Source organism: Lucilia sericata, unplaced genomic scaffold, assembly GCF_015586225.1.
Source record: "Lucilia sericata isolate MDLA Ls3-8-SP2 unplaced genomic scaffold, ASM1558622v1 Contig002109F_arrow, whole genome shotgun sequence".
Lineage (NCBI taxonomy): Eukaryota > Metazoa > Arthropoda > Insecta > Diptera > Calliphoridae > Lucilia > Lucilia sericata.
Window position 1 is genome coordinate 1 of NW_023995959.1, and position 70,762 is coordinate 70,762.

The 70,762-nt window shown below is 30.8% G+C and overlaps 1 protein-coding gene across 1 annotated transcript; it reads left to right on the plus strand.

Annotated features, from left to right (window-relative positions):
* Positions 1-8,106: 8,106 nt before the first annotated feature.
* LOC119613403 (protein still life, isoforms C/SIF type 2-like) lies at positions 8,107-45,696 on the plus strand (the record flags this gene model as incomplete). Its single annotated transcript, XM_037969436.1, has 17 exons — positions 8,107-8,289; positions 8,380-8,580; positions 16,193-16,420; positions 20,593-20,779; positions 24,899-25,013; positions 25,143-25,294; positions 28,324-28,484; positions 35,036-35,206; positions 35,285-35,479; positions 35,620-35,728; positions 36,352-36,531; positions 36,599-36,736; positions 36,801-36,958; positions 37,026-37,391; positions 37,446-37,650; positions 37,713-37,920; positions 38,007-45,696. Coding segments are annotated over 17 exons (5,097 nt in total), but the record flags the coding sequence as incomplete, so codon positions are not given.
* Between the last annotated feature and the right edge of the window lie 25,066 nt (positions 45,697-70,762).

Genomic DNA, 70,762 nt, shown 5'->3' on the forward strand with positions numbered 1-70,762 from the left:
GCTGTTATATAGTATGGTATTTTTGCCCAAGGAGCTGTTGTTACAAATATTAACACATACTTTTACATTTTACATACTTATTTACAGACATTAAAATTTATCTGCTAATTGCTTTTCAAGTCCAGCATAAAATTACAAAAATCTTTAAATGGTGCTATTTAAGCCAGAGGCAAAGCTATAGCATTTGCAATTTCGAATGCAACATTTTTAACATATTGATGTTTTATATCTCAAACCCCGTTTTCAGATCTTTCTTTATATGACCTCTAAATTAATTGGTTGTCCACTACGTGTTTTTCACACATTTTATCGAAAACGCCTTTCCTATTTAAAGACGTTTTATAAAACATGATTCTTTTTTGGAAAAGGATAGAAAGGTATTGAAAGTAAAGTATAGAAGAAAGCTTTTTATATCCTATATAACTATAGTGGGGAGGGCAATATGAGTTTGTGATGATGTTTGTATAGTCTGTCCGTCCATATAGAGCTGAATGTTTGTATCTGGCCTACTATTCCATAGTACTTCCTTGGTGCAAATTTCATCCAAATCGGAAGACATCGATTTTGAAAGTTGGGTCACTTGACACGAAATTCCCCATGTACATCAAATCCGAAGACATACACCTTGACCTCTATCGAGCCTTTTGTACGCTCCTTAACCAGTGCCTCAGGAGAGAATCGAATCCACCACCTCCGGTCTACCAGACTAGAACACTAACCGCTAACCTACCGAAGGCCACCGGTAGGTCAATTAGTTAATAGTCAATGCAGTTATGCATTCCGCCGTAAGATGGCACTGTTTCAAGTACTATTTTTAATAGAATCTGATTAATGATTGTATAAATCTGAGAATCGAACCCAGATCGCAATAAGTACGATGCAATCACATTACAAATCTTCGTTAAAAATCTCGCAGGAATTTCGAGGCAAAATAATAACAAAATATTTTTGACAACTGGGCGAAAATGCAGAGCATTAGTAATAGAAGTGTAGCTCCGATATATCAGAGATATCGTCTATTTATACTAACTTGTGCCTAGTATTCGTTTCGATTGTTGTCTGTGATTCCTCACAGAGATTTGTTCGCATATGACTTCCATGCAACGACCTGGAAACAGAAGAAATATTCTTCCAATTTCTCTAACTGTTAAGAGAATCCGATTCTTCGCTATTCAGCCTTGTGAAGTTATCCGGGTTTAGACTCTTCAGTTGCAGTCATAATCATAAACACTTTTAGATTACAGCGTTACGTTAAGCGTTCTTATTAAAATTCCCGAATATGTCAGAGACATTTATTAGTTACTTTGGAAGTTACGAAGAAGTAACAATATAAAGATAACAATTCATGCAACGACAGGGAAACAGAAGAAATATTCTTCCATTTTCTCTAACTGTTAAGAGAAACCGATTCTTCACTAATCAACATTGTGGAGTTATCCGGGTTTAGACTCTTCAGTTGCAGTCTTAATCATAAACACTTTTAGATTACAGCGTTACGTTAAGCGTTCAGCTTTCTTATTAAAATTTCCGATTATGTCAGAGACATTTATTAGTTACTTCAGAAGTTACGAAAAAGTACCAATATATAGATAGATGGGAAATCATATGCCTTTAAATATCTGGACAAATAAAGATAACTTGTAATCCGAGCAAAAATTTGCATTAAAAAATACACTATAGCATTTTAAGTGATTATTTTAACACGGTAGTTTCAGACATTGGATGCAAGTACATGCCGCGCTCGCTTACAAGTAGGTAGTTAGTTAAGTACTTACTACGATCGCCTGCAAATAAGTAGTTAAGTAAGTAGTGTAGCCTACGATTGGACGTGCATTGCGTCTTCTATTAGTTTTCACAAAAAACATTCGAAAACAAAATGTCAAGACTAAAAGTAAGTACCTACATATATAGTTATTTGTATGTCATTACTACACTCCTTCTAAGTAATGCAGATGGTATGTAGTAGTCATTGAAAAGTAAATTGTATAAGTACAAGTAATTACCATATTTTTGCTGAGATCACTTTTATATAGATGAAAACAATTACTGCAGCACTGTTTGTATGTTTCTCCCCTATTGAGGAATATGTAGCTAGTGTGTCAGCAAGAAACCTATTAAGACTATATGAGCCTTCTCTGTTAAAATTTTCGCGTGGATACCTCACGAAAATTTTGTACAAGGCGGATCTTCTTAATATTTATAATATTCCATGTGGAATTGCCTTAGATCCGACAAACTGTTCGAGGGCTGTTTTTACCTATGGATCCAAGACATTATTGACATGAACAAGAAAAGCTTCTCTAATGTAAAACAAGTAAGAAATTATAGTCGGGCGAGCCGACCATATGATACCCTACACCTGTTACAAAAATAAAATGTGATTTAGTTTTCATAATAAAGCATTGTAGTTGAATTGTACCTTGCCTCAGATAATTAAGCCATTTATTGTTGAATAAAATTGTGGACATTTAAGTCAAATTTTGAAGGGGGCTTTGTATAGGTGCTATGGTCAAATGAGACCCTATAATTATAAAATTCATGAGAGTTATCAAGGCTAGTATAGCACTTGGTTTTGCAGCTTTTTGTTGAGATACGAGTATATTAAACATAATTATGAATTTAAAAGCCCTATTCGTCAGGTTGGGGGCTAGGTGAAATAATGGACCGATGTTAACCATTTTCAATAGGCTTTGTCTCTGGTACCATAGAAGATCATGTGTCAAATTTAATTGAATTACCATCAAAATTGCGACCTGTAGTTTGATTACAAGGTTTACATGGACGGACAGACGGACGGATATAGCTAAATCGACTCAGAAAATGATTTTAAGCCGATTGGTATACTTTAAGGTGGGTATAGGACCAATATTATTGTGCGTTACAAACATCAGCACAAACCCAATATACCCTCCCCACTAAAGTGGGGTATGGTATAAAAAGCCTGTCGAATGTAATGTTTTCCTAGCGAAGTTCCTAGCTACGTGGAAAGCGACGGAAATGGGACCTTTCGTGACAATTTATGTCGATAGTTAGGAAGATTTGATAAGATTCATTCTTGCCTAGTTATAGTACCAAGACAAGGTTTAACCCTTGACCTATATATAAGGGATAAAAAGTGCACTATTTTAAAATGATCTCTTAAATATTCCGTGATATTATCAAACAGTCCTGCAGGAGTAAAATGGACTTGCTGAAAAAGCAATCAAAATACTTATTAGGCTGCATAGGTATAGTACAAATACTCTATTAGAGGTTTTAATAAGTCATTGTTTAATGAAGACTTTAAATGAGAAAACTTGTAAACATATTTAAAACTATTTTGTTAATGATAAAAAGCCTAATAAAGCAATATTTATGTTCGCATAATAATTATGAAGATGAAAAGATTACTAATCTGCCTAACCATTGAGATACTATTCTATAAAGCTTCTTTCTATATATCAACGTACTCCATATTAAAACCAACGGCACACAATTACTTTGATAAACAAACTCCAACCTTAAACGCTTTAATAAATTTAATATTTTTAACCATCTTTATACCACTTTACACATAAGTCAACAGTTAAACAAACAACAATTTTTTTTAATTTTCATTAGAAAAAAAATAAATGAAAAAAGTTGAAGGGAAAAAAATTACAATAATAAGTTAAGAATACAAAACAAATTTAACTTGGTATCACAGATAACAAAACTGTTTTTTTCCCCATTAAACTTGTCTGCATTTGAAGCCAGAGCAAAAGTACATGAATGCCAAAAAAATGAGAAAAAAATTATAAAAAAAAAATATTAAAAAAGAAGCAGTGAAAATATGGAAAAAACCAACAACTCTGTAGATTTAACAAAGTAACCCACTATGAAGACTTTAGAGTTTTATGTTGTTTTCCGCAATGGATTTCCCGCCAAAACAGTGCATTATAGGAAGTAATTAAGACTGCTCTTAGCTAAAGAGACAATAAAGACAAAACTGAATGTGGAATCAAAAAAAAGTAGAAAAAAAGAATGAAAAGCAAAATGATAAAACAACAGCCACAACATACAAATACAGACGGACATTAGAGCATATGGCTAGGGTTTTAAAAAAATGGAAGACAACGACTGCGAAAAAAAGCATAATAATGAAACAACTCGCGATAGGAACAAGGAGTTAGTCAGTCAGTGCTCAAACAAAAAAAAAAACGCAGTTGGGGTGCTAGAAAAGACAAAAAAAAAACAATTTCAAAACCAACTAAAAATCATGATATAAAACCACATAAATATAAAATACTTATACGTAGCCATATAAACTTACACACACATACTTTAGCTGATGTGACGTATGTGAATGTACTTTTTTTTCTTCTTGTTTTTAAATGCTCTCTTATCTTTGTAAAGTTATGTATATCTTCTATCCACTTCTTATTTGTTATTGTTTATTATTTTTTTTTTTTTTTTTGTTTCTAACTACACAATACTAATTTTTTTATTATTATTTTTTTATGATTCCTTTTTCTTTGTCTGCTTCTCCTTGTTGGCGTTGTCTGAGCATCTCCAACACCACTACAAAAGTTAATTTTTTTTACAATTCCAAAGTACCACCGCCACATAAAACTTACAAAATATAACTTCATTTAAACTCTATGTGATTAAAAATTTCAAAACTACTTTAAATTCAATGAAATAAAAAGTTTTTAAATGTATTTTTAAAGCAACACCTTAATAAATTTATTTTAACATTAAAACTTAATTACATATTAAATTAACACACTGTAATTATTTAACGATGCATAAACTAAATAATTATTAAACTATTAAATCTAACATTAATAAAACAATAACATTCTTGGAACACACACATAATACAATACTTCTATAAATATTTATTATTATAGGAAATTTTGTGTATGTGTTTATATGATCTTATTACACAAATTTCTTTAGTATTCCGATTATCATAGCAATATTTACTTTTTATAAGCCAAATTAAAACTAATGAACCGTGTTATTCCATTGAAATTTCTCTTTCATAATAATATACTTACAGCTGCAGATACACACACACATACATAAACAAATGAGATATGTTTATTATGAAAACATAAGATATTTACAATGTCTATAGTTGACAAAAAAAATAACTATTTAATGAATAGTTTATGGTAGTATAAGTAAAAGTACATAAAAAGTTATTGCAGCATAAATATGTTTTCACAATCATTAGGGTTTTACTTTTTCAAAGAAATTTCAACAAATTCTCTTCATGATCTTGCTAAGAGAAAACTTTCTAAAGAAATATGCTCTTACTAAGAGCAAAGAAAACATGCTCTTACCAGGAGCAAATTTTCTATAGGAAACATGCTCTTACCAGGAGCAAACTTTCTATAGAAAACTAGCTCCTACCTGGAGCAAACTTTCAATAGAAAACTAGCTCCTACCAGGAGCAAACATTCTATAGAAAACAAGCTCCTACCAGGAGCAAACTTTCTATAGAAAACAAGCTCCTACCAGGAGCAAACTTTCTAATGAAAACAAGCTCTTACTAAGAGCAAATTTTCTATAGAAAACAAGCTCTTACTAAGAGCAAATTTTCTATAGAAAACAAGCTCTTACTAAGAGCAAATTTTCTATAGAAAACAAGCTCTTACTAAGAGCAAATTTTCTATAGAAAACAAGCTCTTACTAAGAGCAAATTTTCTATAGAAAACAAGCTCTTACTAAGAGCAAATTTTCTATAGAAAACAAGCTCTTACTAAGAGCAAATTTTCTATAGAAAACAAGCTCTTACTAAGAGCAAATTTTCTATAGAAAACAAGCTCTTACTAAGAGCAAATTTTCTATAGAAAACAAGCTCTTACTAAGAGCAAATTTTCTATAGAAAACAAGCTCTTACTAAGAGCAAATTTTCTATAGAAAACAAGCTCTTACTAAGAGCAAATTTTCTATAGAAAACAAGCTCTTACTAAGAGCAAATTTTCTATAAAAAACAAGCTCTTACTAAGAGCAAATTTTCTATAGAAAACATGCTCTTACTAAGAGCAAATTTTCTATAGAAAACATGCTCTTACTAAGAGCAAATTTTCTATAGAAAACATGCTCTTACTAAGAGCAAATTTTCTATAGAAAACATGATCTTACTAAGAGCAAATTTTCTATAGAAAACATGCTCTTACTAAGAGCAAATTTTCTATAGAAAACATGCTCTTACTAAGAGCAAATTTTCTATAGAAAACATGCTCTTACTAAGAGCAAATTTTCTATAGAAAACATGCTCTTACCAAGAGCAAATTTTCTATGGAAAACATGCTCTTACCAGGAGCAAATTTTCTATAGAAAACAAGCTCTTACTAAGAGAAAATTTTCTATAGAAAACAAGCTCTTACCAAGAGCAAATTTTCTATAGAAAACAAGCTCTTACCAAGAGCAAATATTCTATAGAAAACAAGCTCTTACCTAGAAAACATGCTATTACCAGGAGCAAATTTTCTATAGAAAACATGCTCTTACCAGGAGCAAATTTTCTATAGAAAACATGCTCTTACCAGGAGCAAATTTTCCATAGAAAACATGCTCTTTGTTAAAGCAAATTTTCTATAGAAAACTTACTCTTAGGAATGGTAAATGTTGCTCTCTATTAAAGCAAAATTTCTATAGAAAATCTATAGAAAGCTTGCTCTTTATAAGAGGAAATTTTGTATAGAAAAAATGCTATCTATAGGAAACGTACTCTTCTTGAGAGCAAAATTTGAAGCCATACTAATTCCAATTTCTAGTACGTATTTCACACAAATCTACATACAAATGTACATATGTCATACTTAAAGTTAGTCTAATTTGATTTTTTGTCATACAAATACATACACATACATACATGTTTGCATTTGTACATAATTTACTTATACACACTTATATGAATTACACTTGCAACTTTTTCTACATGGTAAATATTTTCGTTTAGATTTGTTGAAATTTCTAATAATAAAAAGTCATTCAAGATAAAAATTTACACATTGTAAAACCAGGTATTTGTGTAATACATATCTCTTTGGATGTGTGCATTAGAAATTTATGTATTTTTCTCTCGTTTTTTTTTTTGGAAATGAATTAGTCGAATTGCAATGTAAGTGTTACCATGCTCCGGTTTTTACGCTCTAATTATTTTTCAGCTTTATATTTGATTTTTCCTTTTTTCTGAGAAAAAAAATCCGTATGAAAGAAAGAAAAGAGCAGCAAATAACAAATACTTACACACACACATACATACATATGTATATGACAACAACTATAAATATTTTCTAAGTGTGCAACATACATATTTTCTTCACACATACACAAACATACTTAGAAACAACATTAAGTATTAAAAACAACAACCGGTAACAGTTACAAAACTTTTACTTACTGTTGAGTTTGTAAAGGTGGTAGTGATGTTGTTGCTGTTGTAAGTGTTTGTATGTTGCAATAGTGATATGTAGTTTATATGGTGGGTATCATATATACATTTATGTATGTTTGTTTATATATGGCAGCTGTAGCAACAACATTTGTCACATTTGTTGCACATAAATGCATGTGATACTTTTTCGTCTTTGTTGCCGTTTCTGTTGCCTATGCGCTGTATACCTTCAAACACTGGCGACGACGACTACATGAATGGTGGCATCATAAAGAAATATACATATGAAAAGATGGCATACTACTCATACAAATATTTTTGTTATATATTTTACAAACAAAAATCTAGAAAGAAAGAAAGAATACTTTGTTTAATGCAAGGGAAAATAGAATGGAATGGATTTCAATCTCTCTATATGAATACGTTGCTGTTGTTGCAACAACTGGTGAAAAAAAATGTTTTTTGAAAACAAACTGCAACAAAAAAATCTCAACTAATGGGCGTTGAAAATAATGAAAAGTGTACACATTTTGAACACTAAACACATGCTACACTTATACACACACACCTGTTTATATATATGTATGTACGAGCAGTTTTGTGTGAGAATTGTATGCTTTAAACAAAATATGAATAGATTTTCCTTTTCTTATTTGCCTCTTTTCATTTTATGTGTCTTTTTCGTATATATTTTTTTTAATATTAAATTATATCTTTATTTTTGGTATATAAAGGATCACAAACTTAAACATATGGCCGAATTGCAACAGTCGGTGGTTACCGATCAGGATACACGTCTACAAATTCAAGGCCAAATACTTCAATGGGAAGAAAATCTTGAACGTTTGCATTGTGAACAATTTCGTTTGCGCTGTTATATGGCCTCGTTACAGAGTGGCGAATTACCAAATCCAAAAGTAAGTTTTAAAGACCATTACTAAATGTATTTTTGTAATTAAATTTATATTATGAAATTATTTTTATGATTTTTTTTTCTCTGTTTTTAGTCACTACTTACACATGTCTCACGCCCTACCAAAAATACTCTCAATAAATTGGGCGTCTTTACGGTTTCCTCGTTTCATGCATTCATTTGTGCCCGTTCACCTTCGTTACTTAATAATTTATTGGCTGGTCGTGGCGCTACGAAACGTCGTCCACCCATGTTGTCGCGTTCGAATAGTGGTTCGAGTCGTCGTTCGATGCAGGTAAGTTAAGAAGACAAAACTATGTGAAAGACAATTTAATATAAATGAATGGTTTTTAAAATCCGATAAATTTAAAATTCTTGGAAGAAGACTGTTGGAAGTTTACATTCAAAATTTCCGTAACGAAGTACAAATCAGAATTCAAACTTAGCTACAGAATGTAACTTCAAGTAGCATTCTTTTGAGAATAACACTTTCTGCAATAATCATAGCTCTAAGCGCCTGTTCTAGCTCTTTGTTTGGTACCAATTGGGGTTTAGTCGCAATTATCTATTTGGTACCTAATGTGGCTCAATTGTGGTCCAATCGTAGCTCTTGTTTGAACACCAATTGCGCTTTAATTGCAGCTCTTAATTTAATACTAATTGTGGTATCAATAGTATTTTTTTGATATCAATTGTAGTTCTTTCTTTGGTACCAATTGTGGCTGAATCTTAACTCTTAACTTAGTACTAATAGTAGTTTAATAGTACTTAGTTCTTTATTTGGTAGCAATCGTAGCATTTTATTTGGTACAGATTGGAGCTCATACTTCTTCAATCGTACTTCTTTATATGGTACCAATTGTGTTCTCTCGTACCTCTTTATTTGGTACCAACTATGATGCAATCTTAACTTTTGTTTGAATAACAATTACGATTCAATCGTAGCTTTTCATTAAGACCAATTGATGTTCAATCGTAGCACTTTATTTGGTGCCTACTGTTTCCCAATCGTAGCACTTTAATTTGTACTAATTATAATTCAATTGTTGCTCTTTACTGGGACCAACTTTACTGGTTGCATCTTAACTTTTTATTCAGTACTAATTGTGATTCAGTAATAGCTTTTTATTGGTACCATATAAGATTTTATTTGGTATCAATGTGGTTCAATCGTAGCTCTTTATTTGGTACTAATTGTCTTCCACCGTACCTCTTTATTTAGTACCAATTGGATTTCAATCACTGCTCTTTATTTGGTACCAATTGAAGTTCAAACGCTGCTCTTTATTTGGTACCAATTTGGTACTAATTGTCTTCCACCATACCTCTTTATTTGGTACTAATTTGAGTTCAACCTCTGCTCTTTATTTGGTAACAATTGTGATTCAATCGTAAGATATTTTGAATGAATGCGGCCCTTGATTTGATACCAATTTTGGTTTAATCACTGGTCTTTATTGAGTCCCAGCTGTGGTTCCATCGTAGTTCTTTATTAGATTCAAATTGTAGGTCATACATAGCTCATTAATAAGACCTAATACTGGTTCAACCGTAGCTTTTTATTTGGTACCAATTGAGGTACGAATATAACATAATTTAGTCCCATTTGCTGTTAAATCATTCGTCATTATTTAGCACTAATTGTGGGATAATTCTTCCTCAGCAACAAAACAGCAACTGTATCCTCGAAACTGTTTTTACCTTTAACTATAAATTTCAGTTATTTTTAAATACTTAACTAACCCTAAAAAAACAAAAACCAATGCGCAACTAATCCACTATTTTATATAATTTAATATAGAATTTAATAACTTTATATAAAATAATAATAATCATAAAAAATTGCACTAATATTTCAATTAAAACCCTTAAATATAAATGATGCATAACCAATTTTATTACATTTAAATAAAATTTTCACCAAACTTTATTATTTTATGATTTTAAATGTTAAAAACCAAATACAAAATGCAAAAAAAACCTTGTGTGTCTGGCTTTTATTGTAAACACACACACACGCACGCACGCCGTCATACAAACAAATAACAATCAGCAACAAAATCTGATTGAAAATTCATATTGTTTTTTTGTTTTCAGCATTTTTTTCTCCTTAATTTGTTTGAATGCTTCAAGAGTTGTAATTTGTAACATTTTTAGACTGAGTGTTGTAAATGTTCACATAAAAACAACACAAACTTTATAAAAGGCTACAAAATTATATGGAGAAAAAATATGTCATTATTAAATAAATACAACTGCCACTATAGAATAATATCAGTGGAAAAGTGGAAAAAAAAAACACACATATAGTGTTGCATGTAGATTCAATCAGTTCTTTATAATTTTTTGGGGTTGTTGACTTGGCGAGAATAACAAACAGAAGCGCCACCACAAAAATTCATATGTATGACAAACACAGCAGCAAAAACAAAAACACAGAAATGAACAGAAATGGTCACATATAGCGTTATATATGGAAAAACTTTTTTGCATAAAAATATACATACAATTAATGCACATACATTTGTGGGTGTGTGTGTTTTATATTTATATACATATTTATGTTTATTAGGTGGGTGCAATAAATAAAGAAATTTAAGCATATAGACTTATATTTTTTATAAAAAAAATTAATCAAATTTGTTGGGGTTTTCCCACATCGATGAATTATTATGAACATTTTATCGGACTAGATCAATATTTATGTTCAATTGTTTTTCAATCGTAGCTTCTAATTTTGTCAAATCACAGCTCTTTTTTGATATCAATTATGGTTCAATCATTGCTCTCTATTTGGTACCAATTTTCAATCGTAGCTATATATAAATTATAATTTTAATGGAATCGTAGCTCTTCATTTGCTACCACTTATGGTTTAATCACAGCAACTGTGGTCTATTTAGAACTAAGTGTGGTTCAATCGATACTCTTTACTGTGTCCTAGTGGTGGTTCAATGAAGATCCAACTGTAGTGGAATCTTAGCATTCTATATAGTCCTAATTAAGGATCAATCGTAGCTCCTAATTTTGTTCCAATATTGATTCAATCACAGAAATTTATATGGTGCTAAATATGGATTGGTTATAGTTCTCAACCAAAAGTATTTCAGGACTTTAGTATCGATGTGGTTCAATTGTAGCTTTTGATTTGATACCAATTGGTTTTAAATCACTGTTCTTTATTTGATATCAACTTTGGTTCAATTGTAGCTCTATGTTGACTATAATTCTGATAGAATTATAACTCTTCATTTGGTACCAATTGTGGTTTAAACACTGCTTATTATTGGCTCACAACTGTGGTATATTTAGAACTAATTGTGATTCAACCGAAGCTCTTTACTATGTTATAATTGTGATTCAATGAAGGCCCAACTGTAGTAGAATCTTAGCTTTTTATATATAGTCCTAATTAAAGAACGATTGATCCTTCATTTATTCCAAAACAATTTTGTTCGTAGCTCCTAAATTGGTCCCATTTATGATTCGGTGGTAGTTCCTAATTTTGTTCCAATATTGATTCAATCACAGATCTCTATATAGTTCTAAATATGGATCGCTTATAGTTCTCAACCAAAAAGTATTTCAGGATTTTAATTGGTATCGATGTGGTTTAATTGTACCTCCTGATTTGATAGGAATTGTTTATAATTCAGAGCTCCGGTTTTGGTTAAATCGTAGCTCTATATTTACTATAATTCCGATTGAATCGTAGCTTTTGAATTGGTATCAATTGGGGTTTAATCACATTATTATATTGAGTCACAACTGTGCTTTAACTATTTAGACATAATTGTGATTTAGTGGAAGTCTATAGGGTCTCAATTATGGATTAATTGTAACTGTTTATCTAGTCCAATAGTTCCTAATTTTGTCCCAATTGTGATTCAGTCGTAGTTTATAATTTAGTCCAAATTATGTGCACCATTTGTGGTGTAATCCAACAATGGTTGAATGATGGTCCAAATGTAGTTCAATGGCAGCAATCTATAAGGTCACAATTATGGATCAATTTTAACTGTTTATCTAATTTAATAGTTCCTAATTTTGTTCCCAATTGTGATTCATTCATAATTCCTAATTTAGTCCGATTCGGGTGCACCATTTGTGGTTTAATCACAGTTATAACTATGATTCAATGAAGGTCCAAATTTTGTGCAGTCGTAACAATCTATAAGGTCCCAATTATGATTCAATTCTAACTCTTTATCTAAGCCAATAGCTTCTAATTTTGTCCCAATTAGGATTCAGCCGCAGTTTCTAATTTAGTCCAAATCGTGTGCCCCTTATTCAGTCCCAATCCAGGGTTCAATAAGTATTTATTTTGTCCTAATTGTAATGGACTCCTTTAATTCAGACTATGGTTCGCCTGTAGCTCCTAATTTTTCTGAAGAATAATTGAGTTATACATGTACTAGTGCACATCTATTTATGAACACATATGTAGAGATATGTCCAACAGCTCTTGGAATTAGTTAGTTCCCAGGGAACTATAGGTTAAACTATACAGTTAATTTGTCCAAACAATGACATATGCATTAGTGAAATTATTAGCGAATTGTGAAGCTTTTTTTTTTAATTTGTTTGATTTTTCTAATTTTTTGTTGTTTAAAATATTATCAGTTATATTTGCAACAGAAAAACCAGTCCCAGTAGAGTTAAAATTAAAGCAAAACTGCCAATTTTCTATCTCTACAACTGCCGGAAACATGCATTTGATCAAATACGCAAAAAACATAAGAGTACAAAAACATTTATCTATTTGTATACACTTGTATGTATTTGTATTTTATGGACAAACACAATCATACAAAGTAGTAGCACTATTGGAAAATGTTGAAAAAATTCGTTAAATATTACTTTATATATTTTTTTAATAACAAAAATTATATTTACTCTAAAGAAAATTTTTTACAAACAAATTCAATATTTAATGATAAAACATGTTTTACCAAAGTAATACAATATATTTAAACAATAACTGAAAGAGGCTTTTAATTGTAACTTAATAACTTTTTAACAACAAACATATATTTTCTAATTTGAAATTACTTTTTCATATAGAACTAAATGTATATTTATTTAATATATTGATGATATAAATATAAAAATATATTTTTTCTTTTCTTAACACTTGAACTTAAAAGTTTTTCTTATATGCTTTGACGTCATTGTTTAAAAAAATTGCTGTCAATAATTTCTTTTATTGTGAAAAAAATAAAATAAAACCAAGCAGCAATCAATCGACCAAACAACCTTTACTCCTTTGATTGTTCTTATAAGTAGACCAAAAAATACTTAAGAACACAATTGTTAATTTGCAAGTATTACTTTTGTTCTCTTTTTCATCATCATTTGCTACTTTGAGGTTTGCAATTTTATTTAGTTTAAAAAATTACAATAAATTTGTAATAAAAAAAAAGAAAATTGATAGCAAAAAAGAAAAAAATCTCACTTAAAGCTTAGAAGAATATATTTAATATTCTGATATTTTGCAAGATATTTATGGGATAAATTTAATATTTTTTTTTTAAATTCCAAAGAAATTGTATAATAAATTTCTTTAATCAAAGTTAAAACTCATTTTGTTGTAAATGTAATAAATAAAATATATTTCATGCACGAGTTATTCATTTTCAATAGTCTATAACTTATTATCAATTCAAGTTAGAAAGCTTTAACAATAATCTTCTTATACCTTAAGACTTTTAGAATCATTTTTGTAAAGATTGTTTTTCAATTAGACTATTAGTTTAGAAGATATAAAGAAAATAAAATATTTTTTTAAATACCACAAATTTATAATTAAATATTACTCATACCACTAGTATTCCTCACAAAACAAACCAATTGTAAGTAATGACTACGGGGTGTATGATTGATTTTTATTTAATATAAAATTGTTTATTAAGTATACGATCTGATGTCTTTTTTCGTGGAAACAAAAGAGAAAACTGCAAATAATTTGACAAAATTCGAGCTGATAGTTTATAGACTAGTTACTATACCAGTTCATAAAATAACTCATAGAGTAGTAAGTATATAGACTGGTTCGTTCATAGAGTAGTTCACAAACTAGTTCATAGGATAGGCCATAGATTTATAATAAAAAGAATGAAAACTGTAAATAATTTGACAAAATTGGAGTTGATAGCTTATAGACTAGTTAATAGACTAGCCCATTGAATAATTCATATAGTTATATACTACTCTGGTCTGGTTCGTAGAATAGTCCATTGGTTAGCTATTAGACTAGTTCATAGAGTGGTTCACAGATTAGTTCATAGGATAAGCCATAGATCAGTTTATAGATTAGTCTATTGACTAGACAATAGATTAGTCTATTACTTAATCAGTAGACTGTTCCCTAGACTAGTGCATAAACTAATCCCATGACTAATCGATGTAATAGTTCTTTGCCTAATCTATAGAGTAGTTCTAAGACTACTCTATCAACTAGTGCAGGGACTATCCAATAGGCAAGACCTACAATCTTCCTTGGACTAATCCCTTGACTCACCAATAGACTAGTACTAGACTAGTCCACTGACTAGTCTCTAAATTATTCACTAGACTGGTCCATTGCCTAATCTATAGACTCTTTAAAGACTACTCTATCTACTAGTGTAGGGACTATCCAATTGTATAGACCTACAATAGTCCATGGACTAATCCCTTGACTCACCAATAGACTAGTCCATTGAGTAGTCCCTAAACTATTCCCTAGATTTGTCCATTGACTAATCCCTAGACAAATCCATACACTAGTCTATATAATAGTAGTCCATAGAATAGTATATAGACTAGTTCATTGACTAGTTGATATTTCATAGGATAGGCCATAGATGAACTATAGATTAGTCCATTGATTATCCAATAGACTAGTCTATTACCTAATCAATTGACTGTTTCCTAGACTAGTACATAAACTAATCCCTTGACTAATCGATGTCCTAATTCTAAGACTACTCTATCTACTAGTATAGGGTGTATCCAATAGACTAGACCTACAAAAGTCCATGGACTAATCCCTTGACAGTAGACTATTTCACTAGTAGTCCATAAAATAGTATATTGACTAGTCCATTGACTAGCTGATAGTTCATAGAGTAGTTCGTAGACTAGTTTATAGGATAGGCCATAGATTAGTCCATTGACTAGCCAATAGACTACTACTAATTCAAAGACTAAAGAAGATCGACCAGTGTAGGGACCATCCAATTAAATAGTGTATGGATTATCCAATAGGCTAGTCCATAGACTAATCCCTTCACTCACCAATAGACCAGTACAAAACTTGTCCATTAAGTAGTCCCTAGACTATTCACTAGACTTGTCCATTACCTGGTCACTACACTAATCCATACACTAATCCATACACTAATCCATACACTAATCTGTAGACTAACCACTAATTCATAGCATAGTCTATAGCTAGTCCATTGATTAGCTAATAGACCAGTCCATTGACTAACTTATAGACTAGTCTATTATTTTGAATTTTGTTCAACAAATTGTTTGAAAATCTTAATATAAAGACCAAACACAAAACTTCGTACCAAATACACAAAACAGAATAACGCTTAACTTTCTTAGATAAATTTTCTTGTCTTCTAGGAAAAACTACAACAAGTTTTCAGTTTATCTATCATATTAGCAAACATTATTTAAAAGCAATAACAATTTTTATAAAACATTTTTCACAACTTCTTCTCGTTCACTTCCGTGAAGCTTATAAGAAGAAGAAGAAAAAATATAAGAAGATTAAGATGTTAAATTTTTAAGTTAAACTTGTCGTTTTCCATAAAGACAGTTAGCTAGATGAGCAATTGTTTGTTTGATATTTTCATTTTCTTCTTTCGACTTTTTGTATTTAATCAATTTTTGTGTGTATGTGTGTTTTCCAGTTGAATTCTCGTGATGAACCGGAAAAAACATTCAAAGTTGCAATGCCTGACAATGCTTACTCGACTGTTTACCTACGTGACGCGATGTCAGTGGAAGAGTTTCTGGCAAGTGCTTGTGCCCGACGCAATCTCAATCCCATGGAACATTTCGTACGTGTTAAGAAACGACGTGACATGGAAGATCACAATTACTTTGTGCCACACCGAAATGATTTAATCGAAAATTATGTAAGTACAAGCTAACCAACCAACCAATGTATCATGTATGAATGAAATCTTTGGTGGAAATTATCTTTATCGTTATAACTAGCAATTACAATTTGTAATAAATTTCTTTATTTTTTAAGAATTTTACACCTATTTTCTTTCTATTGAATTTTGAAAAATGTCCAAAACTGTAAGGCAATAAGTCAACTGCATATTTACTTCCTTTAAAAGAACTTTGACTTTATAGTAATGTTTAGTTGTTAGTTTCAACGTTCGTTTGGTTAAAGTCAGACACAGCTATAGAAATTAGAAAAGTTTTTTCTTTATTTCCTTCTACTAGAGTCTTATTTAAATAAGTCCTTGTTTGTGTAGAGTCTGAGTATATATGTGGCTATAGCTACTCAGGAGTCGGTTCCTTTTTATATGTATCTGTATTGAGCTAAAAAATAAAAATGGAAAAAAAAAACAACAAAGGTGGTTAAAAAAAACTATCATTGTAGTAATATTTGAACAATTTGTATGTGTCGTGTAGGTGGTTGCAGCAAGTTTGTTCTTTGCTTGTCTTTATAATGTTGTAACAACATCCGCTGTATGTCAGTTTCCTGAGATATGGCGTTAAAGTTTGCCCATAACAAAAAAAAACAAAAAAGAACAAGATTTCATTAGTTGTTGTTATTTTTTCCACACTTTTTTTGTTTTTAGTTTTACCTTTTGCTGGTATGTTGAGCTACTGTTGCCATTACAACATACCGCCACTTAAAATACATCTCACCGAAGAACACAGAGTATAACGGACAACAGAGGTTTGTCCTTTGAACAGAAAGAAAATGGAAAACTTTTCACAATGTCATTGTCGTTCTATACAAGTGAAACATTAATTATTAGTTTCTCATAACCACACGCGTACATATGTATATGTATATACTTTTACATACATATGTATATACTGGAACCACATCCTCTCTTTCTTTGACTCGTATAGGCAATCACAATTTGATAGATACTAATGCAAAAACACACACATACGGTATAAAAATTTATACACAAAGAGAAAAATATGGTTGTAAATGGTTACAGTAATATACATGTATGAAATGATTGTAAAAAGAATAGACTATAGTCGAGACTAATGACCAGACTATGGTCGATGTTACAAACTAGACTAAAGTATAAATTAAAGGCCAGGCTGTCTAGTCTATAGTCTAGTCTATAGTCTAGTCTATAGTCTAGTCTATAGTATAGTCTATAGTCTAGTCTATAGTCTAGTCTATAGTCTAGTCTATAGTCTAGTCTATAGTCTAGTCTATAGTCTAGTCTATAGTCTAGTCTATAGTCTAGTCTATAGTCTAGTCTATAGTCTAGTCTATAGTCTAGTCTATAGTCTAGTCTATAGTCTAGTCTATAGTCTAGTCTATAGTCTAGTCTATAGTCTAGTCTACAGTCTAGTCTAGTCTATAGTCTAGTCTATAGTCTAGTCTATAGTCTAGTCTATAGTCTAGTCTATAGTCTAGTCTATAGTCTAGTCTATAGTCTAGTCTATAGTCTAGTCTATAGTCTAGTCTATAGTCTAGTCTATAGTCTAGTCTATAGTCTAGTCTATAGTCTAGTCTATAGTCTAGTCTATAGTCTAGTCTATAGTCTAGTCTATAGTCTAGTCTATAGTCTAGTCTATAGTCTAGTCTATAGTCTAGTCTATAGTCTAGTCTATAGTCTAGTCTATAGTCTAGTCTATAGTCTAGTCTATAGTCTAGTCTATAGTCTAGTCTAGTCTATAGTCTAGTCTATAGTATAGTCTATAGTCTAGTCTATATTCTAGTCTATAGTCTAGTCTATAGTCTAGTCTATAGTCTAGTCTATAGACTAGAATATAGACTAGACTACAGACTAGACTATAGCCAAAGTAACGTCTCCAAGCTTATTTTTTCTCTAGGTACACAATCTGGCTACAAGTTTTAATCTAACCACAGAAGAAGCCCTCAAAAAACATGATTAGAATACAAAAACACAATATTAAAATTACAATTAAGTAAATTACAAATTAATGCTTCAACAACAATAGTGTTATTTTGTTTGAATGATTTTTGAGGTTTTGCGATAAAATTCAAAATATACCAAAGGAAAAGATTTTTGAGAAAATTTCAAATGACTTGTACAAAATTGCAAAAACCAACATTTGTATTAACCAAACATTCATATCTATAAATGTATACACAAGTTCGTTTAAATATTTTATCTATATATGTACATATGTTTGTGTATGTAAGAACAAATGTAATTGTGTTTGTGACATTTTACAAAGATTTCACTTTTGCAAAATTTTATACAAGCAACAACTCGTTTGAAAAATGTATGTATTTCGTGTCTGTATGACTTGTATATAGCCCAGTAGTTTTAGTAGTAATTAGTGTATCTCTAAACTGTGGCTTATGAAATTTATGAATCTAAAATTAATAAAATGGAATATTAAACCCACAACAAGTAATCTCTTACAGATTCATATCGAATGGATGTGAAATAATTAATACTTATACTAGTAAACAAAGATTTTATAGTTAATAACTAGACACAATTCTATAACCACAAACTGCTGGGTTATGTATGTGTGTGTATTTCTATGTGGGTGTATACTCCATGAAAGAAGCGTAAAATACAAGACAAAAAAAGAAACAGAGGAAATCACAATCACTGATGCAAATGGCAGTTTAACTTCCGTCATAGTGCACACACATATATAAAATTTCTGCCACTAATATGGACACACTCACACACATAAGGTTGTGCAGGAGCAAAGAAAAAAAATTAGATTTAAATTCCATCACCGTGTAATTCATTATTTGCTTTTTAATGTAGAGAAGAAGAAAAAAATGGAGAAAAATCGAGACAACCATCTGTATTTGATTGCAGCGAATCATGCAGTCTGAACTTAATGTTAGGAAAATTATTTAGTTGTCTTTTAAAATGGCAAATGTAACGTCAAAGATAATATGTATTTTATTTTAAAGCATAAGAAATGGATGACTTCTAAAGAAATATACACATTAAATTTATAACTTTTCCAGTTAATTTCTATTCAACATTTGGAAAGTCTGCAATACTTTACAGTTTTTATTCGTTTTCAAAGATCATGGAAATATTTTATTAATTTTCTATGGACTAGACTATAGACTAGACTATAGACTAGTCTTTGGACTAGACTATGGACTAGACTATAGACTAGACTATAGTCTACACTATAGACTAGACTATAGGCTAGACTATAGAAACTAGACGACTATAGAATAGACGACTATAGACTAGACGACTATTGACTAGACGACTATAGACTAGACGACTATATACTAAACGACTATAGACTAGACGACTATAGACTAGACGACTATATACTAAACGACTTTAGACTAGACGACTTTAGACTAGACGACTATAGACTAAACGACTATAGACTAGACGACTATAAACTAGACGACTATAGACTAGGCAACTATAGACTAGACGACTATAGACTAGACGGCTATAGACTAGACGACTATAGACTAGACGACTATAGACTAAACGACTATAGGCTAGACGACTATAGACTAGACGACTATATACTAAACGACTTTAGACTAGACGACTTTAGACTAGACGACTATAGACTAAACGACTATAGACTAGACGACTATAAACTAGACGACTATAGACTAGGCAACTATAGACTAGACGACTATAGACTAGACGGCTATAGACTAGACGACTATAGACTAGACGACTATAGACTAAACGACTTTAGACTAGACGACTATAGACTAAACGACTATAGACTAGACGACTATAGACTAGACGACTATAAACTAGACGACTATAGACTAGACGACTATACATAGACTAGACGACTATAGACTAAACGACTATAGACTAGACGACTATAGACTAGACCACTATAGACTAGATGACTATAGACTAGACGATTATAGACTAGACCACTATAGACCAGACTTTAGATTAGACTATAAACTTGAGTAGTAGTCAAAGTCATCACTTTCTGAGGAGTTTATAATAAGTGCTACTTTCAAAGTAGTGATAATGTAATTCCATTTAAAGTGCTTCCTTATGTATTTGTCTAGTATTAATATAAAAAATATACATTATTATTAACATATGTGATTTTCTAATACAAAAAAAAAATATTTTTATATTCATTCCATAAACAGTTACATAATCACGAATTCGTAGAAGTTTGCATGAAAATTTTATATCAAGTCGAATTACATCGTACAACATTGGAACAGATGTGGGGTTTCTCGGTTGAAGCTGAACTTATTGAAAATGCTGAACGACAGGATGAACTGTGCTGTTATGTCAGTCGCGTGGAAGATAAAAGTGTAGCAATGCAAAATGGTAAGTAAAAGGAAAATAATTAACATACAAAAAAACAAAAACATATTATATCCTATTTAGAAAGGTTATATATTTAATTAAATTATACAATAATAAATACTATTTCATGATGTTTATTATTAGTCTAATGATTTTGTTCTCAATCCCTCATTCAAAATCACTATAAAGAACTAATCTTTATTATGATTATGTCATATTAAAAGTTATTTTAAATATTTAACTTTAATATTTATTTTCTTATTGCCTTTTATCTAAACACAAATATGTATATTTAAATTTTTACAACTCGTTTGTATGGCAAAAATAAAAGCAATAAAGTCATATAATATTTGCAAAGAAGTGAAGTGTCTAAAATTGTAAAATGTTTGTCTACTCTATCCATGAAAGACACGGAAGGTGTATAAAATAATAAAAAAAAACCTAACCAGACTTTTATGTAAACTGCCACGTTTTGAGAATCAATTTATGTCTGTTAAAGTTTTGCCACACACAAAAAAATGAAATAAAAAATAAAATAAATTGATAGATAAAATAATAATAATAATGGTACCATATGAATAACATATTACAAGAGAATGTAGCTAAAACGAACTGCTTTTAAACTATGAGAAAATGTTATGTACCTTTACTTATAAATGAACCGTTATGTTTCCTTTTGAAATATATTTTCAAATTTAAGTAAATCCCATCTGTTACGTTACCCGCTTTGATGTATTATTTATTTTGAAATCTAATAATCCAACAACATTACTTATAGCATCTTAAACATCGGCATATATAGTTAGTATTCGCTTTAAAATTGTTGTAGTGTTTTACATGCAATGAATAAAGATGTCGGCATATGTGTGTAGTAGAATGTTTGAATCTACAGGGTGGTCCAACTACTAGTATCTGTAAAAATCATAGTTTACTTTGACACTGGTAGACTGTGAATATCCGTCAGTATTATACCTCCACGGACAAAATTTGTTCACTTCACACTTTAACAACAAAGAAGTTTTCCCGACCCATCGCGATTCTTTGATTCAAGTTTATGCTGAAGAATTCATGAAACTATAGCTATCGCTACTGAAGTCACACAGTTAATAAAAAATCTACCTTTTAAGCAATTGATGTTGTCAATTGCTTGCCTTACAGCTTACAGTCCTCATTAGACTTTGTCACATGACCATCGCTACTGAGGTCACACACAGTTCATGAGAAACTCTAACTTTTAAGCACTAAGTTTGGTAGTTGTGTTATCAGACGTCTTTAGACATTGTCTTGTTACGTAATGTTACATTCCAAAGCTATGCTGATAATCCCAAAGCGATCCACAAACTTAACCCTTTCACACACAAAACAAAAGCGCTGGACTTTTAATGAATATAAGTTCAGTACAAAATCTAGGGACACCCGTGTCCAATACACATTCATGAAAAAATTAAGACTAATATCAACCGCGTCATTCGTAAGATAAAACCAGAAAACGCAAACAAAGTTTTGAAAAACTTGCTATAACGAAACCAAACGTTTCAGCTATAAGAATGAAATTGTGTTTCATTTTATTAAATTTTTTAATAAGATACCTACTAATGGCCCACCCTGTACATATGTATGTATAAAAATTCTGTACATAAAAAGGAAGAAATGAACATAAATTCACACTTTCGTAAACTAAACAAAAACTATTATACACATATTGCAAATGCATACATTTGAAATACATTTAAATATGAATAGTATTCATAAAAAAGTTTGTACAGTTAAAGAAAATTGCACACAGCAGTGTTTAAAATTATAGTCATGACTTGTTGCATTTTGCAAAATTTCCTATATAATTAAAACATTTCACTATGGAAACAACAATTGGAGAAAGCTGGTTCACTTCTAAAATACAGGGAAGTTTAAGTTCTGCTGTCTAATGCTTTCTCGTCCACATGAATTTCATGTGTTTCTAGAGGGTCTAATTTAGTCAAGTGCTCACTCTTAAGGCTGATAAGAATTTTGGGAGCTCTGTGTTAAGTCTTCATTTTAAAAACTTTTGTGAACAACGAAGAAAGAGCCGTATATTGGTACAACACGAATGTAAACGTATAATAAGACTATTTATTAGATCAAGACGTGTCTTGTTTGGGTTACCAGAAAGGGATACGATTTTATTGCAATAGCCTTTTATGACATATGTATACATACGTGGGTGTATATCAGGAAAGCCTAAGAATCTTTAGAACAGTTTTTTAATATAACTGCTCTATATTCTATCCATGGTGAAGTCCATTTTTTTCACTTCCATTGTATTAAGTAGCCCCTTTATAGCGAGAGCAAAGCTCCTAATTCTATAGTAAGTCTTTACGAAGAATAAATAAAGAACTACTCTTCTGGAAGTTGCTAAACATCACTTCCAAGAAAGCTTATTTATAAGCTCTATTTATCCAACATGAGTTGAGCAATGTAATAAGTAGCCTCTTTATAACGAGTTCAAATCTCCCAATTCCGTAGTTTTTACGAAGACTAGAATAAATTAGACTTATCTTTATACTATCCATCTTGAAGTCCATTTATTGGACTTCTGTTCTAATAAGTAGCTTCTTTATAACTACTTCAAAGCTCCCAATTCCGTACTAGGTCTTTACAAAGACTAGATGAGTAATTACTCTTCTGGAAGTTGTTAAACATCACTTCCAAGAAAGCTTATTTATAAGCTCTATTTATCCAACATGAGTTGAGCAATGTAATCTATCGTGAAGTTCCTTTTATGCACTTCTATTGTAATTAGTAGCCTCATTATAACATGTTCAAATATCCCAATTCCGTAATAAGTCTTTACGAAAACTAGATAAGTAATTACTCTCCTGGAAGTTCTTAAACATCACTTCCAAGAAAGCCTATATATAAGCTCTTTTTATCCAACATTAGTTGACTCAATGTAATATAACTTCCTCTATATTTAAATAATTGTTTATAGAAATAAACTTGTGCTAGATTTTTTTCTTAAATTTTAGCCCATTGTGCAATATAAAGTTCTGATTTCTAACAAAACCTTTCCATTAAAATTAAAACTATATTACACTAAGACATCTTTGTCTAATAGCTGCCATAATAAGTACCTTCTGAACTTCAACTTGTTATCAGCAAACCAATTAATAAGTAGTATTCAATTTAATTACAAGGAATGGAAATTCATAATTCTGATTAATATTTAATCGTGCACAAAACTACTTCATTATATTTGGCACTCAACTGTAAAAGTGTTGCAAGTTACTTACAACTATAACAATAGAAAAAAAAACATACAGATTTTAGTTGTTAGAAATTCATACAACTATATAGTTTTAAATTTATGGATGAAAAACTAAAATGAAGAAACAGCAGCAAACATACAAACAGTTTTTTTTTTTGCACAAAAGATAAAGGTAAAGTTGGTTTTTTGTAAAGGTTTAAATAATAATAACAATAACAACAATACAGCAAAAAAAAAATTATAAGAATAAAAGCAAAGCTCTCTCCTCTCTATACAAACAAAACAATGACAATAGATGGATGCACTTGTCGTTTAGAGAGTATGACAAACAATGCACACTTGCACTACAATGAAATGAAATAAAATCAAATGAAACACACTGTCCAACTCTCTAGGGTGTAGGAATGGTGTATATGGATGGATGAATGAAAAAGTGTTTAGAAAATAACAAAAAAATATACATATATATGGAAAATCCAAGTAACTAAACACACTTGTACTCTTACACATACACATACATACACACAAATAACAAAATATTATGTTACAATATACAATCATCATCATCAGCATGGAATAAAAAAAGGACAATAGATTTTATATTGTTCTTTCAAAGACAATGTACTCGTAGTATTTGAATTTCAATACTAACAATTCAAAACTACATTTCATGGCTTTCAATGCTTAGAATTTTCCACACACACACCGACACATATACCCATAAATATAATTATCTTTGATCAATATTTACACATACACTCTTATGTATGTATTTCAATATGAATTTGAAAATTTGAAAACAACATCCGGTAATTCTTGAAAATATCTTATATTTACTTTTTTTCTAATTCGTTTTCTTGTTTCCTTTCTTTTTATGTATTCATTTTTTTTTGTAGGTATTATCAAGGGAGATGAAATAATGGTCATAAATGGTGCTATTGTATCCGATCTAGATATGATGTATCTGGAGAGTGTTCTACAGGAGGAGCAGTCATTAAGCATGATGATGCGGTAAGTTTTATGTTTTTTTTTTTTTGATTTTTCTTTATTTTTTTTTTTTCTAGTCTTTTGTTTAAGTTTTAAGTTTATTTACTTATGAAATGTTTTTTCTTCTTTTTTTTTTCTTTTCACTTTATTTAGTTCATCACGTACTGAACCACCAGATCTTGGTGGCATTATGCGTGTTACTGATGATATGATTGATTCCCTTGTTTGTCCACCACCACCTTCGGATCCACCAGTAATGAGTGAAGAAATGATTACTGGTTTAATAGTACCGGCCCCAGGTTGGAGTAAGTTTTTTGTTTGTTGTTGTTTAAGTAATTTAAGTTAGTTTTATGTGGACTTAAGTCTATTTTCTTATATTAAGAACCATATATATGTTTAACATAGCGTTCAGAATTTAAAAGAAATATTGACATAAAATTTTTCATTGGATTAAGAATAAAATGCCTCATATGGTTCTCCCTAAACTAGTTCTCGTTGCTAGCTAGTTATATCAGCCTAGAGTTCGATTCCCACCCTGGACTCTAAACATTCATAAAAGTGTCAAATATGGAAGACAAAAGTCACTCTAACAGTTCATGAACTAAAAGAATCGAATATAATACGGTGTAGATTCGTGATTATTCCCCTTTCTGTTTTAAAGGAGCAAATTCTCTCATTCGAGAATTTAAAAGAATGTTATTATATATTTCGATCGCTTTCGAATACCAGAATTTGGCCCCAAGTTACTATCAGGAAACTATCTTCAAGAACAAATTATTCTTAATCACATCTAATAAGATTCAGCCCCAGATCAGAGGCGGAATTACTGCCTTCATGATCGAATAGTCTTTCTTATTGAAATGAATTTCAAATGTACTAGATTTTTTGTTCGATATCAAATACCAATATCTAAAAAACGGAAAAATTACGATCAATATTATTCAAATCCACCCCAGATTCTTTTAAAATTTAACCTTCGCGATAGAATAAAAAATCAACGCTTATTCACGAACTAAGTATCTAATAAGATTGTGATGTACATATGTTGAATTATAGCTAAGGGAATATATACAAAGTGACAGTGATCATTTTAATCGACAAATTCTCAAAAGCTAAAGCAAATATCAAGCCATCCGATCTAACTCGATGCAAAATGGAATATAACTTTGATTTCAAAATGTAAACATGAGAGTTGTTCAGCCTCTCACCGATGCTGTAAGATTTGGTCGATACATACGGATTGTTTTATAGCGGAAATCGGCTACGTCTAAGTTCCTTAAAACAAAAGTTTTCATTCAAATCCTGATTTTTTATTTTTCAACCTAAAAATAAGTTATATATTTCTCTAAAGCTTTGCAAATTTTTCACCAAAATCCGATAATTTTTGCAAAAACTTAAACTTTTCACTAAGACTTCAATTCTTGACGATGACTATACGCCCATTGTATTGTAGCAGACCAGAGTCTGGTAGGAATCGAACTCATAACCCCCAAATTGATAAGCTATTACACTACCAACTAGGCTATAATTTCTCCATTCCATCTTCTAAATCAATGCATGGATGGACTCTATACCCAAAGAACTAGTGCTTGAAGTAGTTCTGTTTCTCCTGACTTTCCTCTAGTTGCATTATTCAACAACTGTATTTCAATAACTGCATTCTCTTGCCAACTTTTGCCACATAAACTTCTTTTTTTTTTACTGAGATTAAAATTCTCTACCATAAAAATAAATTTCATAATTCAATATTAAAACCATTGGCAAAGACTGACCTGACACATTATTTTCCATTATATGGTTGTATTTATTGGATACACTCAGTCAGTCAGTTAAAAAAAAGAAAGATTAAAGTGCTTAACTTTTTTAATTTTGTTGCAAAAGTAATATTCCGCCAAAGTATTACGGCAAACAGCAGTAGCAGCAAAACGTGCATACTGTGAGGCACATTGCCCATAACTTGAAATGCAAAAAAAAAAAAAAAAACACTGAACTGCTGTTAAATAGACAACTTTAAAAATTACCAAAAAGTTTTTTTTTTTTGTAAAACAAATTGTTTAAAACAACTTTTTTCTTTGGTGTGTTATTTTACGAGCTTTACAAACCGTGAAATGTTTTTGAACATCACACTTGTTTACATTGACCAAAAAACAGTAACGAAACTTTTTAACAATTACATGTGTATTTAAGCTGCTGCAACAACGGAAGAGAGTGGGTGTCCAAAAAGGACGCCATGTAGTAAATTTTGTTAGTTTTTTTCCGAGTATTTTCGCCAAAATTGCAGTTACACATGCAACATGATGTTGAAAACTAAATATGTATGTATATTGCTCACTTCTGGAGAGAAAATAATGTACGCGACAAAATACACAAATAAACATGCAAGACTAGAAAGAAAAACCAATGAAAAACTTTGAAAAGGGAGAAAACATGCACATAAAATATTATTATTAAATATTTTTTTTTAATATTTATGTTTTTATATATTTTATTACTATACAAAAGTTGGCATGTTTTCGTAACTACACAAAGACAGACAGACAAAAGGAGCCGGTAGTTTTGCAAGGAGTCAGTTTTTCCGTTTTAGTTTGTGGTTTACTCGAGTTTATATACATATTTCAGTATCATTTAAAGCGTCAATAGTTACTTCATTATTCCTAAGTAATATAACATAAGGTCAGTGGTTACTTCAGTAACCCTAAGTAATCTATAAGGTAGACACTTTAAATATTTTGAGTTATTTAACTAAGTGGACTAATGATCAAAGAGTTAATTGATTTCCTACTAGGAAATGCACACTGCTAACACCCCGAACTGCAGGGATATATGTATATAAAAATAACGGTTATTATACTCATACATAAATAATATTCTTTTTAAAGTATGGAACGAAGTACAGAGTGTATTTACATGCTAAAAACAAGTTTTATGGACAATCGTCATGTTTTAGTGTTGACTCGAAAAGAGGAAAGAGTTTTTTTTAATTGAAATAATGACAGGTGAAGTATTTAATAACATTTATTATTGCAACAAATGTTAAATATACTTATGAATGTACCTGCCTCATATAAGCATGAATGTTTAAAACATTGATCTAAACACCCACTATAAAATATGACATTTACACAAGTATGTACTATATAAATAGTTTAGTTTTTAATGGCGAGATAAGGAGTAATTGTAGAACACATAAGTGTGAGCAAACAAATTAACCACTCGAACGAAACATACTTCAACTCTTCACCCACTTTACCTGCTATTAGTAATTATTAATAATTGCAAATAATAATAATAATAATGATGATTATGATTAATAATGATTTCATTTTGATTACAGATGGCACCGGTAAAGATTTATACTCACCAGAGGCAGAAAGCTCACCGGCTCCTTCGTTCGTTGAACCAACGGTTGTCACTCAAGTTGCGGGTACAGCCACTAAACCAACGTCACGCACAAGCAGTTTCGAAATTGAAAATCTACTAAAAACAGCCGAACAGGTAAGTACAACAGACATGACCATATAACACTCTGGCCAAAATGCCCAAAAAAAGGGACTGTTGAGGTGGGGAGGGAAGTTAAAACAAGGAGTATGGGGCCAAAAACAAAACGTTGCAAACCACAACATTTCACAATAATCATCATCATCATAATCTTGGTAATCATTGTCATACATCACCAACAACAATAACAAAAAAACCAGCAGCAACTGCTGCTGCAACTGTGAAATCCATTAACGTTGGTTATTGCACTGCAGTAGCAAATAATGCAAAAGGGTTATTTTGGCATTATTTCATCATCATCATCATCATCACTCTTATGTTTTACATCTCATTACTGTTTAACGTCTACACTACTACTACTACTGTACCCGCCAACTCTCTTTTTCTGTACCTACCTAACGGCTTAACCGCCACTACATGACCTAACTACCAACCGCAAAACCCCACCCAACCCTTTAACGCAACTCCCATAATAACAATCTCGTAAATAATCCACTTGCATGCCAAAAAAAAAAAAAATCACAAAACTATAACAATAAAAAAGAGTTTAAATTAAATGTTATATTAAGTTTTGAGAATTTGCACAACAAATTAAATGTTGGATTAAGTACATACATAAATAACGGTTAGGTCAAGATAAAACACCCAAAAATGAATCACTATTCTTGATCAACTTGTTTGGTAATCTTTCGGCAGGAAATTTGAGCAAATTTGTTTAGGCTGGTCAATTTATTACAGTGAAACGATTTTGACCATTGTTCCATCCAAAATCGGAATATGCCAATTTAGACATCAATTGATCTTGTTTGTAGAGCAGGGGTTCTCAAAGTATTTTGCATCAAGAATACCTTAAACCATATCAACTATCTCGAAGACCCACATATATAGTTTGATATTTATATGAAGTATAATATGTTAGACGAAGTAGAATTAATTGGACACGCGAATAATCCGAGATAATCATGAGAATAATCATTGTTTATAAGCTGTGGATACATTGGAATATACCAGTCCAATAGGTGAAGACACTCTCTAGAACATAGTTCCAAAGCGGCTATATATGAACGTTCAACGATTCAATGGATTCTACGGTAATTCCCATAAGTTCTAAAGCTTGCATAAGCTGTAGATGTTGAACCCGGAACTCCATGTTTAACACTAAGTAATTTCGAACGTTTGTAGCTAAATTTGGATTAGGTTATGTTGAAAGGAGGTTGTATATTACATCCGATTTGAAAAGTATTCTTCAGCAGCTATCGGGAATATATTGGTGGAAAAACCTTATATATTGGTCTATGAAAGGATTCATCGCATAATGCTCAGAAAATTAGTTTCCTGAATGTATTGAGAGATGTAATATCTGGAATAACATCGCTCTCAGGATATTTAGATATCTTTTCGGCGAAATATTGGCAATAACAGAGATAGTATTTCAAAGTTTTATAGTAATCGTCCGAATAATCGTCTAAACATTTTGTGTCCCACTATGAATACATACCATCATACTAATATCGGTCTTATTCATTCTGAGCAGTCTTATTGTCCTCCTCCCATTATGAAGGTCACTTCGTTACTTGTTAGATTCATTCTATCAACATGAAGCCCAAAATGTTAGTGGCCGGTGAACAATGCAATTGTGTTCCTTAACTGAGTCTCGGAATCCATAACAAGACTTTATGGGTTATATGACGAAGATAAGATTTTCGTTATTCTACAATATCGTAGAGTTTGAATATCGCTATACCCCTAAAAATGGCGGTATTTTCTTGCTAGAAAAATACCAAGTATCTGTTGATAATCTGGAATGTTTCAAACTCTCGTAAAGGAATGCTTGGCAATCAAGTACAAGACGACTTGACAGACGCTTTATATTAGAATCAGGTGTGCTACGTAAAAGTACCATCCCACACCACCCCTTTGTTTTAGAATATAGATAAGTATAGATCTTATATGATCTATCACGGAAGGATCAATTCCATCTTTTTAAACCCACCATCAAAAAAGATGGGGGGTATATTGATTTTGTCATTCCGTTTGTAACACATCGAAATATTGGTCAGAGACCCACAAAAGTATATATATTCTGGGTCCTCATTAAATTCTAAGACGATCTAGCCATGTCTGTCCGTCTGTCCGTCCGTCCGTCCGTCTGTCTGTCTGTTGAAAGCACGATAGAGTCCGAATGGAAAAAGCTAGAGGCTTGAAATTTCACATAAATATTTCTTATAGGTAAGGTTTGTTTGGTATTGAAAATGGGCAATATCGGTCCACGTTTTCGGATAGCCCCCATTCAAGTGGCCCCTAGAAAAGCAGCTTTAACAGCCATAACTTGTTTAAAAATACGAATATAGCGATGAAATTCGACATAAGTAAGTTTCTTGTGATCCAAAATCACTGTGCAAAATTTTATGAGGATCGGTCCATAATTGACCCTACCCCCCATATAAGGTCCCCTTCAGAAAATGACTTTAACGCTCATTACTGGCTTAAAAATTCTAGTATATAGATGAAATTCGACATAAGTAATTTTCATACGAGCCAAAATCTATCTAAAAAATTTTATGTTGATCGGTCCATGATTGACCCTACCCCCCATATAAGGTCCCCTTTAGAAAATGACTGCAACGCTCATTAATGACTTAAAAATACGAGTGTAGCGATGAAATTCGACACAAATAAATTTTATACGAACCAAATTCTGTCTACCAAATTTTATGAGGATCGACCCATAATTGACCCTACCCCCCCCCCCCCATATAATGTCCCCTTCAGAAAATTACTTTAACGCTTATAACTGGCCTAAAAATACGAATATATAGATGAAATTAGACATAAGTAAGTTTCATTCGAGTCAAACGAGGTTTGATGGTGGGTATATAAGATTCGGCATAGCCGAATATAACACTCTTACTTGTTTGTATTGTATTGGATCGATACGAAAAAAACGTTTATCAAAAGCTGGCTTGGGGTGCAGCATTCAATGTTGACCACATTTGAATATGGTCTTGAGTCTAATCACCGAGTTTGATGGAAACTGAAAAGTAAGGTCCCTAATTTTGGACATTATTTTACCTTTGCATATCCTTTTAGTGTTGATATAACTTATTTGATTGTGATCCCAAAAATTCTTACAAGGACAGTTAAAGATGACATTCAAAACATATAAATAACTCAAAATAAACTTATTTAAAGAAGCCCATCAATGCATAGCCAAAATTTACAATTGGTTCTAACTGATTTAAATCTATAACAGAAGTAAACCAAAATGATGGTTATGTATGTATGTGTGCATGTGTAACAGCGTTTGAATGTGTACAAGACACTCATGTAAAGCATAAATAAAATGCAGCAGATTAAACATATGATGTAAATTGTACAAACAGATGTACATACATATGTATATATGTGTAAATGTACATGAACATGAACATATAAACATTACACAACAAACATAGGTTATTACATGTGACTGTTTTTGTATAGGGACCTATGGAAATTCATCTTCCTTTATGTAGTGTTGCTCAAACAAAAGAACACGAAAGTGAAATGTATAATAGTAATGAAGGATAAAAACTCACGAAATGCACTTTTGGTTTGGAACTTTTACCAAGAGCACTTATCACTGAAGGCAGAAACCCACTTCATTTAATGATACTTGATGTGCAAACCTCTTTTTAAAAGAAGAAACAACAGAAAAAAATTTGCTTTATATAATAAAATATATATGTATGTATGTATAGAGACACAAAAAACATACAAACAAAATAAACTAAAAACAAAACCTGTACACATTTAAACATTCTAACACCAGTTTCGATCTGCTGCCACGCACCCAACGTTACGACCAGAACAGAAACAAACAACCAACAACCTCCCTGAATTGCATACTCAGACATCTGACAACCAGACACTAAGTTAGACAAACAAAAGGACAGATGAACAGACAGCGAGACAAACAGTTGGACGGATGGATAGATGGATTTACAGACGTAAAGCAAAACATAGGCAGCAGCAGTATAGGCTTGTAAATTACAGACTAAATGACTAGATGACTGACTCAATGACAGACGAAACTATGTAAAACAAATCAAGCAAATCTCTCTTTTACCTCACGCTCTCTCTCTATCTCTCAAAAACATTTACACTTACATACATACATACATTTACAGCTAAACTTTTCATATTAAATACATACAAACACTACATGTACTAAATGAATTATTTTATCCCTGGTACTCACGTTCGTACACCTTGAACTAACAAACACAAGAAGCTGTCACTTTAAAATTTTATGCAAATTTTGCGGTGCTCAAAAGGGGATACTACTTTTATCTCAAGTTGCTGTTCTTCATCATATGTACACATACTTATACACATACACAAACATACATATACTTAGTTGTACCGTTATATTAAATAATCTTTTTCTCTTTATATAAAACAACTACAACTACTACAACAGCAATAACAACTAACAACCGCAACAATAACATTAACATTATATTAGAAGTTAAACTGACTGTATCTGACTGAATAACTGACTGAGTCATTTATATTTAGTAAAACCTTCTTGGCATTCTTCTTATATCATCTAAATAACTAAGTATGTTTGTACATTATTAGATGAATATATTACTATTAAAATATTACTACAACTGCAACAACTACATACATATATGTACATCTTCTGAGTATAATAATAGTATAGACGACAAACTACAACGTTCACGTTATTTGTTTACTAATTAACGTGACCAGATCCCGCCTTTTAAAGAATTACCACATTCTTGATCGAGTAAAATTAATCGTAATATTCTTCCGGCATTCAGTTTACATTTATTCGCTATTAACAATTTCTTTCCGATACGAAAATTCACATGATCACGAATTTGAGTCAAAATTACCTCCATCGTGATCAGATGATCAAATTTTCTTTCCGATAAGAAAGCTGTAGTTGGAATTCTCCGCTCCATTCGTGATCGAGTGAAACTAATCGTAATTTTCGTACGACAGCCTAACAGTACTGCCTTTTTATTAAGCCTTTATTTAGCTCCACAATTTTTGTCAAGGACTGCTGTTTGGATCATCTTGGGGAAGTTTGGTGGTATGACTCCAAGTATAAAGATATCCACAACGTCTTTATATGATTGTTGGGTGAGTGGCTTAATATTGACGTTGCTCATACTTTTGGCTACAGTAGTGCCAGCTGATGTTTGGCTTGCCACCCTTTTAGGAGGGTTAGGCTTTTCATCCATCAGATTTGCATCTCTTTCCCCCCAGATTTTTAAGTTACGTATTTCGCTACGAACCTCTTGGTTTCTGGCATAGTTTTCGTGCCTCTTCAATGTTCATGCCACGCTCAATATATGTCTGAGGCGTCTGCGCGCAACTCCACTGAGTTTAGGCCTTTCAGTAGAGGTTAGTGCCTTTTTGTCTTTGGTATATTGGTCAACGGCAACAGAAGACTAGGTGTTTGGTGCCGAGTTCAGCAGCACATCTTCTTTATTCGTAGGGACAAATGTTGTAGTGGAATTGGGACCCGAGTCCGCATCCCCACTCCTCCATTACAATTTCAGTGGGATCTTTAGATCCCTGCTCAGGTTCAGACAGGTCTAGGATTATTTCCTGACTAACTTCTTATAGTTTTTAAACAAAATATGAAATTTTAAAATTTCAATTTGATTTATCACTATTATCTTGCTAATCCTGCTTAGCTTCAAGAACCATCTGGTCACGTTAATCCACACATAATAATAGAATCATAAAATAACTGTTTTGCTGTAATTTTTGTCAAGAATCACGATTTAAACAACAATTTTACGAGTAGAAAACAAAATGATTTGCATAATTAAGTATCACTGTTTAGTGAAAGAGCTTTAGCAAGAGTTAGCACAAAGCAAGAGTGAAAGAGAAGGGAAGATATGATGCCACTAGAGTATACGAAGGACCACCAAGCAAAACATTAAAAAACAAAAACTATGACAAGCTACAAACAGCAATAAAAAACTAAAATAGTTCAGACAGAAAATCACACAGCCACACACATGAACATACTACATATTATTTACATGTAGAAGACACACGCCATTATTGCAATCAACCATCTTACAACTTGAAGACTGTCAGTGTCAACTGCTCTTCAAAGATTCTTATTTTAGCTACTCGTCGTAGTAGTAGTAGTAAATTTATAAAAATAAACACGATTTCTTATTTTAAACAACAAATGTATGTACTTAGTCCCTGGCTTAAATAAACAATGTCAATATATCTAGAAAAACCTTTTACTCCTTAACCCGCCCCTTCTAACTCCCTTTTTTATACCAGACCAAACCCCATAACTAGTAAATCCATACGCACAGTCCTAGCATTCTAAGCACTCCTAACATTTTTTGACTTCATTTTATTTTATATTCATACGTCATCACTCTTGCGCTCAAAATTCGCATGTGCCATTTGACGCCAACAACACCAACACAACTACTACAACTACCACCATAACTACTACTATTACCACCACCACACAACGTTCGTTGAACACCTTACACAAGGTTACCGGATTTTGTCGTTCACCTCAGGAAACTCGCAAATCAAGCCCTACTGGTTCCGTTACATCCTCGGTTTCAAATGCAGCTCTAACGCCCTCACGCCAACTAACGGATGCCGAAAAGTTGCGCAAAGTTATTTTAGAATTAGTGGATACGGAGAAAACTTATGTCAAGGTAAATATTTTTTTTCAGTTTTTGTCTTTTGTTAATTGTTTTAGTTTATCGAGCGAACTAATTTTATTTTTATTACAGCATTTGAATAATCTTTTGGAGAACTATTTGGAACCGTTGAAACGTGAGACATTCTTATCGAATGCTGAAATTAATGCTCTCTTTGGCAATATCCATGAAATTGTTACTTTCCAAAGACAATTTTTGCAAAATCTTGTCGAAGCATTGGAACTTGAACCCGAGTTTCATAAATTGGATCATCCTAGTCAATATAGAGTAAGTAGTTATTATTTATATGTAGGTTAGTTATGTAAATTTTCTAGATTGGAAATATGTTGTATATGATAAATTAATAACAATCTTTAATATTATTATTGTTTAACAATATTTCTTTATTTTTTAATTTTTTTATATAGAATGTACTTTTTGCAATTGGTTCCGCATTTCTTTACTATGTAAATCATTTTAAACTGTATTCGTCGTTTTGTGCCAGTCATAGTAAAGCTCAAAAAGTTTTACATCCAAGTAAGTAATTTATTCTTTCATTCTTTCACATACAACACACGCACTCACACACACGCACATACATAAATTTACTTCCTGTTGAAACTGTAGGTAATCAGATTTCATATCTGTTTAGATTTATTCTTAGAAGATAAAAAAAAAATACAATAATGAAAAATAAAACCAAACAAAACAAAAAACATTAGAAGAAAAGTTATTTTTGAGTAAAATGTTTCCTGAAATAAAAATACTTACACAAATGTGTTAGTATATAAGCATCCTGGAAGTGTGTATGTGTTTACATATAAATAAAGGAAACAATAAGTTTTAGTGAAAAAAAAATGAAATAACAAAATTGCTGCAAAATACACACATCCATCAATTTGTTTTCTAACAAAATGGAAAAAAAAGTTGATAAACAAATTTTAACAACATTGATTGCACTTTAAATCTCTAGAAGAAAAAGTTCATACTCAATCTAAATGGTAAAATAAATAAAAAAAATAATATTTACTCTTATTTACACCTTCAACACATACATACATATAAACATACATTCTTTACAAAATTGTTTTTATAGAAAATTGTGTATAAAAAGTTGTAGTAAAATATTTAAATTTATTTTAACTTATTTGCAACACTAGATGAGGGAAATCATGCTTTGCAAGAGTTCCTAGCTGCTCGTAATCCCAAACAGCAGCACAGCTGTACTCTGGAATCATATTTGATAAAACCCATACAACGTATACTCAAATATCCTCTACTGCTGCAGCAATTGCGCAATCTAACCGATTCTCGAGCTGATGAACACTTGCATTTGTGCGGTAAGTTTTCCCTTTAATCTCATTTAATTCTGCCGATCTTTTACTTAAATATTATTCTTCTAAACAGAGGCTTTAAAGGGCATGGAAAAGGTGGCCGAACATATTAATGAAATGCAAAGAATACATGAGGAATATGGTGCCATATTTGATCATTTATTCCGGCAACATCAAAAGTCTTGCAAGCAACCTATCGATCTTAGTCCAGGTAACTTCACAATATAAATGATCTACTTTTATCTCCTTAATTGAACTCTCTATGATCTTTCCAGGTGATCTTTTATATTATGGCGGAGTTGAGTGGTTAAATATTTCAGATTTTCTGGGCAAAATCAAAAAAGGCTTGGAGCTTCATGCCATGTGTTTTGTCTTTAAATCAGCGGTTGTGTTCCTTTGTAAAGAGCGTCTTCGTCAGAAGAAAAAACTTATGGTAAGCCTCTTAACTAGTTACAACTCCCCCATAACTATAACATATTGTATTTCTTCTTAACCAATAGGGCGTTTCAAGTAAAACTACACCCAATGAAGTTGAAATTATACGTTATCAAGTTCTAATACCGGTAACAGAGGTACAAGTTCGTGCTTCTTCGGCCAAAGATATGGATTCGCATTTCTTGTGGGAATTGATACATCTTCGTTCACAGTTACAGCGTCGTTCCGAAAAGGTCTATGTACTATCGAATAGTACAGCCGATTTCCGTAATGCATTCCTAAAAACCATACGACAAATCATACGTGAAAGTGTGCGTAATATGTCGATTCCTATGAAAAATTTCGGTGGCAGCTCCGGTTCCGTGTCGGGCATGTCATCGCAGGGTGGTTGTTCGGGTAGTTCGCAAACACTTGAAAGACCAAAACAACAAGTATGTTAATGCCATCTATTGCGAAAGGTCTATTAAGTTTAACTTTCTTTGCAGATAACAATAATGCAAGGTTCCCAAACTCTGGGTAAGCCCAAGAAGAAATCTGGCTCACAGCGCCATTCAGCTGGTAATATAGATTATGATAATATTTCGGGCAGTCAGGAAGCAGAAGATGTTCCGTATCAAGAGCACCAACATATGCACACATTACATACGTCTACTTTCCGTAGTCGTAGCAAAACCGTTGGTGATGCTTCCGGTAAGATTTAACGCAAAAACAGACATTATTTAAAATACTTAAAAAAAATATAATAATTATAGATGTTCTAGGCGCATCAGCTGATCCTCAGCAACACCTTTATCAACAGCAGCAGCAGCAACAACAACAACATCATCAGCATCTACATCAACAGAGTGATATTGAACGTATAGATCCCGGTACTAAATCCGAAGGCGAAGAGGAATTCCAACAAGGAACTATTAAAACAAAAGCCTCACTAGGGCGAACGCCAAATCATTTAACATTAAGGTTGGTAACAACTTCTCTGACCATTTGCTTATGTTACACTTGTGCAAACACAACTAAATTATATTTCTCATACATTTTTATTATAGCACGACTTCAACGCTTTCCGTTGGCAGTACCGGAAGTCAGGCACGTTTGATTCAATCATCACATCCGCCATCAACGTATCAACCAGTTCTTATGAAAGACTTAGGTAAGAGTAGCTCTAATACACAAGATTTTAAATCACAACAAGATGAAAATGCATGCCATGAAACTGCTGTTGCCAGTGACGATGATGAACTGGCTTTAGAGTCAGATCTGCAGGCAGCTACAACTGCTGCAGCCTTAAATTTAAGTCTAGGAAGTAGTGGTAGTCTCTTCACTAGCCCCAGCTTAAGTGGTGGTAGTGGGGGTTCCAGAATGGAACACGACAGTGATTCCAATTCTGGCAATAATATGCATGCACCCAAGAATAACAATAATAACAACAATAGTAATAATATAAATAGATTTTCTCCTCGACAATCGCCCAAACAAGATATAGAAGTAATTGAAATATTTAAGAGTGAAATTGATAAAATAACTGCTGCAGCACAGCAGGTGTCGGTTGTACACATTTCCTCCAAAGAGTCTTCCAGAAAAACATCTAGTCGCCATGCCAGCGACTCAGCCAACAACACTGTCGAACACACACAATACATGGACAAACATTTGAGTGAACTAGAACAAGAAAATTTGACTGACACCACATGTGACATTGAGGCCTATATGGCCAATTTAAAAGAGACCTCAATAGAAACATCTGACCTGAACATGGACGCAGGAGATCAACAACAAAATGACTCCAGCCTTTCCCCTGAACCCCAGACAGTCGTTGAAAATACCCAACAAACGGTAATCGCTGATATAGAATCACCACCACGACCTTCAGTAGAATCCGATAGTACTGGTACTACTACGGGTACATCTGAAAAGTCAGAAGATGAATCCGAAGACTGTGCTACTGCTGCTACTGTCGTTTCTGCTGCGCATGTAATAATCGATAAAAAGGTCGACAAGGTATTCAAATCAAAGTCATCCGATAAAATATCTAAATCAACTAAAGCCGTTAGCAGCGGTAGTAACGGCAGCAGTAGCACAAGCTCGGCCAGTTCTAAAGCAAAACCGACCAAATCACCACGTCAAAGCATTTATGTTTCTCCAGATCGCTCTAAATCTCAGGGTAGCTCGCCGGTACGTATTATTAAAATAAAATCACCTCGCACAAGTTTAAGTGATCAGGGTAAACGTTTAAGCGTCAGTTCAAGTCGTGATTCCTCTCATGACCGCCTTTCGGCCGGAAGGCGTACACCAAGTCCTAGAAGATCCTCAGATGGTACTGGTATTCTAAAGCGTTCAGCTAGTCCTTCGGGAGGAATACTCAAAAGACCTGCCAGTCCTTCGAAGGCTAAAAGTCCCGATCGTAGTTGTTTGAAAAAACTGACACCATCACACGATTGCAGTCTTGAATCGCTGTCACCACATTTATCGCCTCGCAATAGCATCGAGTACTTGTCTCCAGACCGGTCGGGATGCAAAATGTGTCAGCATCATTCACCACGCAATAGTTTCGATAGTCGCAGTTCGGAGCCGAATCTCGACTTGCCACGTTCTGTACTCAAATCTCCTCGCGGTAGTTTCGAATCCCGTTCGCCTGATCGCAATTTTGGCGGCTCACGAAAACGCAGTGCTTCGGCCCATGCTCATATCGACAATGGCGATGGCGGCAATAAAGGCAAAGAAGCTTACTATCAGTATTATCCCATATATGACAATCGCACCTGTAGCGATCATTATGTTTCCGTAAGACGTGATAGTGCCACTCGTACTGACTCCACTAGACGTGTTAGCAAATCCTTAGAACGTTCTTTATCCCGTGACAGCACCACAAGTAGTTCGTATCGCTATGGTGTTTCACCTGAGCATATTTACACCATTAATACATCCGATTCATCGGGTCCCATACGTTCTCAATCAGCCGAAAATGCATTTTCCAGTTATAGACATGAGGCAGCAGCTGCAGCTGTTGCTGCGGCAAATACTGATCAATATTATCATCAATATGGCCCTCAAACAAATATCACTTCCACACCTTATAACATTTACCATGAACCACAATGTCCTCATGACCGTCCCTATCAGTTGAGCTCTTCAGCGCCCGAACATACAACATGCATGGATTGTCTGTATCAGAAGAGACCTTCCTAGCATAGGGCGCGTGTACGACAAAGTCGTACGCGCAAAAAAGTACCACGAGGTGCGGTAGTAATGGCTTCGTATGCTGCCGAACCCTGCGACAGTAATATGTTCGATTCCCAAACGACTATAGTCCAAAGGCCTAATGAGTCCGGTGGTTGTGTAGATTGTCATGATTTCTATGAAATACATGTTTAAATTTAAATGAAAAATATGAAGAACAACAAATAATTTAAGAAATGCAAAAGAGAAAAACAAAAACATAAATAAACTTCCAATCAAATACGTATGTTAGTTTCAATAAAATCATATGCTGATTATAGATATATTCATTAAAATATTAGATACAAATAATAACACATTACAATATACTTCAATATTATTTCATTTAAATTAAACACAACAAATTCACAATTTTATTTTAAAACTTTTAAGATGATGATCAATTAAACTAGTCATGTTAACAGAAATGTTAAAAATTTAAATTCTATGGCGATCTCTGAATACAATATCAGGTACAATTTTAAATCATTAGAAACAAACCATTGAAATCTCAGAAAATGAACAATATTTTCCTTGAGATCATGAGATATGAATGATTTTCAAATGAAATCCATGTTTATGATAGATTCAAAAGCGAGCGAATTGAACTATTAAGCACTAGTCTAAACACTAGTACCAATAGGTCGGTATTGTAATGCAATTTCTAGAGAAATACTACAAATCTGTTTGAAAATCATCATCTTAAAATTAAATTTTCTCATTTAAAACAAACGACTTAACTCAAAAAGGAAACATCAAAATAAAATTAATAACAAGAATTGAAGATTTCAAATAAATCAGGAATTTTTATTTTTAATTGACGGACGAATATACGGTTATTTTTAAAACAAAAATCAAAACATTTAATAGGCAAATAATACAAAATAATCAAAACAAATATAAACTCCATAAACATAAAATGTTAAATCCACTTTAAATAAAATAAACGTAATAGAAGTAATTTAATTGTAATCAAAGCAAAAAAGTAAACCTTTATTGACTCAGTGTTGAACATTTTGATGTACCTCAAATCAAAAAGTATTCATTATAGAAAACAAGCAAAAAAAAGAAATAGATAAAACTAAATCAAACAATTTGAATGTTAACATAAATTAAAATAAAATATAACTGGTAGAATTTAAAATGTTTAAAAATTAAAAAAAAACAAAATAAATCAAATAACTAAATAGTACATAGACAAACATCAAACATAAAGCATAACATATATAAAATCAAACAAATATTAAAATTTAAATATGTAAGGAAATTGTATACTAAATATACTTAAACATATATGTATACATATAAATGTATTTACATATATATGGGTATATTTACATACATAGACAAATTCATGTCCTTTCTCTCTCTCTCGCTATCCTATAATTATCTAAAAATACATTTACACTTACTAAAACACCTAATCTAACATAAATACATACAAATTTGCTTTAAAGCGAATTCTCTTAAAATAAAATAATTAAACTGAAAAATAAACTTAAATAAAAAATGGCTTAGCAGCAATAAAATCAAAATTACTTGTAAATCGAATATTCAAAATTGATGACAAGTAACAAGAGCAACTTTCAAATTTTGCAATATAAACCAAAAATACATAATAATAATAATGAAAAAGAAATAAATAAATATACCAGCAACATAAATAAATAGAAATAAATAATCAAAAATATTAACTACAGTCACACAAACTAATTAACATACACACTACATAACTATAAAGTATACGTCAAATTTAAAAATATTAATAAATAAATAAATACATGTATGAATGTGTACTTATTTATTTATACATTAAATAGCAATTAATTGAAATTCAAATACATACTGACATTATGAATATACACCTACCGACACATACATACATATTTATTTGATTGGTTTAATGTTAATTTGAGATTGTTTGACCTAATACCTTGCAAAACTTCAGGAACATATTATTGAAATAAAATCACCTCGCATAAGTTTAAGCATTAGAGATCGAAAAGCTCTATTCGTTATGATCCATATCATTGACTTTGGACAGTAAGTCTCTGAAGATCCCTGTATCGCCCTATTATTATTATGTATTTAAAAGATATGAGAACATATGTCACAGGAGAGGACGGATGGCTTCTATCAACACTATCCAATCCAATGACAATCGCATCTGAAATATGTTATGTTCGTTAGACGTGATAGTGACACATGTACTGAATCTTCGAAATGTATTGGAAATGCCTAAAAACATGCTTTATTCTCCTAATAATATCAAAAACAATTCATATCGCTAACATATTTCTCCCGAGCAAATTAACACCATTAAAACATGCGAATTTTTGGGTCCCATACGTTCCATGTCTGCCGAAATGCGTGCACTGTTAAACAAAAACCTTCTAGGCTATTTATTCGAAACTAGTTGGAACCAAAGTAACAGATTTATAAATCAGCGTTCTATTGCTTAACAACAAACAAATTCGAAGACTTACAAGTCTTTCAAAGATTAAAAGACTCGATCACAGTTATTAGAAAACCGTATCGAGTTGTAAAGTAATCCCTTCAATGTCAGATATTCGCAGAAGTTTTGAATCCCATTTACCTGATCACAATTAAGAAAGACTGGAATAAACAAACCAAACGGTTTTTAGTTCAAATCTGAATTCTTCCTATGATTGCCCATCGACTAATGGGAATATACAAAACACTAAAGCTATTGGTAAACGTTCAACTCATGATTCCTCTAACCGATTGATCAACGTAGTAAATCAAAACCCAAAAGATTTTCAGATGGCGTTCAGCTATTACTTTTGGGGAAATGCTCAAAAGACCTTCAAGTCTTTTAAAGATTAAGAGACTCGATCACAGGATCGATTGCCCATCGACTAATTGGAATACACAAAACACTAAAGCTACTGGTAAACGTTCAACTCATGATTCCTCTAACCGATTGATCGGCGGAGTAAATTAAAACCCAAAAGATTTTCAGATGGCGTTCAGCTATTACTTCTGGGGAAATGATCAAAAACCTACAAGTCTTTTAAAGATTAAGAGACTCGATCACAGGATTGCAGTCTTGAATCGCTGTTGACCCATTTATCATCTCGCAATAGCCGATCGATATGCAAAATGTGTCATGAGCATTCGCCATGCCATAGTTTCGGCAATCACAATTCAGAGAGACAAACACGACTTGCCACATTCTGTAATTAAATCTCCTAGCTGTAGTTTTGTTCGTTGGCGCCGTACACCAACTCTCAAAAGATACTTATGAATATGTCATACAGCTAGTAGTGTCGCAGTATTCTACAAGAGATTCATTCTGCCAGTAATTCATTGGAAATGCTCAGAAAATCTACAAGTTTTTCTAAGAAGACTCGATCGCAGTTATTTTAAAACTGATCACTCGAGTTCAGCTTGAATACTTGTCGACCCCTTTATCGCCCCGAAATAGCTTAGAATACTTGTCCACTTATACAAAATGATATTTTAGATTCATCCACAATAACCTTTCTTCTATTTCGATCGTAATTTATGAAGCTCACGGAAACGTAGTTCTTGTAGCAATAGATTCAATAGAGTCTAATGACAATACTATTTCAAATATAACATTAGTTATTGTAGCGATCGTACAAAATCTGCTAAACGTATTGAAAACTTTTTAGAATGTACCTTATCGTACTCACCTCAATCACTACTTTTTAGTGAGACTTGAAAATCCAAATGAAATTTATAACAAACCTTAAGAGGGGCACTTAGATATTCCCCACAGATATTTAATTTGATGAAACACCACTTATACACTTATATATCGATATCTGGTCAACTCTTGACCTTAAGAAGGGCACTTAGATCTTCCACACAGATATTTATATTGATTAAACACCATTAATATACTCACATATCGATATCTGGTCACCTCTTGACTATTTCTCCATTCTGCCAGTACTTCATTGGACATGGTCAGAAGATCTACAAGTTCTTCGAAGAAGACTCGATAACATTTATTTTAAAACTGATCACTCCAGTTCAGCTTAAATACTTGTCGACCCATTTATCGCCTCGAAATAGCATACAATACTTGTCTGCGGATACAAAATGATGTTTTAGATTCATTCTTATAAATATCGACAATTGCTGTTATTTTGATCGTAACTTAGGGCAAACATAGTTCTTGCAGCAAGAGATTCAATAAGTCTAATGTCAAGACTATTCCATATAAAACATTAGCTATAGTAGCGATCTTACAAAATCGACGAATCGTGTTGAAAACTTTTTAGTTCGTGCTCACCGCGATCACTAACTTTCAGTGAGATTCGGGTTGTTCGTGTTCGATATACCACATTGACGATATTCAACCAAGGTACAGTAGACATTACCGACATCTTCAGACTTAAAAATTACATTCACCCCTATTCTGCATTTCGATTATGTTTCCGCATTCAGTTACGCTGCGATCGGAAATTGGTATTCCAACAAAAAACGGAATCGCAATAAAAAGAAGAAGCAATTCCATTTTATTTCAATGCTTTACGATTGTGTGCATTCTGCATTACGAACGTAACTACGTTTCTTCTGTAAGTCGTTATTTTAGTGACGAAGCTTCGATTCGAATTGAAATGCAGATTAGGAGTGATTACTTTTTCTTTTAAAAAGTACTTACATAATGGAAACTGGCATTTCGTGTAATTTTAAAGTACAGAAATTACTTGCGTTAAATGAAAGAAGTCACGAAAAAACCTACTAGTGATTTCATGGGCCAATTCTGACAAACATGAACGAACTGATACACCTCGATAGTGTTCACGGTTCGCACAATTCAAGATTCGCAAAATGAATTTTCCGTGACAGTCACCGTATTCGCTATGCGAATAGAAACAAATTTTCTATACAAATTAATAGTTTAATTGTGGCAACTGCATATAATTATCTTGACGTTTGGGTGTTTATAGAGGAAAAAAATTTATTTAAACAACATTAAAGGAATAAACAATTTACTACTACTTAATTTCCCTTTTTTTCTTAATAATTTATATAATTAAATTTTATAATTTGTTTTTAAATTATGTTGTTTACTTTTAATACCATTGCATTTAATGAATGAATGTTTATTAAGTATACATCAATATACATTAATTTATACATACAAACAAACATATACTAGCATATTTACATAAATATAATGAAAAGTTTACATTAATACAATAATAATACATTTACGATTTCAAGATGAAGATGAAGACAATTTAAATGTTGTTCGTATTTAAAAAAAAGAAGAGAAAAAGTTTAAAAAAACCACTAAGTTTGTGATATTTGTTTGTGATTATTTGTTAATAGTTTAAATTTAATTAAATGAATAAAGGATATTAACAAAAATATCCTTAAAAACAACTGTGAGAATTGAAACTATTTCATAATTCTTAGTAAAAGGAATTCATAACACACGTATCAATAATGGGAAAAAAGCAATGTTGTTTATTTATTATTATTAATTACATTTATTGTTAAAAAATAATTATAATTATTATGTATGTATATTTACTATACATACAGACAAAGTTATTTATAAACAAATATAGTTATGTTTACTATATTTGTGTGTGTTTATTTAAATAGAAATATAACAATTTTTATTTGATTTTTAAGATAAAAATTATTTACAAAACTTTCTTAACTTTGAAAAATTTACCCTACAAAACAAACGAAAAAAAAAAATTATTTAAATTTATATTATTAAAATGTAGTTGGTTGGCATCGCTTGAGCAAAGATTTGTTTTTTTTTTTTTCTCCCGAGAAAATTATGGAAAAAAGTGAAGAAAATTTTAATTAAAAACAAAATGAAATGAAACAAAACAAATGCACAATTATTTTTCTTTACAATTGAAATGAGCATTTATTTATTGATTTATTTAATAATAATTAACTATTATTATTGTTATTATTGTTGTTGTTATTCATTTAAATGTTTGTTTCTTTGTTTACACAACAAAAAAAATAATTTGGTTTGATTTTATTTGTTTTAAATACTAGTGTGTGTATGTGGTTTTTGTTTTGTGTTTTAATAAATATTTACAACCATTAACTCAAATAAAAGTAAAAATAGTTAATATTCTTAAAACTACCTAGTACTACTTACTACTAATGAAAACTACTACTGCTACTACTACTAAATAACACCACTTGCAAGATGCAAAAAACCAATTTTAAAAAATATATATATAAACAAATTACCTTTAAAAATAAAATTATTATGTCTTATGGTTAACACACCCTGTAAGCAAAAAAAAAATATTTAAAACTAAATTAACAAAGAAAAAAAATCAAAATTTTAATAATAATTTGCAATGAGAAACAACAAATTATTGAATTAATTAACACCGCCTGATAATTATGTTTATTTTTTTAACTCTCTCTCTCTCTCTATCTCTCAATTTATTTATTTATTTAAACACGTTCAATTCACCACCTTATCCCACCTTTGCTTAATCCAATTATAATCGTTGTTGTTATTTGATCCCTCAAAACCCTTAAAAACTAAATTGTATCAATTCAAAATTGTTTGTTTATATCTAAATAAGTTTCGTATCCGATCTATTGCTATATTATCTATTTATTATTACATAAATTACTAAAAGTAAACATCTAACTAATTGCCTAACTATGCTAACAAACATATTACATAAAAAACATTATCATTATTGTTATTGAGAAACAAAAATTATTCTTAATTTATTATTGGAGAACTATTGGCGTTCATTTAATCTTGCAGACATTACACTCACGCAAACTCTCACTTACTCAAACTCGTACAAATATTATTTATTTTTTTTTAATTTAATCAATTAAAGTTTTAATTAACTTCATTTCAACTTCACATTGTAATTAAACTTTATATTACTGTAGTTTTTAACTTTTATAAAACTTAGAATATCTCTAAAGATCCTTAGATCTTTTAGAAAAATGCTCAGAAGATCTTTAAGTCTTTCGAAAAGAACATATAATCGCAGTTGTTTGAAAAAATTTACTATTTTACTCGAATACAGTATTGAATACTTGTTGACAATAGCAACGAGTACTTGTCTCCAGAACGATCGAGACTCACAATTTGTCAGCATCATTCACCACATAACACTTTCTGCTATCGCAATTCGGAACCAATTTCGCCACGTTCTATTCTCTAATATGCTCACTTTTGGTTTGATTTTTACTTAGCATCACTGATAAGCAGCACCTGTAGCTAGAGATTTAAGGAAGCTTCTAACTAGCACATCTTTTAGAAAAATGCGCAGAAGACCTTTAAGTCTTTCAAAGAGCAAAACATCTGATCGCAGTTGTTTGAAATAACTAACTCTTTTACATGAGTACTTGTTGACAACAGCAGCGAGTACTTGTCTCCAGAATGATCGAAAATGAAAATTTGTCTGCATCATTCACAACATAACACTTTCTGTTACCACAGTTCGGAACCAATCTCGACTTGCCTCGTTTTATTCTCAAATATGCTCGCAACGAGTACTTGCCTCCAGAACAATCGAGACTCACAATTTGCCAGCATCATTCACCACACAATACTTTCGACAATCGCAATTCGGAACCAAGTTCTATTCTCAAATGTGCTCGCTATAGTTTCGACTTTCATTTAGCAGGATCATGGATAAGCAGCACTCGTATCTAGAGATTTCAGGAAACCTCTAACTAGCGGCTTAGACTGCCGCATATGCCTTTGTCCGCTCCTGTGGTGATCACTACTTTTCCCGAGACTCGAATGATATTTCTAGTTCAAAATGTCCTCAATCGATCTTTGACTGACAAGTGTCTCTTAATCTTCGCTTCCAACTTAACAAGTTTTATTATCATTTCATTCATAGGGTGACAAAACTCTTCATCTGTCTGATATATAAGTCAACATTTGAGAACAAGCTTTGACTCAACTCAGCGATCAGAACATTCCTTAATGTATCTCTAAGAAATGTCAAATAAGGTTCCCGTTCAACAAAGATTGAAGTGTTTGACGATAACCTTGACTCGATCGAAGTCTGTCTTGTTCATTATCACAATTATCTCTTAACTTTCTCTTCTAGCAATGTTGAGCTTGGTATTAAGTTCCACTCTTAACACATGAGCCCACATATAGGTCAACAGTCGAGGACAAACTTTAACCCAACACAGCGATCAGAATATTACCTAATATAACCTAAGAAATGTCAATAAGGTTTCGGTTCAAGGAAGATTGATATTTATTCCTAGTGTTTGACATAACCTTGACTCGATCGAAGTGTCTGTCTTGTCCATTATCACAATTATCTCTTAACCTTTTCTTCTAGCAATATTGAGCTTGGTATTATGTTCCACTCTTCATAAGTGATATTATAATTTGAACTTTTCGCTTTGGTAGGGCGGCCTTTTCCCTTCTTCAGCTGTCTGAGGCCAGATATAGGTTAAAAATCGAGAACAGTGATTGACCCAAATCAGCGATCAGAACATTCCTTAATATATCGCTAAGAAATGCCAGATTAGATTTCGGTTCAACGAAGATTGATATTTATTCACAGTGTTTGACGATAATCTTGACTCGATAATTATCGCAATTATCTCTTAACCTTCTCTTCTAGCAATGTTGGTATAATAAGTTCCGCTCTTAAGTAGTGATATTATCGTTTCAATATTTCCCTTTGATAGCATGGTGTTTTTCCCGTCTTTATCTGTTTTATTCCAGATATAGGTCAACAGTCGAGAACCAGCTTTGACCCAACACAGCGATCAGAACATTCCTTAATATAACTCTAAGAAATGTCAAATAAGATACCGATTTAACGAAGAATGATACATATTTATTTATAGAGTTTGCCGATGACCTCGACCAGATTGATGTCTGTCTTGTCTATTATTACAATTATCTCTTAACCTTCTCTTCTAGCACTCTCTAGCGCTAATTAAGATGACGAAAATTTTCTCACGAGTGATGAAGATCATATTTATAAATTGAAAAGATTTATGGATCTGAACAAGATTCGCCTGTTCAGATCCATCTTCTCATATTAAGTCTGTTTCGTTTAATGGTTCCTATTCGGTATACAGATTTCAAAGCTCAAAAGCGTCTTTTTGGATGTACTGATCGTTTGGGAATATGTATTATAAATTCGGCTTATAATACAAGCAAGATTTATACTTTAACAGAATGTGCAAGATCTGAAGTTTTTATAGAACAGTCTAGTGATTAGATCATACTTTTAACTAATTTTAAACATATTCTGAAAGGCGAAACCTTTTTAATAGTTAAGAATCTCATACACTTCTTGATCATTAAGTAAAACCCTATTTTATTTAAAAGTAAAAATAATTTATGCCATTTCTCATTTAACATTTCAGTCACCAAAACTATTTTTTATATTATTTACATATTATTTTAGTTTTTTTTTTAATTAAAACACTTCACTTTTAACAGAATTATGAAAATGTTGGCATAACGTTGTAAAATTAACGATGTTACAATTAAAAATGTGTTAACATAACAACACCACTTGATATTTAAACGTAAATAGTTAAGAAAAATATAAAAAACAAACGGTTTCAATATTTAATTAATTATATTAAAAAAAAAGAAAACAAAAATACAGGAATTTTTTATAATTAAAGAAGAAAAAAACAAAAGAAACAAGCGATGTCAACATTTTATTCATAATCGAAATTAATTTATGTTTTTTGTAATTTATAATTTCATACAAATGTACTAAATATTTAGTAAAAAAAACAAAATACGCATGTTTAAAGAAATTTTAAATATTTAGATTTACATATTTATTTATTTAAAACATAACTATTATTTTAAAGCATTTTTCATAACATCTCTTTAAACAATTTCGTAAAAAAAAATATTTATAATTAATTTAATACTAAATTAAGTGTTGAATATTTCTAAACAATTGGCTGGAAAAAAAATTCTAATTTAGTTTTAATTTTTTCTCTTAATTACTTAAAACAACATTACCTACACCATTACATTATACTAACACATACATACAAACATAAATTTATTTATTAATTTATTTGTTGTTGAACAAAAAAAATAAATTTTCAAAGTTATTAATTTGTTTTGTAGTTAAATTTTTTCAATTAACGAAATTCTTTCAAAAACATTTTTCATATGATTTCCACATATTTCTTTTCTTTCATTTTTATTATAGGGTCCCCGGTGTGGAAACCACGAGACATGATAAACTTAGGCGATGCTCCGTCAACGTCCCGCAAAGACGGTTCCAAAAATTAAATTTTAACCAAATGATAAACAAAAAACCAAAAGAAACACAAATTCAAATAAAATTGTAATCAAACCAAATAAAATGAGAGAAAAAAACCCCAAAACACAACAAAGAAACAAAATGAAAAACTTAAGAAAATGACAGGATTTTGAAAATCTTAAGAATTAAACTAAAACTCCCAACTGTCACAATATCAAGCACCTTTAGTTATGTAAAAATCCTCTAAACTAATAAACCTGTCCTAGCTCCCTCAAATCCCTAACGAAAGCCCTCTCCCTGCCTGTTACGATGAAACAATTTTGCATATAGAACGAAACATTTTAATTACGTACTAATGGTAGTTTTAAGTATTGAAAGGTCAAACGCAAACACACGGATTATCAACAAATAGTTGTTGTTTACTTATGTTACAAAATGATAAATTAATTAATAATTAAAGAAATAAAATTACTACAAAAAATAAAAAAAAAAACAAATACAAAATAAAACATAATTTGATCGTAATGCATTTGTTTCTGAAAAGACTTGAAGATTAATTTTATATAAGAAAAACCAAAACAAACATTAATAAAATTAAAAATCTCAAAAAATATAGCATTAACATTTATACAACACTACATTGAATAAATTTAAATTAAATTAAATAAAATAAAAATTATATAAAAGAAACAAGTAAAACAATTTGCAACTAACAAATTATAAGAAAATTCTCTAAACTTATAGAATGAAAATAAAAAAAGAAACGTAATTTAATTGAAAATTTAGTTAATGAAAATCTTTAAACAATTAACAATTAGAAAAAATAATAAAATATAAAATTTCAGTTCTGGCAAAAACACTTACAACTTAAATACTGCTCGACCGTCATTAACACCCTGATTTAACCACTCCTCTCTTATACTAATACATGCACCAACATCACATTCATACACATCCACATACATACATTCAAAAGAAAATAAGTTTTTAATTAAAAGGAAAAAAAAACCTAAAATAATGATAAAAAAAATGTTAGTTAATTAATTAAGTAATTAAATCACAACCAAGTTTATAAAGATACAAAAAACCCTACATACAAAACAAACGTACATGCATACTCGTTGGTACCCCTTCCCCTAGTACTTTTATGTACTTAGTTAATACTCGTAACTAAAATACAATACAATTAATAATAAATAATTTTATGTGAAATTTCAAATATAAAAAAATAATAAGAAACCAAAATAAAATAGTTTTTAAGTCACCTTTAACCCTTGTCCCCCCCTCAACTACAAGAACAAATCAAACCACAACTACACTTTTTATATGTTGCATACACTTTGTCGGCTAATTAGAAATGTTTTGGACTTGTGTTAACCATTACTATTTATACTACAAATTTACAAAAATGTTAACACCTTTCATAATTTCTTGAAACAACATTCCTGAGACCCCCTTTTGAGACCTCTAAAAGTAAGATCTGGGATTTCGCAAAGACCCTTCTTTGAAACACAACCTAAAAATTTGATCTGATCGAATTCAAAAGAATTCGGAGACTAATAATGCAACTTGTAAAACCTTGCTCTTCATCCTAAAAGGAAATTATATTTAAGTGATGTTGATCCAAAAACAAAACTACTGTAATGAATGCTGAGAAGATAATGACACAAACGATAATATGAAAACGAAATTTCCGGATTCCATATTCGGTATATCGATTGGTCCTTTTAAGATCGTTGGTAAAACGAATACTGAATAGGATAATGACAATATGTGCGAATCTAAAACCAACCTATTGCACATTCGGTATATCGATTCGAAGAACGAACACTGATGAATTATAAGATTCAGTGCAGAGGATAATGACACATCCGACACAAGGACCGATTGGTCCTTGAAAGAACGTATACTGAATAGGATAATGATGCACTCCATTTAATGATAACGATATGTGCGGATCTACAACTATCCCATTCTATATTCGGTTATCGATTTAATGAACGAATACTGAGAATTATAGGATTCAATGCAGTCCTGAGAGGATAATGACACATCCGATAAAATGATAACAAAATTTGCAGATCATATTTAGTGTATCGATTGGTCCCTTTTTGGATCGTTGGAAAAACGAATGGCGAATAAGTTATAGGATTCAGTGCAGTCCTAAGAGGACACATCCGAACATATGATTTGCAGTTCTAAAACTATCCTCTTCCATATTTAGTGTAACGATTGGTCCCTTTTTGGATCGTTAGAAGAACAAATGCAGACGCACTCCAGTTAATGATAACGATATGTGCGGATCTACAAATATCCCATTCCATATTCGGTGTATCGATTCGAAAAACGATTACTGAAGAGTTATAGGGTTCAGTGCAGACCTGAGAGAATAATGACACATCCGATTATATGATTTGCGGATTTAAAACTATCCTATGGCCCCTTTTTGGATCGTTGAAAAAACGAATACTGAATAAGATAATGACGCACTCCTGTTAAGGATAACAATATATGCGAATCTACAACTATACCATATTCGTTGTATGGATTCGAAGAACGAATATTGAAGAGTTTAGGTTTCAGTGTAAATTCCTGGCGTCAATAGCATTACCTTGATCTTATCTTTCTTTATAAACCGTTCGGAAAACGTATGCTAAAATGTTATGGGATTCAGTTCAGTTCAGCCTTGAAACTGGACGGTCAAATTACAAAGAAAATTCGTACTCTCCTATACTCGGTGTATCGATCTGTCCACAGTAAAACAAACAATACAGATTAAATATCAAAATATTACAGCTCCGAATACCTTTAGTAACTTTCAAGATTTCATTAGTTCCATAGATTGCAAACCTGGGACACTGTCCTTGGCTATAATTTCTCTAAACATTTCTAATTGATCAGATTACTAATTATTAAGATATAACAAAAGTTCCACCAGATTGGCTATTTCTCCCACTGTGGAATGGAGGGATTTTCGTATTCAATATTGCTGAAAAGATTGCCTTCAATACCGTCGATAACTAAGATCGCAGTTGTTCTCTAGTTTGGAGAGATTTTCTTATTCAGAATAACTGAAATGATTACAGTTCAGAATACGTTCAATAACTGTTATGATCGCAGTAGATGAATCGTTGTAGTAAGCAAAATGATTCGATATAATAGCTTTAGACTCTTCGCCTTAGCTTCAGTTACAATTAGTTGATTCTTTCAATTACAGAAATCGAAAAAACGAAAGACTACAAATATTTTAAAACATTTAAAACTGCATCTACCAATTATTTTAGAAATAAATAAACCAAAACCTTTACATTTCTTATTAGCAGACCACAACTGTATACTTTTAATTAGAAAATGTATATAAATTGTACACCATATATTAAAAAAAAGAATACTCAGAGATTTATAAAACAAACTAGGCAAATTTCATAAAACTCATAATAAACCTTTTATATTAAACCAATTTTTTAAATTGAATTTCCTAAAATCGTATAGCATCATTTAACATATTTAAGTAAAACAAAAATTAGCATAAAAATCTGAAAATCTATAACATGTCTTTTAAAAATGCTCTTTAAAACTGTCTACCAGTCAGGGTAATTTACATGACATCTTAAACTTAATTATTTAACATTATTGTTTTATGTTTACAATAACAATTTCATAAGTCTTTGAACTAAACAAATCAAAATGCTACAAGTTTACTTAAAGAATGAAACACTAATAAAATGTTTTTTTTTAGGAAAAACTTGAATAATAATTATTAAAAACAAATAATAAATAATGTTAAAAAACAGCAAACAAATTTTTGAACAATACAAACGTTAGAATTCATAGATTTAATAGTTTTTCAATCAAAAACCAAAAAAAAAAAAAAACAATTTTTTAAAAACAAAAACCGCCCCCTTTCTCCCCCCCAAAAAAAGGAAATAAATACTAAATATATATAAAACACATTAATACAACAATACAATACATACAAAATAATAATAATAATTAAATTACCACAAACTTACATAGTTAAACTAAATTGTTATTAAACAAAACAAAAAGAAACTTTAGAAAAATAATAATTGAAACTACACTTAAAATTTAAATATAAAAAATTAATAAAAATACATTTTGTTAAACAAACAATAATACAAATAATACTAATAAAAACAATAAAAACAAACGTTCTATATCCATACAAGCATAATAATATAAATACAATCAAACTATTTTATTCAAGTCTTAATTAGCAAATGTTATTTTATAATTTTTGTTTTCTTAGTTCTAATTTAAATTAATTTCATTTAAACCAGAAGGAATTTCAAATTAATTATGTGCTGAAATCCTTGACTTTCCCCTATATACATAAAGGATTCACACACAAATCTTCGATGTCTCCGCTTTCAATGTTAACTTCCTCCTTTAACATTCAATATTCTAAACAAATATCAAAACTGTTTGATCGCGTCTCTTAAATCCTGCTAAAACAATGTGACTTCGATATTAGCCTCCTCCATTAACAGTCAATATTCAAAATATCCTTCTCTTTGTTTTTCCTTGATGACGAATCAAATTCTTAAGCTTCTGTCTCAAGTTAATGTTGGCTCATTTCGTCGCACGATCGTTGGTCTTTAATGTTTCGGTTAAATTTTAAACTTTTACATTGTGGGATTTTCTAAACAAAGATCAAAACTGTTTGATCGCATCTCTTAAATCCTGCTAAAAAAATGATAACTTATCTTGCTTAACTTCGGCTTGACTTGCGACTTCGATGTTAACCTCCTCCATTAACAGTCAAGATTCAAAATGTACTTCTCTTTGTTTTTCCTTGATGACGAATCAAATTCTTTAGCTTCTGCCTCACGTTAATTGGCTCATTTCGTCGCACGATCGTTTGTCCTTAATGCTTCTGTAAAATTTTAAACTTTGTGAGAATTTCTAAACAAAGATCAAAACTGTTTTATAGCGTCTCTTAGAACAAAATTCTTAAATCCTGCCAGAACAATTATAACTTATTGATCATTGTTCTGTATCGTTTAAGAATGGCTTGTTCTCTTATCAAGCTTGACTTCGGCTTGGCTTGCTACTTCGAAATCCATCAAACCGGTTTAAAAGGAAAGTTTAAAAAGCTTTTATCAAAAGCAGCATCATTTAGAACCAAATTTTATTTGTTAGAATAATGAAAACTTGTTGATCATTGTTGTTCTATATCGTCGTACCAAGCTACCTATAGTGTCTCGAAAATTTGAGTAGGAATTTGCTCGTTCTCATTGCCCTAGAAGCCCTTCCCTTGTAGGACATTATCTTTGAGAAATTCTAGCTTGACTTGCAACTTCAAAATTCATAAATAAAGAAGTCTCGATCGTTCAAATCGTTTTTAAAAAGAAAGCTTCATCAAAATCAAATTTCCACACGATCAAGTTTATTCTAAATGGATTTACAAAAATAAATCTTTAGAGTTTCTTTGAGAGTTTCTGTGAATTTACAAAAGGAATCTTTGACCAACAAACTACTCACAGTCGTCCTGTGAAACTACCCATAGTGTCTCGAAAATTTGCTCGTTCTTATTGCCCTAGTAGACCTTTTCTTGTCGGACATTATCTTTGAGGAATTCTAGCTTGACTTTTAACTTCAAAATTCATAAATAAAGAAGTCTCGATCGTTCAAATCGTTTTTAAAAATAAAGCTTAAAAAGCTTCATCAAAATCAAATTTCCACACGATCAGCTTTATTTAAAATTGAATCTTTATCGTTTAACGAAGCTTAATAGTAATTCTCAAAAAACATTAAGATGTGGATTTACAAAAAATAAATAAATAAATAAATGGATTTACAAAAATAAATCTTTAGAGTTTCTTTGAGAGTTTCTGTGGATTTATAAAAGGAATCTTTGACCAACAAACTACTCACAGTCGTCTTGTGAAACTACCCATAGTGTCTCGAAAATTTGCTCGATCTCATTGCCCTAGTAGACCGGACATTATCTTTGAGAAATTCTAGCTTGACTTGTAACTTCAAAATTCTTAAATAAAGAAGTCTCGATCGTTCAAATCGTTTTTAAAAAGAAAGCTTAAAAAGCTTCATCAAAATCAAATTTCCACAAGATCAAGTTTATTAAAAATTGACTCTTTATTTACGATCTCGTTTAACGAAGTTTAATAGTCATTCTCAAAAAACACTGTGATGTGGCTTTAGAGAATTGTTATGGTTCTTTGATAGATACTTATAGGTCCTTAATGTCCCAGTGTGGCTTTTATTAGAAGTTTTTCTAAAGAAAGATATTGATAATAAGCATATCTGGTCAAAAAAGAGATCGTATTGAAGCTTTATAATCCAATTTTCTCAAGTCTGCTGTAGTTAAGAACTCATCGATATCGGCCTCCAACGCAGCATTTATGTCACATAACTCTAATCGGAAGCTGTTTTTGAGTGTTTCTTTGGACTTACAAAACGGAATCTTTAACCAGCAAACTACTATACTCACAGTCGTTTTGTTAAACTAAGTTTTATCAGGTTTCAATTCCAAAGACCGCTTATTCGGCTTAGACGGAGTTTTCTAAAAAAGAACTACTTAAATGTATTGGTCCTTCATAACTAATACATATGTATGTATGCAGATACTCAGCGTCAACAAACTTTAAGAGAACGTAGTTTGCTCGTTCTAAGGAAACATCTTCAAATTCCCTCCAAAGATAAGAGTGAACGGCCAAATATTCATTTTGGAACGAGTACTACTAGAGTCTAGTGCCTAGTGATCTAGATTCTTATAAAATCTTTGAGACGAGCTTAAGTCTTCGAATATATTACATCATTTTACATACATATATATTTGTATATAGTTAGGCTGACGTGGAAGTCTTTACTTATATAGAGTAGATGGACAGATGTGGAAATCGTGATACTGAATCTAATGTTATACTCAACATTCAAACGACAATAAATCCAAAATAAAAAGCTTAGCCGTAGAGTAAGGCTTAGCATTCGTCGACGTTGCGTTACGTGACGAATCCGTTGAGTGGAGTTTTTTATACAAAAACGTAATGGCAACCTCACAGTCTAACTAACGACACTGGTTTCCGTAAGCCAAAAACGAATCAGCTGATTCATAACGGTACGGAACGTAGAAACTAAAGCCCCCTTTACACGATCTGTCAAATTTCATTTGACTTTACGTACATAAAGTGTGATCGTGTAAAGAGCTCTTAACTGAGCCCTAAGACGAATATCAACTTAAACAGCCAAAGAAGAAGTCATAATGAAAGATTTTTTCGTAAGCTTGATTTGAATTAATTTTTCTAACACTTTTACACATTTTATAGGCTTCAGATTTAAAATAATTTATTTAGTTTTCTAACATTTGAAATCCTTCACAAAACCGCCTTCATAATAACACTGAGTATGAACGTGGGCATGTGTATGTATGTGCGTATTACATTTGACACATTCGCAATAAACTCACACACACTCTCAAATGAAAGGATATTAATAATAACAATAAAACTAATTATAATCAAATTAAAATTCTATTGCTAAATACATACTTAGTTCCACAACATATTCAAAGAACGTAATGTAACGTAACATAACGTAACATAACTAAATAAATAACTAAAATAGAAAAATGGATGGTTGAACTTAATCAATAACAACAACATTAATAATAATTATTATAATAGTTAAAATAAAAGTTAATAATAAAATAAATAATTAAACAAAAAGTATTAATAAAAATGAGAGAAAAAAATAAGAAATTAACTCAATTATGTACAGACACAAATAATTCTTCATATTATGTAAAAGAGATTTATTTGTGATGGTAATAATGTTTAGCTTTTGATAAAAAGTTTAACAAAAAAAAAATCCCCAAAAATAAAAAAAACAAATCACATTTTGTGCATTATTTTAACAATGAAATTAACTTAAAAAAAACATATATATATATTTAAATAATTTATATGTAGATTATATAAAAAAAATAAAAGATCATCTTCACCATTTGAAATAAAAAAAAAAATAAATAAAAGTTATATTATCGTCTTTTGTTTTTTTAATTTTGTTACTTTATAATAAAAAAAATAAATTAAAATAAAACACTTACATATTAATAAATAATTTATTACAACACAAAATAATAATAAAATTGAAAATGTATGTATTCATTGAATTAAAATTTAAATTAATGAAATAAAACAATCCATTAATTCTAATAGAATTGAAACGACTTCAAATTTAATAACAAAAAAACAAACAAATTATTATGAAAAACCAACAAAAAAAAACCCAAGATGAAGACAACATTTTAAACAATTAACAAAAACAAAAGAAAAACCAAAACAAAACCATTTAAACTAATTATAAAAAAACGAATTGCAATAATTTTAAGTAAATAAAAAAAGAAAAAATCATTTAAGAAATAAAAACCAAAACAAAAAAACGAAAAATTTAATTTAACAATGTGTCTAGTTGAAAGTTTAAATTGAAACACTTAAAAAAAATCACACAAAAATCGAAAATTAACAAAAAAAAAACATCATTCAAAATAAAAAAACAAATTAATAAAATAATAAAAAAATGAAAACTGTTTTGAAATTTATTAAAACACAAAACAATTTAATGAAAACGAAAAACCAGTGAATAAAATTTTGAAAAATGATCAAATAAAACTATTGATTAATGATAATGTAAAAAAATGAATTTGTGTTTTATTTCCAACAAAGGCCTAAGTATTCTCGAGATCGTTTTCCAACAAATAATAGAAATAATGAACCAATCACTCATATTTTTCATCCAAAATCGAAAAACATAGTATTGGCTCTAGTTTCTTAAATAACACTCCAATCAAGAAACTGGTGAAAATCTGTGATCACTCATATTTCCTGTTAAAAATCGATTTTTATATGAAAAACATAAAATCGGCTGTAGTTCCTTAAATAACACTCCAATCAAGAAACGAGTGCAAATCTGTGATCACTCATATTTTCTATGAAAAATCGACTTTTATATGAAAACATAAAATCGGCTCTAGTTCCTTAAATAACGCTCCAATCAAGAAACGAGTCAAAATCTGTGATCACTCATATTTCCTATGAAAAATCGATTTTTATATGAGAAACATAAAATCGGCTCTAGTTCCTTAAATAACGCTCCAATCAAGAAACTAGTGAAAATCTGTGATCACTCATATTTCCTATGAAAAATCGATTTTATATAAGAAACATAAAATCGGCTGTAGTTAATTAAACAACGCTCCAATCAAGAAAATAGTGCAAATCTGAAATCACTCATATTTCCTATGAAAAATCGATTTTTATATGAGAAACATAAAATCGGATCTAGTTCCTTAAATAACGCTCCAATCAAGGAAATAGTGAAAATCTGTGATCATTCATATTTCCTATGAAAAATCGATTTTTATATGGGAAACATAAAATCTGTGATCACTCATATTTCCTATGAAAAATCGATTTTTATATGAGAAACATAAAATCGGCTCTAGTTCCTTAAATAACGCTCCAATCAAGAAAATGTTGAAAATCTGTGATCACTCATATTTCCTATGAAAAATCGAATTTTTATATGAAAAACATAAAATCGACTCTAGTTCCTTAAATAACGCTCCAATCAAGAAAATAGTGATAATCTGTGATCACTCATATTTTCTATGAAAAATCGATTTTTATATGAAAAACATAAAATCGGCTCTAGTTCCTTAAATAACGCTCCAATCAAGAAAATAGTGAAAATCTGTGATCACTCATATTTCCTATGAAAAATCGATTTTTATATAAAAAACATAAAATCGGCTCTAATTCCTTAAATAACGCTCCAATTAAGAAACGAGTGAAAATCTGTGATCACTCATATTTTCTATGAAATATGGTTTTTATATGAAAAACATAAAATCAGCTCTAGTTCCTTAAATAACGCTCCAATCAAGAAAATAATGAAAATCAGTGATCACTCATATTTCCTATGAAAAATCGATTTGTATATGAAAAACATAAAATCGGCTCTAGTTCCTTAAATAACGCTCCAATCAAGAAAATAGTGAAAATCTGTGATCACTCATATTTCCTATGAAAAATCGATTTTTATATAAAAAACATAAAATCGGCTCTAATTCCTTAAATAACGCTCCAATCAAGAAACGAGTGAAAATCTGTGATCACTCATATTTTCTATGAAATATGGTTTTTATATGAAAAACATAAAATCAGCTCTAGTTCCTTAAATAACGCTCCAATCAAGAAAATAATGAAAATCAGTGATCACTCATATTTCCTATGAAAAATCGATTTTTATATGAAAAACATAAAATCGGCTCTAGTTCCTTAAATAACGCTCCAATCAAGAAAATAGTGAAACTCTGTGATCACTCATATTTTCCATGAAAAATCGATTTTTAATGAAAAACGTAAAATCGGCTCTAGTTCCTTAAATAACGCTCCAATCAAGAAACAAGTGAAAATCTGTGATCACTCATATTTCCTATGAAAAATCGATTTTTATATGAAAAACATAAAATCGGCTGTTGTTCCTTAAACAACGCTCCCATCAAGAAACGAGTGAAAATCTGTGATCACTCATATTTCCTATGAAAAATCGATTTTTATATGAAAAACATAAAATCGGCTCTAGTTCCTTAAATAACGCTCCAATCAAGAAACGGGTGAAAATCTGTGATCACTTATATTTCCTATGAAAAATAAATTTTTATATGAAAAACATAAAATCGGCTCTAGTTCCTTAAATAACGCTCCAATCAAGAAACGAGTGAAAATCCGTGATCACTCATATTTCATATGAAAAATCGATTTTTATATGAAAAACATAAAATCGTCTCTAGTTCCTTAAATAACGCTCCAATCAAAAAACGGGTGAAAATCTGCGGTCGCTTATATTTCCTATGAAAAATAAATTTTTATATGAAAAACATAAATTCGGCTGTAGTTCCTTAAATAACGCTCCAATCAAGAAACGAGTGAAAATCTGTGATCACTCATATTTTCCATCAAAAATCGATTTTTATATGAAAAACATAAAATAGGCTGTAGTTCCTTAAATAACGCTCCAATCAAGAAAATAGTGAAAATCTGTGATCACTCACATTTCCTATGAAAAATCGATTTTTATATGAAAAACATAAAATCGGCTCTAGTTCCTTAAATAACGCTCCAATCAAGAAAATAGTGAAAATCTGTGATCACTCATATTTCCTATGAAAAATCGATTTTTATATGAAAAACATAAAATCGGCTGTAGTTCCTTAAATAACGCTCCAATCAAGAAAATAGTGAAAATCTGTGATCACTCACATTTCCTATGAAAAATCGATTTTCATATGAGAAACATAAAATCGGCTGTAGTTCCTTAAATAACGCTCCAATCAAGAAAATAGTGAAAATCTGTGATCGCTCATATTTCCTATGAAAAATCAATTTTTATATGAAAAACATAAAATCGGCTGTAGTTCCTTAAATAACGCTCCAATCAAGAAAATAGTGAAAATCTGTGATCACTCATATTTTCTATGCAAAATCGATTTTTATATGAAAAACATAAATTCGGCTGTAGTTCCTTAAATAACGCTCCAATCAAGAAAATAGTGAAAATCTGTGATCACTCATATTTCCTATGAAAAATCGATTTTTATATGAAAAACATAAAATCGGCTGTAGTTCCTTAAATAACGCTCCAATCAAGAAAATAGTGAAAATCTGTGATCACTCATATTTCCTATGAAAAATCGATTTTCATATGAGAAACATAAAATCGGCTGTAGTTCCTTAAATAACGCTCCAATCAAGAAAATAGTGAAAATCTGTGATCACTCATATTTCCTATGAAAAATCAATTTTTATATGAAAAACATAAAATCGGCTGTAGTTCCTTAAATAACGCTCCAATCAAGAAAATAGTGAAAATCTGTGATCACTCATATTTCCTATGAAAAATCAACTTTTATATGAAAAACATAAAATCGGCTCTAGTTCCTTAAATAACGCTCCAATCAAGAAAATATTGAAAATCTGTGATCACTCATATTTCCTATGAAAAATCGATTTTTATATGAAAAACATAAAATCGGCTCTAGTTCCTTAAATAACGCTCCAATCAAGAAACGAGTGAAAATCTGTGATCTCTCATATTTTCCATCAAAAATTGATTTTTATATGAAAAACATAAAATCGGCTCTAGTTCCTTAAATAACGCTCCAATCAAGAAAATAGTGAAAATCTGTGATCACTCATATTTTCTATGCAAAATCGATTTTTATATGAAAAACATAAAATCGGCTGTAGTTCCTTAAATAACGCTCCAATCAAGAAAATAGTGAAAATCTGTGATCACTCATATTTCCTATGAAAAATCAACTTTTATATGAAAAACATAAAATCGGCTCTAGTTCCTTAAATAACGCTCCAATCAAGAAAATAGTGAAAATCTGTGATCACTCATATTTTCTATGCAAAATCGATTTTTATATGAAAAACATAAATTCGGCTGTAGTTCCTTAAATAACGCTCCAATCAAGAAAATAGTGAAAATCTGTGATCACTCATATTTCCTATGAAAAATCGATTTTTATATGAAAAACATAAAATCGGCTGTAGTTCCTTAAATAACGCTCCAATCAAGAAAATAGTGAAAATCTGTGATCACTCATATTTCCTATGAAAAATCGATTTTCATATGAGAAACATAAAATCGGCTGTAGTTCCTTAAATAACGCTCCAATCAAGAAAATAGTGAAAATCTGTGATCAATCATATTTCCTATGAAAAATCAATTTTTATATGAAAAACATAAAATCGGCTGTAGTTCCTTAAATAACGCTCCAATCAAGAAAATAGTGAAAATCTGTGATCACTCATATTTCCTATGAAAAATCAACTTTTATATGAAAAACATAAAATCGGCTCTAGTTCCTTAAATAACGCTCCAATCAAGAAAATAGTGAAAATCTGTGATCACTCATATTTTCTTTGAAAAAATCGATTTTTATATGAAAAACATAAAATCGGCTCTAGTTTCTTAAATAACGCTCCAATCAAGAAACGAGTGAAAATCTGTGATCACTCATATTTCCTATGAAAAATCGATTTTTATATGAAAAACATAAAATCGGCTGTAGTTCCTTAAATAACGCTCCAATCAAGAAAATAGTGAAAATCTGTGATCACTCATATTTCCTATGAAAAATCAATTTTTATATGAAAAACATAAAATCGGCTGTAGTTCCTTAAATAACGCTCCAATCAAGAAAATAGTGAAAATCTGTGATCACTCATATTTCCTATGAAAAATCGATTTTTATATGAAAACATAAAATCGGCTAGTTCCTTAAATAACGCTCCAATCAAGAAAATAGTGAAAATCTGTGATCACTCATATTTCCTATGAAAAATCGATTTTTATATGAAAACATAAAATCGGCTCTAGTTCCTTAATAAAGCTCCAATCAAGAAATAGTGAAAATCTGTGATCACTCATATTTCCTATGAAAAATCGATTTTTATATGAAAAACATAAAATCGGCTAGTTCCTTAAATAACGCTCCAATCAAGAAAATAGTGAAAATCTGTGATCACTCATATTTCCTATGAAAAATCGATTTTTATATGAAAAACATAAAATCGGCTGTAGTTCCTTAAATAACGCTCCAATCAAGAAATAGTGAAAATCTGTGATCACTCATATTTCCTATAAAAATCGATTTTTATATGAAAAACATAAAATCGGCTGTAGTTCCTTAAATAACGCTCCAATCAGAAAATAGTGAAAATCTGTGATCACTCATATTTCCTATGAAAAATCGATTTTTATATGAAAAATATAAAATCGGTTGTAGTTCCTTAAATAACGCTCCAATCAAGAAACGAGTGAAAATCTGTGATCACTCACATTTCTATGAAAAATCAATTTTTATATGAAAAACATAAAATCGGCTGTAGTTCCTTAAATAACGCTCCAATCAAGAAAATAGTGAAAATCTGTGATCACTCATATTTCCTATGAAAAATCAACTTTTATATGAAAAACATAAAATCGGCTCTAGTTCCTTAAATAACGCTCCAATCAAGAAAATAGTGAAAATCTGTGATCACTCATATTTTCTTTGAAAAATCGATTTTTATATGAAAAACATAAAATCGGCTCTAGTTTCTTAAATAACGCTCCAATCAAGAAACGAGTGAAAATCTGTGATCACTCATATTTCCTATGAAAAATCGATTTTTATATGAAAAACATAAAATCGGCTGTAGTTCCTTAAATAACGCTCCAATCAAAAAAAAGTGAAAACCTGTGATCACTCATATTTTCTATGAAAAGTCGATTTCTATATGAAAAACATAAAATCGGCTCCAGTTCCTTAAATAACGCTCCAATCCAGAAAATAGTGAAAATCTGTGATCACTCATATTTCCTATGAAAAATCGATTTTTATATGAAAAACATAAAATCGGCTCTAGTTCCTTAAATAACGCTCCAATCAAGAAACGAGTGAAAATCTGTGATCACTCATATTTCCTATGAAAAATCGATTTTATATGAAAAACATAAAATCGGCTGTAGTTCCTTAAATAACGCTCCAATCAAGAAACGGGTGAAAATCTGTGATCACTCATGTTTTCTATAAAAAATCCGATTTTTATATGAAAAACATAAAATCGGCTGTAGTTCCTTAAATAACGCTCCAATCAAGAAAATAGTGAAAATCTGTGATCACTCATATTTTCTATGAAAAATCGATTTTTATATGAGAAACATAAAATCGGCTCTAGTTCCTTAAATAACGCTCCAGTCAAGAAAATAGTGAAAAACTGTGATCACTCATATTTCCTATAAAAAATTGATTTTTATATGAAAAACATAAAATCGGCTGTAGTTCCTTAAATAACGCTTCAATCAACAAACGGGTGAAAATCTGTGATCACTCATGTTTTCTATGAAAAATCGATTTTTATATGAAAAACATAAAATCGGCTGTAGTTCCTTAAATAACGCTCCAGTCAAGAAAATAGTGAAAATCTGTGATCACTCATAATTTCTATGAAAAATCGATTTTTATATGAGAAACATAAAATCGGCTCTAGTTCCTTAAATAACGCTCCAGTCAAGAAAATAGTGAAAATCTGTGATCACTCATATTTCCTATGAAAAATCGATTTTTATATGAAAAACATAAAATCGGCTGTAGTTCCTTAAATAACGCTCCAATCAAGAAACGGGTGAAAATCTGTGATCACTCATGTTTTCTATGAAAAATCGATTTTTATATGAAAAACATAAAATCGGCTGTAGTTCCTTAAATAACGCTCCAATCAAGAAAATAGTGAAAATCTGTGATCACTCATATTTCCTATGAAAAATCGATTTTTATATGAGAAACATAAAATCGGCTCTAGTTCCTTAAATAACGCTCCAGTCAAGAAAATAGTGAAAATCTGTGATCACTCATATTTCCTATAAAAAATTGATTTTTATATGAAAAACAAAATCGGCTGTAGTTCCTTAAATAACGCTCCAATCAAGAAAATAGTGAAAATCTGTGATCACTCATATTTCCTACTGAAAAATCGATTTTTATATGAAAAACATAAAATCGGCTGTAGTTCCGTAAATAACGCTCCAATCAAGAATATAGTGAAAATCTGTGATCACTCATATTTTCCTATCAAAAATCGATTTTTATATGAAAAACATAAAATCGGCTCTAGTTCCTTAAATAACGCTCCAATCAAGAAAATAGTGAAAATCTGTGATTACTCATATTTTCCTATGAAAAACGATTTTTCTATGAAAAACATAAAATCGGCTCTAGTTCCTTAAATAACGCTCCAATCAAGAAACTAGTGAAAATCTGTGATCACTCATATTTTCCATCAAAAATCGATTTTTATATGAAAAACATAAAATCGGCTCTAGTTCCTTAAATAACGCTCCAATCAAGAAACTAGTGAAAATCTGTGATCACTCATATTTCCTATGAAAAATCGATTTTTATATGAAAAACATAAAATCGGCTGTAGTTCCTTAAATAACGCTCCAATCAAGAAAATAGTGAAAATCTGTGATCACTCATATTTCCTATGAAAAATCGATTTTTATATGAAAAACATAAAATCGGCTCTAGTTCCTTAAATAACGCTCCAATCAAGAAAATAGTGAAAATCTGTGATCACTCATATTTTCCTATGAAAAAATCGATTTTTATATGAAAAACATAAAATCGGCTCTAGTTCCTTAAATAACGCTCCAATCAAGAAACGAGTGAAAATCTGTGATCACTCATATTTCCTATGAAAAATCGATTTTTATATGAAAAACATAAAATCGGCTGTAGTTCCTTAAATAACGCTCCAATCAAGAAAAAAGTGAAAATCCTGTGATCACTCATATTTCTATGAAAAATCGATTTTTATATGAAAAACATAAAATCGGCTCTAGTTCCTTAAATAACGCTCCAATCCAGAAAATAGTGAAAATCTGTGATCACTCATATTTCCTATGAAAAATCGATTTTTATATGAAAAACATAAAATCGGCTCTAGTTCCTTAAATAACGCTCCAATCAAGAAACTAGTGAAAATCTGTGATCACTCATATTTCCTATGAAAAATCGATTTTTATATGAAAAACATAAAATCGGCTGTAGTTCCTTAAATAACGCTCCAATCAAGAAACGAGTGAAAATCTGTGATCACTCATATTTTCCTATAAAAAATCCATTTTTATATGAAAAACATAAAATCGGCTGTAGTTCCTTAAATAACGCTCCAATCAAGAAAATAGTGAAAATCTGTGATCACTCATATTTTCCTATGAAAAATCGATTTTTATATGAAAAACATAAAATCGGCTCTAGTTCCTTAAATAACGCTCCAATCAAGAAAATAGTGAAAATCTGTGATCACTCATATTTTCCTATGAAAAATCGATTTTTATATGAAAAACATAAAATCGGCTCTAGTTCCTTAAATAACGCTCCAATCAAGAAACGAGTGAAAATCTGTGATCACTCATATTTCCTATGAAAAATCGATTTTTATATGAAAAACATAAAATCGGCTGTAGTTCCTTAAATAACGCTCCAATCAAGAAAATAGTGAAAATCTGTGATCACTCATATTTCTATGAAAAATCGGATTTTATATGAAAACATAAAATCGGCTCTAGTTCCTTAAATAACGCTCCAATCAAGAAAATAGTGAAAATCTGTGATCACTCATATTTCCTATGAAAAATCGATTTTATATGAAAAACATAAAATCGGCTCTAGTTCCTTAAATAACGCTCCAATCAAGAAACGAGTGAAAATCTGTGATCACTCATATTTCCTATGAAAAATCGATTTTTATATGAAAAACATAAAATCGGCTGTAGTTCCTTAAATAACGCTCCCAATCAAGAAAATAGTGAAAATCTGTGATCACTCATATTTTCCTATGAAAAGTCGATTTTTATATGAGAAACATAAAATCGGCTCTAGTTCCTTAAATAACGCTCAGTCAAGAAAATAGTGAAAATCTGTGATCACTCATATTTCCTATAAAAAATTGATTTTTATATGAAAAACAAATCGGCTGTAGTTCCTTAATAACGCTCCAATCAAGAAACGTAGTGAAAATCTGTGATCACTCATATTTCCTACTGAAAAATCGATTTTTATATGAAAAACATAAATCGCTGTAGTTCCTTAAAATACGCTTCCAAGATCAAGAAATAGGGGAAAATCTGTGATCACTCATAGTTTTTCCTATCAAAAAAAATCCATTTTTATATGAAAACACTAAATCGGCTGCTAGTTCCTCCTTAAATAACGCTCCAGTCAGAAAATAGTGAAACTCTGTGCTCTGTGTTACTCATCTTTTTCCATGAAAAAATCGATTTTCTATGAGAAACATAAAATCGGCTGTAGTTCCTTAAATAACGCTCCAATCAAGAAATAGTGAAAATCTGTGATCACTCATATTTCCATAAAAATCGATTTTATATGAAAAACATAAAATCGGCTCTAGTTCCTTAAATAACGCTCCAATCAAGAAAATAGTGAAAATCTGTGATCACTCATATTTTATGAAAAATCGATTTTATATGAAAAACATAAAATCGGCTGTAGTTCCTTAAATAACGCTCCAATCAAGAAAATAGTGAAAATCTGTGATCACTCATATTTTCCATGAAAAATCGATTTTATATGAAAAACAAAAATCGGCTCTAGTTCCTTAAATAACGCTCCAATCAAGAAAATAGTGAAAATCTGTGATCACTCATATTTCCTATGAAAAATCGATTTTATATGAAAAACATAAAATCGGCTGTAGTTCCTTAAATAACGCTCCAATCAAGAAAATAGTGAAAATCTGTGATCACTCATATTTCCTATGAAAAATCGATTTTTATATGAAAACATAAAATCGGCTCTAGTTCCTTAAATAACGCTCCAATCAAGAAAATAGTGAAAATCTGTGATCACTCATATTTTCCTATAAAAATCGATTTTTATATGAAAACATAAAATCGGCTCTAGTTCCTTAAATAACGCTCCAATCAAGAAATAGTGAAAATCTGTGATCACTCATATTTCCTAGAAAAATCGATTTTTATATGAAAAACATAAAATCGGCTGTAGTTCCTTAAATAACGCTCCAATCAAGAAAATAGTGAAAATCTGTGATCACTCATATTTTCCATCAAAAATCGATTTTTATATGAAAAACATAAAATCGGCTCGTAGTTCCTTAAATAACGCTCCAATCAAGAAAATAGTGAAAATCTGTGATTCACTCATATTTTCCATAAAAACGATTTTTTATATGAAAACATAAAATCGGCTCTAGTTCCTTAAATAACGCTCCAATCAAGAAAATAGTGAAAATCTGTGATCACTCATATTTCCATCCAAAAATCGATTTTTTATATGAAAACATAAAATCGGCTCTAGTTCCTTAAATAACGCTCCAATCAAGGAAACGGTGAAAATCTGTGATCACTCATATTTTCCTATAAAAATCGATTTTTATATGAAAAACATAAAATCGGCTCTAGTTCCTTAAATAACGCTCCAATCAAGAAACTAGTGAAAATCTGTGATCACTCATATTTCCTATGAAAAATCGATTTTTATATGAAAAACATAAAATCGGCTCTAGTTCCTTAAATAACGCTCCAATCAAGGAAATAGTGAAAATCTGTGATCACTCATATTTCTATGAAAAATCGATTTTTATATGAAAAACATAAAATCGGCTCTAGTTTCCTTAAATAACGCTCCAATCAAGAAACGAGTGAAAATCTGTGATCACTCATATTTCCTATGAAAAATCGATTTTTATATGAAAAACATAAAATCGGCTGTAGTTCCTTAAATAACGCTCCAATCAAGAAAATAGTGAAAATCTGTGATCACTCATATTTCCATGAAAAATCGATTTTATATGAAAACATAAAATCGGCTGTAGTTCCTTAAATAACGCTCCAATCAAGAAAATAGTGAAAATCTGTGATCACTCATATTCCTATGAAAAATCGATTTTTATATGAAAAACATAAAATCGGCTCTAGTTCCTTAAATAACGCTCCAATCAAGAAAATAGTGAAATCTGTGATCACTCATTCCATGAAAAATCGATTTTTATATGAAAAACATAAAATCGGCTGTAGTTCCTTAATAACGCTCCAATCAAGAAATAGTGAAAATCTGTGATCACTCATTTTCCTATGAAAAATCGATTTTATATGAAAAACATAAAATCGGCTGTAGTTCCTTAAATAACGCTCCAATCAAGAAAAATAGTGAAAATCTGTGATCACTCATATTTCCTATGAAAAACGTTTTATATGAAAAACATAAAAATCGGCTGTAGTTCCTTAAATAACGCTCCAATCAAGAAAAATAGTGAAAATCTGTGATCACTCATATTTCCTATGAAAAATCGATTTTATATGAAAAACATAAAATCGGCTAGTTCCTTAAATAACGCTCCAATCAAAAAAGTGAAAATCTGTGATCACATCATTTTCCTATGAAAAATCGATTTTTATATGAAAAACATAAAATCGGCTGTAGTTCCTAAATAACGCTCCAATCAAGAAAATAGTGAAAATCTGTGATCACTCATATTTCCTATGAAAATCGATTTTATATGAAAAACATAAAATCGGCTCTAGTTCCTTAAATAACGCTCCAATCAAGAAAAGTGAAAATCTGTGATCACATATTTCCTATGAAAAATCGATTTTATATGAAAAACATAAAATCGGCTGTAGTTCCTTAAATAACGCTCCAATCAAGAAAAGTAAAATCTGTGATCACTCATATTTCCTATGAAAAATCGATTTTTATATGAAAAAACATAAAA